At 43.7% G+C, this 55,223-nt stretch overlaps 1 protein-coding gene across 1 annotated transcript; it reads right to left on the bottom strand.

Moving 5' to 3' along the window:
• Positions 1–6,832: 6,832 nt before the first annotated feature.
• LOC142198688 (S1 RNA-binding domain-containing protein 1-like) lies at positions 6,833–51,670 on the bottom strand. Its single transcript, XM_075269716.1, has 18 exons — positions 51,589–51,670; positions 49,571–49,644; positions 48,806–48,950; positions 48,046–48,147; positions 47,316–47,660; positions 46,117–46,283; positions 45,263–45,380; positions 44,964–45,102; positions 42,618–42,714; positions 41,675–41,816; positions 28,732–28,835; positions 28,006–28,113; positions 24,994–25,151; positions 23,047–23,143; positions 9,943–10,050; positions 8,806–8,830; positions 8,016–8,215; positions 6,833–6,938 (listed from the first exon to the last, which is right to left on the bottom strand). The coding sequence occupies exons 2-18, from the start codon at positions 49,642–49,644 to the stop codon at positions 6,833–6,835; spliced, it is 2,235 nt and encodes a 744-aa protein (XP_075125817.1). The 5' UTR covers positions 51,589–51,670.
• Positions 51,671–55,223: the final 3,553 nt, after the last annotated feature.

Genomic DNA, 55,223 nt, shown 5'->3' with positions numbered 1-55,223 from the left:
AATGTCTCCCGAAGCCATAAATGTGCCATGGAGGGGCTTCTAAGAATCAATAACATACCTTGGTGGCCACAAACTAGTGAAGTAAAGCAGAGATAATCATCTTTTTATGGCTACAGGCCTGCAAGGGCACAGGGGGCGGAGCTTGATTTGCCTATAGACGGTCACAAGTGCTCCAGATCTGCTCTGAAATTGCCGCCCGTTGAGCTGCAAGTAACATTGTCAGCCTCTGCGTGCCTGAGTCATGACTGTCTTAAGGCCAATCCGGGTCGGGCAGCTCCCTGAGTTGCCTAACAACAAAGTTTCTGCTCCTACTTTGCATCTGATGGGGTCTTGCTTTCCAGGACCCTTAAATTGGTGACCTATCCACAGCACAGATCACTAACTGAAGATTCACAGGGGTCCGGCCGCCGGGGCCCCCATGGATCAGGTGTCTGAAGCAGCAGTCGCATTACTTTACAGGCCCCATTCATTGGTCACATAGCGCATCACTGCTCAGTCCCATTCAAGTAAATGGGTTGAGCTGAATATTACACACAGGCACTATACAAATGTACCGTGGTAGCCTCTCTGAACAGATCACCAGCAGGGGCCCGGGTCTCGGAGCCCTGCCAATCTATAATTAATAGCCTATCCTAAGGCTAGGTCATCAACTGATAAGCCCCGGAAAACCTCTTTAAAGGGAGTCCATCAGGTCCAAAAATGCACCCCAAAACAATCTGCAACATATCTTTGTGGTTACAATCCAATGAAGCCATACAGAGATAATCCTCTTTTTATGGATATGCAAATGAGCCAGCCAGTGCATTGGAGGAGGGGCCTAATTTGTCCGAGTTGCCTACAGACAGCTGTAAAGCAGGCAGGAGCAGACATGTCAATCACAGCTAAGGGGGCGGCATTGGGAAGTGAGTCCAGAGGAGAGTCCGTGCACCTGCAGGAGTTTGTAGATACTTCTGGTAAATCAGTCCTGCCCCTAGGGCACTTGTTGGCTAATTTGCATATCCATAAAAGATGCAATATTTGCAATGCTTCATTGGATACATACATGTATAATAAGATAGATAGATAGATAGATAGATAGATAGATAGATAGGAGATAGATAGATAGATAGATAGATAGATAGATAGATAGATAGGAGATAGATAGATGATAGATAGGAGATAGATAGATAGATAGATAGATAGATAGATAGATAGGAGATAGATAGATAGATAGATAGATAGGAGATAGATAGATAGATAGATAGATAGATAGATAGGAGATAGATAGATAGATAGATAGATAGATAGATAGATAGATAGATAGATAGATAGATAGGAGATAGATAGATGATAGATAGGAGATAGATAGATAGATAGATAGATAGATAGATAGATAGATAGATAGATAGATAGGAGATAGATAGATAGATAGATAGATAGATAGATAGATAGATAGGAGATAGATAGATAGATAGATAGATAGATAGGAGATAGATAGATAGATAGATAGATAGATAGATAGGAGATAGATAGATAGATAGATAGATAGATAGATAGATAGATGATAGATAGGAGATAGATAGATAGATAGATAGATAGATAGATAGATAGATAGATAGATAGGAGAGATAGATAGGAGATAGATAGATAGATAGATAGATAGATAGGAGAGATAGATAGGAGATAGATAGATAGATAGATAGATAGATAGATAGATAGATAGGAGAGATAGATATGAGATAGATAGCTAGGAGATAGATAGATAGATAGATAGATAGATAGATAGATAGATGATAGATAGGAGATAGATAGATAGATAGATAGGAGATAGATAGATAGATAGATAGATAGATAGATAGATAGATAGATAGATAGATAGATAGATAGATAGATAGATAGATAGGAGATAGATAGATGATAGATAGGAGATAGATAGATAGATAGATAGATAGATAGATAGATAGGAGATAGATAGATAGATAGATAGATAGATAGATAGGAGATAGATAGATAGATAGATAGATAGATAGGAGATAGATAGATAGATAGATAGATAGATAGATAGATAGATAGATAGGAGATAGATAGATAGATAGATAGATAGATAGGAGATAGATAGATAGATAGATAGATAGGAGATAGATAGATAGATAGATAGATAGATAGATAGATAGATAGATAGATAGGAGATAGATAGATAGATAGATAGATAGATAGATAGATAGATAGATAGGAGATAGATAGATGATAGATAGGAGATAGATAGATAGATAGATAGATAGATAGATAGATAGATAGATAGATAGGAGATAGATAGATAGATAGATAGATAGATAGATAGATAGGAGATAGATAGATAGATAGGAGATAGATAGATAGATAGATAGATAGGAGATAGATAGATAGATAGATAGATAGATAGATAGATAGATAGATAGATAGATAGATAGGAGATAGATAGATGATAGATAGGAGATAGATAGATAGATAGATAGATAGATAGATAGATAGATAGATAGATAGATAGATAGGAGATAGATAGATAGATAGATAGATAGATAGATAGGAGATAGATAGATAGATAGGAGATAGATAGATAGATAGATAGATAGATAGATAGGAGATAGATAGATAGATAGATAGATAGATAGATAGATAGATAGGAGAGATAGATAGGAGATAGATAGATAGATAGATAGATAGATAGATAGATAGATAGATAGATGATAGATAGGAGATAGATAGATAGATAGATAGATAGATAGATAGATAGATAGATAGATAGGAGAGATAGATAGGAGATAGATAGATAGATAGATAGATAGATAGATAGGAGAGATAGATAGGAGATAGATAGCTAGGAGATAGATAGATAGATAGATAGATAGATAGATAGATGATAGATAGGAGATAGATAGATAGATAGATAGATAGATAGATAGATAGATAGATAGGAGAGATAGATATGAGATAGATAGCTAGGAGATAGATAGATAGATAGATAGATGATAGATAGGAGATAGATAGATAGATAGATAGATAGATGATAGATAGGAGATAGATAGATAGATAGATAGATGGATAGATAGATAGATAGGAGATAGATAGGAGAGATAGATAGATAGATAGATAGATAGATAGATAGATAGATAGGAGATAGATAGATAGATAGCTAGGAGAGATAGATATGAGATAGATAGCTAGGAGATAGATAGATAGATAGATAGATAGATAGATGATAGATAGGAGATAGATAGATAGATAGATAGATAGATAGATAGATAGATAGATAGATAGATAGATAGATAGATAGGAGAGATAGATAGGAGATAGATAGATAGATAGGAGAGATAGATAGGAGATAGATAGATAGATAGATAGATAGATAGATAGATAGATGATAGATAGATAGATAGATAGATAGATAGATAGATAGATAGGAGATAGATAGATAGATAGATAGATAGATAGGAGATAGATAGATAGATAGATAGATAGATAGATAGATAGATAGATAGGAGAGATAGATAGGAGATAGATAGATAGATAGATAGATAGATAGATAGATAGATAGATAGATAGATAGGAGATAGATAGATAGATAGATAGATAGATAGATAGATAGGAGAGATAGATATGAGATAGATAGCTAGGAGATAGATAGATGATAGATAGATAGGAGATAGATAGATAGATAGATAGATAGATAGATAGATAGATAGATAGATAGGAGATAGATAGATAGATAGATAGATAGATAGATAGATAGATAGGAGATAGATAGATAGATAGATAGATAGATAGATAGATAGACAGGCAGAAACACTTCCTCTATCCCTCTGACATTCAGGGTTTGTGGAAAGCTGGGTGACTTTCCTTATGCCATTAATAAATGGTTGTCTCCCAGCATATATGTCACTGTATAGAAGACTAAGATCAGGTCAAGAAGATTAGAAGACGTCTCACAAGACGACCAGTTACACTTCCAGGTATATTTAGGGGAGAACAAACAAAATAAAATGATTCAAAAAGTTTCTCATCCCTTCCAAAATGCAAATAACTAAATGAAGCTCTCTCCCGGATCCGGTAGCCCTGCACGGTGGCGGCGTCTGTAACACCTGTCACCCCCTGTATCTCTGCCAGTCCTAATAAAGGTTGACGCTATGTGTTCTGTGACAGGTGAAGCCGACATTCACTGGAAAGCCCAAATCCCAAGACACGGAGGTTAGAAGTGAAGCCGGTCGTGTGGCAGGTACATTGGCGGCGAGGGGGGCGCCCGTGTCCCGGTGCCTGTCTATTCATCTATACAGCACATGCCCCCAGAACATCCTCATAGAAGACAACCATCAGATATCTGTCTTTAGCTTGTCGGAAAAGGATGACATTTTTCAGTAGGAAAAAGGTTCAAATGGCAGGTGTCAAAGAGTCTTAGCTTCACGTGTGCTGCTAGGAGGCAGGCGAAGTGCGCTCATGTCACAGCCACGCACGGCTCTGCGCTGAGCCCGCACGTCTGAAAAGAGCAAACCTCACAACCTGTTACATCAAGCCCATGCCACAGTCTGTGACCGGAGCCGAGCGGCTTCCTGCACATTCGTCCTGGGGAGAAATGAACGTCCTCAGACACCGAGGAGAGGAGAGAAAAGCCAGTTTGACACCTCTCGGGCCTAAAGGTGACAGTTACCTGTGGCTGCTTCCACCCGCCCCCCACTTTGGGTATTGACAGGATGTGGAAACAGGTTGTGTCAGGGGGATTCAGGTGAGAAGACGTCTTTGCCAGAGAAAAAGTCTTAAGAAAACTTTCAGCAGCTGTGGAGCTAGTCACTTTCTATAAAGATACAGCGAGGAGAGCGGAGGCGAGAGGCGCTAAGGACGGAGCGCGCAGCGGCCAGATCTACCCAGCAACCCTGTGCGTGTCTACTCCAGCGCCCCCTGCAATCTGCAAAAACACACAACACAGCAAAAAATAGAAGTCATTTTTTTGCATTTTACATTCCTTGAATTTTAGTTGTTGCAATGAAACTGCGCCAAAAACTGCCAGTGCGAATCAGGTCTTAACAGAATTATATCAAAAAGCTTATCAGTGCATTCCATGAAGCTTTACTGCAAACTAAATTCGGCCCACGACTTCGTCTGCATGTTGTTGGCGTCGATGATCCGCCTATATTCAGCAAATTGCTGCCGTCGATGGTTTGCCTGCTCCAGTGTTTCGGCAGCTCTTAAGCTGTACTGCTGCAGAACTTGCTCCTCATGCTGTGCCCATGATTGTTCCGGCATCTCAGCAGCTCGCTGGGATGCCATATAATGAGAGTGCTGTTGGTGTTGATGATCCACCTGCTCCAGTGTTTCGGCGGCTGTCAAGCTGTCCTGATGCAGAATTTGTTCCTCACACCGTGCCTGTGATGGTCCCGACATCTCAGCAGCTCGCTAGGACGCCATATAATGAGCATGTTGTTGGCGCCGATGATCCACATGCTCAGGTGTTTTGGCAGCTGTCAAGCTGTCCTGCTACAGAACTTGTTCCTCACACCGCGCCTGTGATTGTTCAGACATCTAAGCAGCTCGCTGTGATGCCATATAATGAGCGTGTTGTTGGCGCCGATGATCCGCATGCTCAGGAGTTTTAGCAGCTCTCAAGCTGTCCTGCTGCTGAACTTGTTCCACACGCAGTGCCTATGATTGTTCCGACATCTAAGCAGCACGCTAGGACGCCATATAATGAGCGTGTTGTTGGCGCCGATGATCCGACTTCTCCGGTGTTTCGACAGCTCTCAAACTAGCCTTCTGCTGAACTCGTTCCTCAACTCTGTGCCTGTGATTGTTCCGGAAACTCAGCAGCTCGCTAAGACGCCATATAATGAGCGTGTTGTTGGCGCCGATGATCCACATGCTCAGGTGTTTTGGCAGCTGTCAAGCTGTCCTGCTGTAGAACTTGTTCCTCACACCGTGCCTGTGATTATTCTGACATTATAAGCAGCTCGCTGTGATGCCATATAATGAGCATGTTGTTGGCGCCAATGATCCGCATGCTCAGGTGTTTTGGCAGCTCTCAAGCTGTCCTTCTGCTGAACTTGTTCCACACTCCGTGTCTGTGATTGTTCCAGCATCTCAGCAGCTCGCTGGGACACCATATAATGAGTGTGTTGTTGGCGTTGATGATCCGACTTCTCGGGTGTTTCGACAGCTCTCAAACTAGCCCTCTGCTGAACTCGTTCCTCAACTCTGTGCCTGTGATTGTTCCGGCAACTCAGCAGCTCGCTGGGACGCCATATAATGAGCGTGTTGTTGGCGTTGATGATCCACCTGAGCTCCGCTTGAGGAGAACTCTGTGACTTTTAGCTTCCTTCATAGCTCTCATTGATTTAGAATTTTGCGACAAATTAGGTTCTCTTTTTCCAGGCAAATTAGATTTTCTTTTTCAATGTCTTCTTCAAGGCGAAAGAAGACTTTGAAAATGACGCTGCGGACGAAAAAAGGAGGCGGCGCTTGGAGACACTTCTCTGGTGGCAGTGGGGACACCTCAGCGCTGGAGCCCGCCCCCATCGCTGCGAGAGAACTCATTTGCATACCGGTAAAAACCGGTATTTCTAAGGAACAGCTCAGCGGAGATCACGTCTAAAGGTAAGAGACGAATAGCCTTTCTAAAGACTATTCCGACGTCTTATCCACAAAAAAAAAGGGTTTTAATGGTAGAATCCCTTTAAGTAAAGGAGGAAGTGAGAACAATTGAATGATTTGCCAAAATTCACCGCATTTAGAATTCTCTAATAGGTAGAAAAATCACAAATGATATGCTCAGGTCCAGATCTGCACCCGGATTTTATCCTCTTTCAGGGTTTCTGCTTATAAAATTTGCCTACAACTCTATTTCCTTTGCAGCAAAACTGGATCGTAAATTTGTAACAAACAAGTCAATAAGATATAACTGCAGGAAGTCCATGAGATGCAACTTCAGCCAATAGCTGCAGAGCAGGAAGTGACATCATAATAAGGGAGGCCTCAATTTGGCAACCCCTCCTGTTCAGTACAGTCACATATAGCAGTGGTTATTAACGCTTGTCGTGTACGGGGCGCACCTTGGACAATTAATGGACCAAATTAAATGAATTAACACCCCTGACATGTTTACTGATCCCAGTGAGTCCATGTTACTCTCTGCACTAATAAGGGGTAAGAACCCCCAGAACTGCTGTAGATGGGTGTGGTTTCCTTTTGGAAGAGAATTTTCTGATTTGGCGTATACCCACTACTTTGCACAACCAATTTAAGGGTTGAACATAGACTTGTAGAGTAGCTACCATCCAAGAGGTGGCGCTAGAGGCACCGCTGTCCTATTTCCAGGAGCTATTGACTGTACCTTGCACAGTTTACAATGATGGATTTCTTATTCAGGGCTGCTGCTCCATGCTTGTAAAAAGCAACCCTTAATTAGTATGCAAATTAGCAGAAAAGGGTTTTTGGGGTGTTTTTTGGACGGTCAGAATCTCTAGTGCATTGTCTTGGTTATGGTCAGGTAGTAGACATAGTACTCCCCTGATCCATGTCTATAGCCTCTCACCTGGTACCCTGCTTCACACAGGTAAAGGGCAATGACCCCCAAATAGCTGACTGCAGGTTCCTTTTGGAAGAGATGTTCTGGTTTAGCTTTAATCCCAGAACGTGTCACTAGGCTTCTTAATAGCCATGCACTGATCTATAGGGAGCTACCTTCCAAAGGGTGGCGGTAGAGGAACGGTTTTCCTTATTTACATGGTCTTGACTGGGAAACAGAAGCTGGACTGGAGGTCACGGTCATTGCCAAGGGGCTTTCGGAAACAAATGACTATAGAACGATGGATAGAATTGTAACCAATATCACAGAAGACAACAACTCAAGAACTTGATTTTCTTACAGGGATATTCTGAACACTCTCAGCAATATTGGTCTCTGATACATGGAGAAACTTTGTAACGTCTTCCAAGAACCATAAGTTTTTTTTACTTTTATGTCCATATGAGAATTTAATTTTCACGGGACAAATTGTACTTTGTATTGGTACCATGAGTAAATCACATTATGCATATTGAGGCCTGCAACAGGCAAAGCCTCAATAGGAATATAGTTAAGACAAGCCTGGAAGTCTTCATAAGGCTTCTGACTAACATGACAATCGGACGGCCCTCGTGATCTCGCCACGCAGGAGTGGTACTCGAAGAAGATCAGGATCGGGGGGGCAACAATTGAAGGCCCATTTTTGAGCTTGGGGGACATAATGAAAGGGTTAATACCAGCAGGCTACAATGGAAGGTATTACCACCAGGTCTCCAATGCATATGGCTGCCATTTTTAAACATCCGACTTCGTCTTAACAGTATAACAGATTTTGGGAAAAGGTTAAAGGGTCTCAAGATAATAGTCTGATCAGAAAGTGACCTCCTGCCGGAAACCACAGTGGGGGGTGTACACGCGAACGCACATAACATTGTACAGTGAAACCTCTTTGAGACAACCACCTAAATTGCATTAAAAAGTGGTCTGCTAGGGGGGTGGTCTTTTCAAAGAAGATAATATGGATGATATGGAAAAATCTATCACAGAAAATGTGGTCTGGTTAAATGGGTGGTCTTCTGAAAGAGATGGTCTTTTAGAGAGGGTTCACCTTCTACCTATATACACATAATATTAGATAGATAGATAGATAGATAGATAGATAGATAGATAGATAGATGCACCCCTCCCCATCCATTACTTCTGGTTTTGCATGCAATTCTGCCAAGAGTTACTGTAAAATAGCAAACAACTGAGAAACGCCTAACAGAGTACAGTATAGATCTTTGGACTGCAAATACAGGACATGATGCAGCTAAACAGACCCTGAAACAGAAAGAGAATCTGTGAGCATTCTCAGCAAAGCTGCTTACTGTGTATGGATAACGTCCCAGCAGTAATAACAAGCATAAGCAGATACAAGTACATATTAAGCATTTTTTTTTTTTTTTACATTGTAATCTGTGAGCTATGCCAAATGTTCAGTCCAGTGCACAGAGAAAGCGGTTTGCAGTGTGGAGGCTGTGAGGAGAATCATCCCTTCCCCCTCTCTATTCACTGTGTTGACAGAGTAGACCTTCCTATTCCACTCACTGTAAAAAGGTCTTGTTTAACACTGATAACTAAGGACGGAAGTTTCTTAGTAACAGGTAGTGAACATTAAATTAGCTAGAAGGGAGACCCCTAGTGGCAGGAACTTCAGAAAGGTTTTTCAAGCAGAAAACAGCAACATTCTTAAATAAAGTGCATTACATTTTTGTCCAGAATCACTTACTCTATTAAATGAGCCTAAGTTGTCTGAAAAGTTAGAAAGAATTTTAACCAAGTGAAACATATTTTCTGCAAATTTTTGATGATTTTTTTAAAACATTATCCACATCTCTATCTATATTTAAAAATACGTATCACATCCAGCAAATTTTACTCTGATCACTGACACTTACCAATACAGTAAGGGTATTATATTCAAATAAAACATACACAATAACAGCAGAAGATAACACCTCTACAGATAACACCAATGAACTATCATTGCCATCCACTACTGACAATAGATGATGTCAGACCTCAATGAGTCTACTCTAATCTATTGCCGCCTATGATCATGACCATGCCGTAAAGCAGATCACTAAATGCTGTTAATAGAACAGAGAAGCTCAGGCAAGATGGCCGACAGCCCCCCCCCCGCCCCCCCATAATCCTGTATAGAAATCAGAATAAACAAATCTACAATCTGAAAACAAAAGAAATTAGATTCGAAAAACGTGATAGATTTTACTACAAGTTTTTATAAATAAATACAAAAACATTGGCGATACATTCCCTTTAAATTGTTAAAAACTAGTAAACGGTTTACAGTAAATTTTGCATATTTTTGGTATTTTTATTCCCATTCACATAACCTGAAAAAAATAAAGCCAAATACAGACGGGACTTACCAATACACAACATTGAGGGGCGAAAAAAACTTCCTTTGAATGAGATCCGCAAAATATTTTTCTGTTTCTCGGCACGCCGTTCCATTTCCAATAGCAACAGTGTAACAGCTGGAAATGGTAAGAAAGAGTAAGTGGTTATTATGTGTCAGCAAAACTTCTCCAGGAAGAGTACATGATACCCGGATGGATTCTAGTCTTGGTGTAACACATTGAAATCAATGGGTTAAAAAGCCTCCCATTGATTTCAATGTGTAGCGCGCGTAAGACGTAACCCATTGAAGTCAATGGGATTCTGTTTCGAAGCGCTGACTCTGACACGAGTTTACGGGTCTGAATGAGCGCCGCGTTACATTGTGGGCACGGGCCCTTTATACTGTGTCTGTAAATAGAGTGACTGCTGCAAATAAAACCCCTACAAAAATGGAAAGTGGCAGGCTATTATTAGGCTTTGTGGCCCGAGTGAAAATTTAGTTCTTAAAAATATTACTTTAAAAATATACAAATAATTCTTTCAAATATCAGCAATCTTCTAAATTAAATTTAACATGGAAACTTAAAAAAAAATAAGTCATTTTCTGGGGACGCATTCCTTTTAAATGGGACTGAGACGCAGCCTGGTCACCTGACCAAAGGACGTGATGTCAGTGGCACGGAACAGGAGGTAGATTTCAATAATATAATCCTGGTCAAGTCCTGTAAGTCACCCCCAGGTATCCGCCAGGGGTCTCAGTAGTCGGACATCCTGTAATCTTATGGAGGGACCCTTCTAACAATCGGGGATTGCGGAAAGTGGTCACGGCCTTTAAAGGGATTTTCAGGGGACTTTGAATTCACTTATCAGATCTGGCGAACGAGGATGATGAACGCAGGGGTTCTGGCTTCGTCATGACCCCCAGATCACGTGATCAGAAACTGCGCCCCACCTGTTGGGTTGCGCTACCCCCTCCCTCCTTACTTGACATAACCTGTCCTATGGGGGTTGGCTGACTATAGTGAGTGATTAATTACCTGTGAGATCACGAAAGAAGGAGGGGGCGCTGTTTTTGATCACGTGACCACGTCATCCATCATTATCATCCACATCTGGTCGGAGTCCTGCCAATCCAACTTTTCCCTATTGTTTTTAAAGAACGGCCACCCAATGGGTCCCATTCTAGTTAAAGGAGTCCGTCAGGCCCTGTACGTGTAGTCACCACCTATCCGTTACGGGACCAGAACAACGGAAAGGCCGACACTGCTGTGAACCTATCATTGCTCAGTGATATTCCCCTTTAAGCGCCATCCACCGATTCTCCTGGTTTCAGACGTGACTACACCGAAGTTCTGCTTTCAGATTTCCCAAGTCCTATTATAAACGGCTGAAACTTTCACCTTCATAAACAAACAGCGACGCAAACTCATTAAGCGCGTTCTCCGTCTTTACACACTGACCTCGCTTTCATGATCGTATTCAGCAAACACAATTACCCAGGATTGCTGCCCGCAAAGCGACGGGTCAATGTAATTAACATATAATTGATCAATTAGCCTCTCTCCAATTATCCCTCCAACAAGTTTTCCTTTGATAGGTATTGCCCTGAAAACATGATAATTAGCTCCGATGTAATTATTACTGTGCGATCTATTATGTCCTGCCCTGCAAATTAACCTATTTCTAATTATCAGACAGGCGACGTGCGCAGACGCTCACTGCCACTTCTCGGCGGCCATGTAATTGTTGCAAAGTCTTTCGCTGGTGAATGGAGATATAAGCCGCGCACTCGAAGGGAAAATCAATCACCGACTGAGAATAATTACCGGGCGGCAATCGCTATCGGAAGATGATCGCTTATAGGACTTCGCTGTGGGTCTACGGTAAAACAGAGATCAGGGCTGCTTGCTTACAAAAACAGCGCCACACCTGTCCGTGGGTTGTGTCTGGTATTGCAGCAATGATCTGTTTAAAGGGAGTCACCAGAACTCAGCCCTGCAGATAGATAGGTTACTGTCACCAGACCCAGCATATCACCCCAGCCCTGCAGATAGATAGGTTACTGTCACCAGAACCAGCATATCACCCCAGCCCTGCAGATAGATAGGTTAGTGTCACCAGAACCAGCATATCACCCCAGCCCTGCAGATAGATAGGTTAGTGTCACCAGAACCAGTATATCACCCCAGCCCTGCAGATAGATAGGTTAGTGTCACCAGACCCAGCATATCACCCCAGCCCTGCAGATAGATAGGTTACTGTCACCAGAACCAGCACATCACCCCAGCCCTGCAGATAGATAGGTTACTGTCACCAGAACCAGCATATCACCCCAGCCCTGCAGATAGATAGGTTACTGTCACCAGACCTAGCATATCACCCCAGCCCTGCAGATAGATAGGTTAGTGTCACCAGAACCAGTATATCGCCCCAGCCCTGCAGATAGATAGGTTACTGTCACCAGACCCAGCACATCACCCCAGCCCTGCAGATAGATAGGTTACTGTCACCAGACCCAGCACATCACCCCAGCTCTGCAGATAGATAGGTTACTGTCACCAGAACCAGCACATCACCCCAGCCCTGCAGATAGATAGGTTACTGTCACCAGAACCAGCACATCACCCCAGCCCTGCAGATAGATAGGTTACTGTCACCAGACCCAGCACATCACCCCAGCTCTGCAGATAGATAGGTTACTGTCACCAGAACCAGCATATCACCCCAGCCCTGCAGATAGATAGGTTACTGTCACCAGAACCAGCATATCACCCCAGCCCTGCAGATAGATAGGTTACTGTCACCAGAACCAGCATATCACCCCAGCCCTGCAGATAGATAGGTTAGTGTCACCAGACCCAGCATATCACCCCAGCCCTGCAGATAGATAGGTTACTGTCACCAGATCCAGCATATCACCTCAGTCCTGCAGATAGATAGGTTACTGTCACCAGAACCAGCATATCACCCCAGCCCTGCAGATAGATAGGTTACTGTCACCAGAACCAGCATATCACCCCAGCCCTGCAGATAGATAGGTTACTGTCACCAGAACCAGCATATCACCCCAGCCCTACAGATAGATAGGTTACTGTCACCAGAACCAGCATATCACCCCAGTCCTGCAGATAGATAGGTTACTGTCACCAGACCCAGCATATCACCCCAGCCCTACAGATAGATAGGTTACTGTCACCAGAACCAGCAAGCTGAACTGCAACCTGTGGACAGATATGACATTGTAAACACATAGTGACCGAATTATGTTGCAGACTGTAATATCTGAATTTCCTTGACAAGGATGAGTTAAAGGAGCTATCATTATAGGGAAAAAGGTTTACAAACCCCAAGGCAAAAGTTCAGCTCGTCTCCCACACTTCCCTTTCCCACACAGCCCATCCTTACACCCGCCAGCCACAGTGGGTGCATATGCTGTTTATTTCTTTTAAGTGGTCAATGTACCATCTAAGCCTCTGTAGATAATAAGGGGCATATCATCTGTATACCTGGTGGTCGCACACAGCGAGGGGCATATCATCTGTATACCTGGTGGTCGCACACAGCGAGGGGCATATCATCTGTATACCTGGTGGTCGCACACAGCGAGGGGCATATCATCTGTATACCTGGTGGTCGCACACAGCGAGGGGCATATCATCTGTATACCTGGTGGTCGCACACAGCGAGGGGCATATCATCTGTATACCTGGTGGTCGCACACAGCGAGGGGCATATCATCTGTATACCTGGTGGTCGCACACAGCGAGGGGCATATCATCTGTATACCTGGTGGTCGCACACAGCGAGGGGCATATCATCTGTATACCTGGTCGTTTAAGGCTGTGAAGTGGATCTTTGTTAGTATACCTGTTGATTTCCGACAGGGAGGTGGTTAATGTTGGTATACCTGGTGGTTTTGAGCAGTGAAGGGGTTAATGTCGATATAACTGGTTCTCTAAGGCTATAAAGGGATAATGTGAGTATACACGGTGGTCTAGGACATTGAAGGAGTTAATGCAAGTCCTGGAACGGGAGTTAAAGGAGATCGGGAGGGTACAAAGGAGCACCAAGGATAGGTAAGTATTAGAGATGAGCGAACAGTGTTCTATCGAACTCATGTTCGATCGGATATTAGGCTGTTCGGCATGTTCGAATCGAATCGAACACCGCGTGGTAAAGTGCGCCATTACTCGATTCCCCTCCCACCTTCCCTGGCGCCTTTTTTGCTCCAATAACAGCGCAGGGGAGGTGGGACAGGAACTACGACACCGGTGGCGTTGAGAAAAGTAGGCAAAACCCATTGGCTGCCGAAAACATGTGACCTCTAATTTAAAAGAACAGCGCCGCCCAGCTTCGCGTCATTCTGAGCTTGCAATTCACCGGGGACGGAGGTTTCCGTCCAGCTAGCTAGGGCTTAGATTCTGGGTAGGCAGGGACAGGCTAAGATAGGAAGGAGAAGACAACCAACAGCTCTTGTAAGAGCTAAATTCCAGGGAGAAGCTTGTCAGTGTAACGTGGCACTGACGGGCTCAATCGCCGCAACCCAGCTTTCCCAGGATCCTGAATGGAATACACTGTCAGTGTATTCCCGTATACCCGATATATACCCCGATACCCGTTCCAACGGTGTGCCCCCCCACCTTCACCCCAGAAATACCCTGCAAGTCCCCTAGCAATAGAATTGGGGCTATATACACCCACAATTTTTACTACTGGTATACAGTGCCATTGTCTGACTGGGAATTCAAAGAATATATTGGGAATACAAATACCCTCATTTCTTGCTACTGCCATATAGTGCCAGTGTCTGACTGGGAATTCAAAGAATATATTGGGGTTACGTGCACCCACAATTTTTACTACTGGTATACAGTGCCATTGTCTGACTGGGAATTCAAAGAATATATTGGGGTTATAAATACCCTCATTTCTTGCTACTGCCATATAGTGCCAGTGTCTGACTGGTAATTCAAAGAATATATTGGGGTTACGTGCACCCACAATTTTTACTACTGGTATACAGTGCCATTGTCTGACTGGGAATTCAAAGAATATATTGGGAATACAAATACCCTCATTTCTTGCTACTGCCATATAGTGCCAGTGTCTGACTGGGAATTCAAAGAATATATTGGGGTTACGTGCACCCACAATTTTTACTACTGGTATACAGTGCCAATTTCTAACTAGGAATTCAAAATGCGCAAGGCTCCCGGAAAGGGACGTGGACGAGGCCGTGGGCGAGGTCGGGGGAATGGTTCTGGGGAGCAAGGTAGCAGTGAAGCCACAGGGCGTCCCGTGCCTACTCCTGTGGGGCAGCAAGCATTGCGCCACTCCACAGTGCCAGGGTTGCTTGCCACATTAACTAAACTGCAGGGTACAAACTTTAGTAGGCCCGAGAACCAGGAACAGGTCTTGCAATGGCTGTCAGAGAACGCTTACAGCACATTGTCCAGCAGCCAGTCAGACTCTGCCTCCTCTCCTCCTATTACCCAACAGTCTTGTCTTCCTTCCTCCCAAAATTCCGAAGCTTTACAGAACAATAACCCAAACTGTCCCTGCTCCCCAGAGCTGTTCTCCGCTCCTTTCATTGTCCCTCAACCTGCCTCTCCACGTCACGATTCCACGAACCTAACAGAGGAGCATCTGTGTCCAGATGCTCAAACACTAGAGTCTCCTCCATCTCCGTTCGATTTGGTGGTGGATGACCAGCAACCCACCCTCATCGACGATGATGTGACGCAGTTGCCGTCAGGGCATCCAGTTGACCGGCGCATTGTGCGAGAGGAGGAGATGAGACAGGAGTTGGAAGAGGAAGTGGTGGATGATGAGGACACTGACCCGACCTGGACAGGGGGGATGTCAAGCGGGGAAAGTAGTGTGGATGTTGAGGCAGGTGCAGCACCAAAAAGGGTAGCTAGAGGCAGAGGCAGAGGTCAGCAGCTTAGGCGAAGCCAGGCCACACCCGGAATCTCCCAAGATGTTCCAGTTCGTACCCAGCCCCGAAAAACTCCCACCTCGAGGGCACGTTTCTCGAAGGTGTGGAGTTTTTTCAAGGAATGCGCCGAGGACAGATATAGTGTTGTCTGCACAATTTGCCTCTCGAAATTGATTAGGGGCTCTGAGAAGAGCAACCTGTCCACCACTTCAATGCGCCGTCATTTGGAATCCAAGCACTGGAATCAGTGGCAGGCAGCAACGGCAGGACAAAGGCCGCCTGCCGTTCACGCCACTGCCACTGCCTCTGCCACTGCCTCTGCCTCTGCCACTGCCACTGCTGACTGTGCTGGCGATGCACTCCAGAGGACGAGCCAGGACACCACTTCATCTGCCTCCGCCACTTTGTTGACTTCTACCTCATCCTCCCCTGGTCCTGTCTTATCTCCTTCTCCTGCACCATCAAAGGCACCATCAGGCGTTTCTTTACAACAACCCACCATCTCTCAGACATTGGAGCGGCGGCAGAAATACACTGCTAACCACCCACACGCGCAAGCCTTGAACGCCAACATCGCTAAACTGCTGGCCCAGGAGATGTTGGCGTTCCGGCTTGTTGAAACTCCCGCCTTCCTGGACCTGATGGCAACTGCGGCACCTCGCTATGCCGTCCCTAGCCGTCACTACTTCTCCCGGTGTGCCGTCCCCGCCTTGCACCAGCACGTGTCACTCAACATCAGGCGGGCCCTTAGTTCCGCGCTTTGCACAAAGGTCCACTTGACCACCGACGCGTGGACAAGTGCATGCGGACAGGGACGCTACATTTCACTGACGGCACACTGGGTGAATGTAGTTGAGGCTGGGACTGCTTCCCAAACTGGCCCGGTGTACCTCGTCTCCCCGCCTAACATTCCTGGCAGGGACACGAGAAGAACACCCCCCTCCTCCTCCTCCTCTACCGCCTCCTCCTCCGCCACCGCCTCCTCCTCCGCCTCCTCCTCCGCTGTTAGATTGACCCCAGCTACGAGTTGGAAACGTTGCAGCACTGGCGTTGGTAGACGTCAGCAGGCTGTGCTGAAGCTGATCAGCTTGGGGGACAGACAGCACACTGCCTCCGAGGTGAGGGATGCCCTCCTCGATGAGACGGCAATATGGTTTGAGCCGCTGCACCTGGGCCCAGGCATGGTCGTTTGTGATAACGGCCGGAACCTGGTAGCAGCTCTGGAGCTTGCCGGACTCCAACGTGTTCCATGCCTGGCCCACGTCTTCAACCTAGTGGTGCAACGTTTCCTAAAGAGCTACCCCAATGTTCCAGAGCTACTGGTGAAAGTGCGGCGCATGTGCGCCCACTTTCGCAAGTCGACAGTAGCCGCTGCTAGCTTAAAATCTCTCCAGCAACGCCTGCATGTGCCACAACACCGGCTTTTGAGCGACGTCCCCACACGCTGGAACTCAACGTTTCAGATGTTGAATAGAGTGGTTGAGCAGCAGAGACCTTTGATGGAATACCAGCTACAAAACCCTAGGGTGCCACAAAGTCAGCTGCCTCAGTTTCTCATCCATGAGTGGCCATGGATGAGAGACCTTTGTGACATCCTACGGGTCTTTGAGGAGTCCACAAGGAGGGTGAGCTCTGAGGATGCGATGGTGAGCCTTACAATCCCGCTCTTGTGTGTTCTGAGAGAATCCCTGATTGACATCAGGGATAACTCAGATCACACAGAGGAGTTAGGGATAGCATCCGATCCGTCACAGCTGGAGAGTAGGTCCACACATCTGTCCGCTTCACTGCGTTTAATGGAGGAGGAGGAGGAGGAGGAAGAAGAGTTGTCCGATGATGTGATGGTGATACAGGAGGCTTCCGGGCAACTTCGAATCGTCCCATTGTTGCAGCGCGGATGGGTAGACATGGAGGATGAGGAGGAAATGGAGATTGAACTTTCCGGTGGGGCCAGAGGAGTCATGCCAACAAACACTGTGGCAGACATGGCTGAGTTCATGTTGGGGTGCTTTACAACCGACAAGCGTATTGTCAAAATCATGGAGGACAACCAGTACTGGATCTTTGCTATCCTTGACCCCCGGTATAAAAACAACATCTCGTCTTTTATTCCGGTAGAGGGGAGGGCCAATCGCATCAATGCTTGCCACAGGCAATTGGTGCAGAATATGATGGAGATGTTTCCAGCATGTGACAGTGGCGGCAGGGAGGGCAGTTCCTCCAGTAGGCAACCAAGTTCTCACCGGTCCACACAAACGAGGGGCACACTGTCTAAGGTCTGGGACACCTTGATGGCACCCCCTCGCCAAAGTGCCGCCACGGAGGGTCCTAGTGTCACCAGGCGTGAGAAGTATAGGCGCATGTTGCGGGAATACCTTTCCGACCACAGCCCTGTCCTCTCCGACCCCTCTGCGCCCTACACGTATTGGGTGTCGAAGTTGGACCTGTGGCTTGAACTTGCCCTATATGCCTTGGAGGTGCTGTCCTGTCCTGCCGCCAGCGTCCTATCTGAGAGGGTGTTCAGTGCAGCCGGTGGCATCATCACTGACAAGCGCACCCGTCTGTCAGCTGAGAGTGCCGACCGGCTCACTTTGATAAAAATGAACCACCACTGGATAGAGCCTTCATTTTTGTGCCCACCTGTGTAAAGCACCCCAACATGAAACTCCATGTCTGTACTCAACCTCTCCAATTCCTCCGCATCCTCATACTCATCCACCATAAGCGTTGCACAATTCTGCTAATACTAGGCTCCCTCCACCCTGATTTCCCCCAACTCTGCTGGTTAGAGGCTCCCTCCACCCTGATTTCCACCAACTCTGCTGGTTAGAGGCTCCCTCCACCATGAATTTGCCCAAACTGGGCTGGTTAGAGGCTCCCTCCACCATGAATTGGTCCAAACTGGGGTTTTTAGAGGCTCCCTCCACCATGAATTGGTCCAAACTTGGCTGTTTAGAGGCTCCCTCCACCATGAATTGGTCCAAACTGGGCTGGTTAGAGGCTCCCTCCACCATGAATTTCCCAAAACTTGGCTGTTTAGAGGCTCCCTCCACCATTAATTGGTCCAAACTGGGCTGGTTAGAGGCTCCCTCCACCATGAATTTGCCCAAACTGGGCTGTTTAGAGGCTCCCTCCACCATGAATTGGTCCAAACTGGGTTTTTTAGAGGCTCCCTCCACCATGAATTGGTCCAAACTGGGCTGTTTAGAGGCTCCCTCCACCATGAATTTGCCCAAACTGGGCTGTTTAGAGGCTCCCTCCACCATGAATTTGCCCAAACTGGGCTGGTTAGAGGCTCCCTCCACCATGAATTTGCCCAAACTGGGCTGGTTAGAGGCTCCCTCCACCATGAATTGGTCCAAATTGGGCTGGTTAGAGGCTCCCTCCACCATGAATTGGTCCAAACTGGGCTGGTTAGAGGCTCCCTCCACCATGAATTTGCCCAAACTGGGCTGTTTAGAGGCTCCCTCCACCATGAATTGGTCCAAACTGGGTTTTTTAGAGGCTCCCTCCACCATGAATTGGTCCAAACTGGGCTGTTTAGAGGCTCCCTCCACCATGAATTTGCCCAAACTGGGCTGGTTAGAGGCTCCCTCCACCATTAATTGGTCCAAACTGGGCTGGTTAGAGGCTCCCTCCACCATGAATTTGCCCAAACTGGGCTGTTTAGAGGCTCCCTCCACCATGAATTTGCCCAAACTGGGCTGTTTAGAGGCTCCCTCCACCATGAATTTGCCCAAACTGGGCTGGTTAGAGGCTCCCTCCACCATGAATTGGTCCAAACTGGGTTTTTTAGAGGCTCCCTCCACCATGAATTTGCCCAAACTGGGCTGGTTAGAGGCTCCCTCCACCATGAATTGGTCCAAACTGGGTTTTTTAGAGGCTCCCTCCACCATGAATTTGCCCAAACTGGGCTGGTTAGAGGCTCCCTCCACCATGAATTGGTCCAAACTGGGCTGGTTAGAGGCTCCCTCCACCATGAATTTGCCCAAACTGGTCTGTTTAGAGGCTCCCTCCACCATGAATTGGTCCAAACTGGGTTTTTTAGAGGCTCCCTCCACCATGAATTGGTCCAAACTGGGCTGTTTAGAGGCTCCCTCCACCATGAATTTGCCCAAACTGGGCTGGTTAGAGGCTCCCTCCACCATGAATTGGTCCAAACTGGGGTTTTTAGAGGCTCCCTCCACCATGAATTGGTCCAAACTGGGGTTTTTAGAGGCTCCCTCCACCATTAATTGGTCCAAACTGGGGTTTTTAGAGGCTCCCTCCACCATGAATTGGTCCAAACTGGGTTTTTTAGAGGCTCCCTCCACCATGAATTGTTCCAAACTGGGGTTTTTAGAGGCTCCCTCCACCATGAATTGGTCCAAACTGGGCTGTTTAGCGGCTCCCTCCACCATTAATTGGTCCAAACTGGGCTGGTTAGAGGCTCCCTCCACCATGAATTTGCCCAAACTGGGCTGTTTAGAGGCTCCCTCCACCATGAATTTGCCCAAACTGGGCTGGTTAGAGGCTCCCTCCACCATGAATTGGTCCAAACTGGGGTTTTTAGAGGCTCCCTCCACCATGAATTGGTCCAAACTTGGCTGTTTAGAGGCTCCCTCCACCATTAATTGGTCCAAACTGGGCTGGTTAGAGGCTCCCTCCACCATGAATTGGTCCAAACTGGGTTTTTTAGAGGCTCCCTCCACCATGAATTTGCCCAAACTGGGCTGTTTAGAGGCTCCCTCCACCATGAATTGGTCCAAACTGGGCTGGTTAGAGGCTCCCTCCACCATGAATTTCCCAAAACTTGGCTGTTTAGAGGCTCCCTCCACCATTAATTGGTCCAAACTGGGCTGGTTAGAGGCTCCCTCCACCATGAATTTGCCCAAACTGGGCTGTTTAGAGGCTCCCTCCACCATGAATTGGTCCAAACTGGGTTTTTTAGAGGCTCCCTCCACCATGAATTGGTCCAAACTGGGCTGTTTAGAGGCTCCCTCCACCATGAATTTGCCCAAACTGGGCTGGTTAGAGGCTCCCTCCACCATGAATTGGTCCAAACTGGGCTGGTTAGAGGCTCCCTCCACCATGAATTTGCCCAAACTGGGCTGTTTAGAGGCTCCCTCCACCATGAATTGGTCCAAACTGGGTTTTTTAGAGGCTCCCTCCACCATGAATTGGTCCAAACTGGGCTGTTTAGAGGCTCCCTCCACCATGAATTTGCCCAAACTGGGCTGGTTAGAGGCTCCCTCCACCATTAATTGGTCCAAACTGGGCTGGTTAGAGGCTCCCTCCACCATGAATTTGCCCAAACTGGGCTGTTTAGACGCTCCCTCCACCATGAATTTGCCCAAACTGGGCTGTTTAGAGGCTCCCTCCACCATGAATTTGCCCAAACTGGGCTGGTTAGAGGCTCCCTCCACCATGAATTGGTCCAAACTGGGTTTTTTAGAGGCTCCCTCCACCATGAATTTGCCCAAACTGGGCTGGTTAGAGGCTCCCTCCACCATGAATTGGTCCAAACTGGGTTTTTTAGAGGCTCCCTCCACCATGAATTTGCCCAAACTGGGCTGGTTAGAGGCTCCCTCCACCATGAATTGGTCCAAACTGGGTTTTTTAGAGGCTCCCTCCACCATGAATTTGCCCACACTGGGCTGGTTAGAGGCTCCCTCCACCATGAATTGGTCCAAACTGGGGTTTTTAGAGGCTCCCTCCACCATGAATTTGCCCAAACTGGGGTGTTTAGAGGCTCCCTCCACCATGAATTTGCCCAAACTCTGCTGGTTAGAGGCTCAATCCACCCTGATTTTCAAAACAAATGTTGGTGCCAACCTCAACTTACTACAAGGGCCAAATTCACTGCTGGTGACAAGCTCTCCTCACTGCAAGTGCCAAATACACATGTTTCAAGGTGTTTTCCTACTGTCAGAGAGGTGGTATTGAGTGTGTAAAGTGTGTAGTTGTTAGGCTGTGATGTTGGGGTAATAGAGGGTCTTTGGTGTGTTAGATGCCCCCAGACATGCTTCCCCTGCTGTCCCAGTGTCATTCCAGAGGTGTTGGCATCATTTCCTGGGGTGTCATAGTGGACTTGGTGACCCTCCAGACACGGATTTGGGTTTCCCCCTTAACGAGTATCTGTTCCCCATAGACTATAATGGGGTTCGAAACCCATTCGAACACACGAACATTGAGCGGCTGTTCGAATCGAATTTCGAACCTCGAACATTTTAGTGTTCGCTCATCTCTAGTAAGTATGGCTATTTCTTTTCTGTTTTACATCCTTCCCGGCCACCCTTAAAGGGGTTGTCCAGGCAAAACTGGAAATTAAATTTATTATTTAAATTTAAAAAGTTTTAAAAAATAAAATAAAATTATACTCACCTTTCCTTGATGCCCTGGGTCCTCCAAGCACGGTCTGGTCTTCTCGGTCCAGTGTTGATGTGTGGAAGAAGTCCCAGCCACATGTAACCTCTGAGGCCAATCAGCGGCCTCAGGGAAGGGCTTGAGATAACACAACCTGTGACTTCACAGGTCTCTCCCTGGCCAATCAGTAGCCTCAGCGAAGGGCTTGAGGATACTACCTGTGACTTCACAGGTCTCTCCCTGGCCAATCAGCGGCCTCAGCGAAGGGCTTGAGGATACTACCTGTGACTTCACAGGTCTCTCCCTGGCCAATCAGCGGCCTCAGCGAAGGGCTTGAGGATACTACCTGTGACTTCACAGGTCTCTCCCTGGCCAATCAGCGGCCTCAGCGAAGGGCTTGAGGATACTATCTGTGACTTCACAGGACTCTTCCTGGCCAATCAATGGCTTCAGCGGAAGGAATCCGGGACGTCACAGCCAGTGAGAAGTTTCACTTGGAGAAGATGCCAGATCAGCAGGAACGGACCCACTGGGAGGACACCGGAGCAAGGGAACAGGTGAGTATGATTTTTTTTTTTTTTAATTTTCACCTCCCCCCAGCCTGTATAACAATTCACATTTTGCATGGACAACCTCTTTAAGCTTCCTATAATTCCTGGACAATCCCTTTAAGACAAATTTGAAGCCCTGTAAGAAAACTCCATGCTTCCATTGAAACAAATAGGAGAGAAGCACAGCCATGTCATATATTACAGGCCTGGCTGACCCAGAGAGCCCAGCGCGCCAACTGTACACGCAGCGAGTTTCACATTAACATTCAATCAGCGGGAAACCGTAAGAGCACGCTTACTTGAATTTCAGTAAAAGATGTCTAATTTTTTCAGCTTCTTGCATGCCACGCCCGTGTCCTGTGTGCAAATAGACGACGTCTGTATGAAGAATCTGATCTGAAAAAAAATATATATATGTATAAGGGGGATTTCATGTGCCACTCAATGTGAATTAAAGCGTCACTCCAGTTATAAGAAACCATCATCGATACTAGTGAAGAATTTTAGGAATGATGTGGGGAAAACAAAAAAAATTTCTGAGGTTGCCACGTCTACAACTGATGAAAGTGTAAATGTAACGATTCGGATGGTAACTTTATATTCGGAAAATACAATGTTTCTGAATTTGTTCATGGACAATCTACCCACAGGTAGCAACATTTAATGTAACAATTGTGTCTGGGAGTTCCAGCTGTTGGACCCCCCACGATCTGACACTTCCTAATGTCACAACCCATGTCAAGTTCAACTTTGCTATATCTGTAGAGGGCAGGTGATATTTTTTCCATTCCCATACTGTATTAGGCAGACATTACAGGTGGCCGTACACATTAGATGTATGTTGGTCAAATTTACAGATTTGGGTGGGAATGGCTACAGATATGTACGGGTATTTACACCAGGCTACACTCACAACTGCACTTGGCTCTCCAATGTTTGGGTCCATCAGGGGACCCCAATGACGGAGAGACCGTCCGCTAAAACAGTCATTACCCGCAGACCCCATAGACTATAATGGGGTCCATCAGGTTTCCTTTTACTTTCAAGGGAGCATTGGTTAATTCCCTTTTTTCCATTTGGAAGACAAACAGGCTCGGCTCAGCCGAGTGTACATGTACAGTATATTAATAGACGGAATAGCTGTTGGAGGATATCTACATTAAAGGGATTCTACCATTAAGATCAAATTTTTTGTCGGTCACACGTAGGAATAGTCTTAAGAAGGGCTATTCTTCTCCTACCTTTAGATGTTTTCTCCATGCAGCCATTCGGTAGAAATCCCGGGTTTCATCGGTATGCAAATGAGTTCTCTCACAGCACTGGGGGCGGGCCCCAACGCTCAAACAGCACTGAGGGCATCCCCAATGCTGCAAGAGAACTCTCCAGCGCCGCCTCCATCTTCTTCAGGTACAGCCTCTTCATGCGTCTTCTTCCGGCGCTGGGGGTAAAACTTCTAGGCCTTGGGCAGTGCTGACTGCGCATGCCCGTGGCCACAAGAAAATGGCAGCTTGCACAGTAAGCAGATTTTAATGGTAGAATCCCTTTAAATCATTGTCTATTCCTATCTGATCTAATGTGTAGGGCCAGGTTTAAACGCAAGGGTACGAATCTCTTTGACAGTGCTGGTGGTCAGTCACTCACTTTCCCCAAAAAGGAAATTCCCAATTACCTAAATTTACCATTGGATATTATTTTTTAGGGACCTGTCATTAAAGGGGCTGTCCAGGAATTTACAAAATTCCAGAGTAGGCCGGGGAATGAAACATTAAAAAAAAAAAAAAAAAAAAAAAAATCATACTCACCTGTCTGTGGCGCTCTGTTGGCCGTCAGCGCAATCCGTTCCGGCGCACACCATGAAACCGCCACTAGAAGTCCTGTGCCGCATATGACCTCACAGCCAGTGATGTCACTTACATACGTCACCAGTTCCATATCTGAGGCTGCTGATAGGCCTCAGTGGTCATATGCGGTGCCGAACTTCTGGCGGTCGCAAAGCGTGCTGAAACAGACTGTGGCACCGGACACCGGGACACAGGTGAGTATTTTTATGTTTTACCTTTCCTCAGCCCCCTCTGAAAATTGTGAAATTCATGAACAACCCCTTTAAAAAAGTGCACCATAACCCACGTCGTAGAGCAGAACATAACACAGCGCCCCCTACTGTCTAGGAGTACTGGGACAGGAGATGGACTCACTACACAGCGCCCCCTACTGTCTAGGAGTACCGGGACAGGGGATGGACTCACTGGTGGCGGAGATGACGGCCAGCTTACAGCCGTGCTTATATCCGGGGTCCACACCCATTATAATTCGCCCTCTAACTGGATTCGCAAGGAGCAGCTGGCGCAGGTTTCTCCCAAACATCATGATGGATTCCTTCTCGGCATCTGAGGTCAGCTTCGAGCTGTAGGAAAAGAAAATATTGAGCCATAAGTCAAGAGATACAAGCTGTATATAGTGAGATGATAACTATATATTACCCTTAAGCATTGGTAATAGGATGTCGGCACGTACTACCGCCACTGAAACCAACCGTCCTACTGCAGTGAAAACAATGCATCCGTGTGAGATGGCGTTAGAGACGACCTTCCACCACCTCCATCAATTCCTTACATCATATAATAGCCGTCCCTCCACCAATCTGGAGTATTTGGAATTTTTTTTCTCCAGCCCACACCATTCCTGAGCAATCAATGCTGTTAGTTTTGGTCCCTGATATACTATTAGTCTCTATACTGTCGGGCACCAAAACTAACAGCATTGATTGACCAGGAAGGGTGGGGGCTAGAGAAAAAATTCCAACTGTTCCAAAATCAGTAGAGCAGCAACTAAGAAATTGGGTTGGCGGGGTTGGTGAAAGGTCCTCTTTAAAGAAGGAAAGAGGAGACTTTGACTTTTCAATAATTCTCACTCATTTCAACCACTTCTCCAAGAATGACCAGGACCAAATTCCCTTGGCATTCAGTGGGTGTACTCACCATAGACATTATTCACACAAGGTCGACATCTATGTGTTGTCCATGTGCAAAAAAGACTGCAAGTGAACTCATAGCAGTGCACGGTATTTCAGTCTGTCTTGCAGAAGAGACGGACTGATTTCAACCGTTTCCGACTGGCCCCCCCAGTCCATCATGATGGACTTATCACATCAATGCCAAATTGTCTGCTGGCTACAGATGCAACTGGGACAATTTTAACACACTCATTAGGTCTTACAATAAGTAAGCGGCCATTTTCTTGTGGCCTGTGCGCATGCGCAGTCGGCTCTAGAAGTTTGACCACCAGCGCAAGAAGAAGACACGTGAAGAGGACGTTCCAGAAGAATATGAAGGCGGCGCTGGAGAGTTGTCTCGCAGCCCTCTGTGCTGTTTGAGCACTGGGGCCCGCCCCCAGTGCTGCGAGAGAACTAATTTGCATACCTAAGAAAACTGGGATTTCTACCAAACGGCGGCGCACAGAAGACATCTAAAGGTAGGAGAAGAATAGCCTTCCTTAAGGCTATTCCTACGTGTCAACCAGAAAAAAATGTGTTTTAATGATAGAATCCCTTTAATATTTCTCTCCAGTTTTCGTCTGAAGCCACGACAGCTGTAAATGACACATTAGTGCTTCGATCCAAAAACTCAGCCCGTATCCTATAACGGCCATTATTGACACAGCGAACAACACTAATACGGCAGGATCCGACCAACCAAACGCCAAGATATTTCACTGTAAACTTCATAATCTTATCTGCCGAAAAATCCTACAAAAACAGGCCGGAGGCGCCAAGTGCAACAAGCTCAGGTTCTCAGACGTGAAAGACAATCTGACTTGCAGAAGGCGGGGGGAAGAAATGTAATGAAATAACAGGCCGCTCATTCCGCACATCGATGGGAATATTTCCCCACCTGTCACTAAAGAATAAACCATTTCACGTGGAAAGCGCGTCCTGGTACTACGTGCTCGCCACGTGGAAGAGGTTTATGGGGTCACTAAATGTTTGACTTGTAGAAGGGAGGAAAGCAAAATATAAAGGATTTAGTAAAACTGTGTAGCAAGGAAAGGCTGGAGGGAATGTATCACTTACTTTACATGTTACCTGTCTATAGCTTATGTTACAGGTTGCTACTGAGTAACGTTAACATTACCTTTATTGTTTTGCCACTTAAAGGGGTTGTCCAGGAATTTTTGACTTATGGCCTCTCCTTAGGATATGACTATCTGGACAATTAGCCCCTACAAGGTTTGGCTGTTCAGGGATACATCTGGTCCCTGTGCTATACAGAGACAGAGCTGCAACCAGTTGAGCCTATTCCGACATACTGCAGATTATCGCTCAAAGCGAGCTGAGCTGCAGTACCAGTGTCTGGCCACTAGGCAACTGCTTCAACATGGACCAGACCTACCACCAAACCAGGACCAGCAGCTAGCCCCAAATCAGAAATTTATGGCCTTTCCCATAAAACAAAAATTCCTGGAGTACCCCTTTAAGGACACACATATAAAAAAAGAAGAACTTTCCTCTAGGTGAACCAAACAGGAATGGAGGGTTAGGGGGTGGGCACGCACAACCGAACACTTCTGGAAGATTCCTTTAACAGTTTTGTGACGCACAACGCATTTCGGGCCCTTTCTCAAGTGCAATACAAACCGAGCAGTAGTCTAACCTGATGCATATAAAAAAGGGAATAAGCTGCGCCTTGTTTTTTGGAGTTTTTTTTTTTTTTGTAGATTGTGATATATATATATATATATATATATATATATATATATATATATATATATATACATGGATCATAATGTACATTATTTCCCTGTCAGTACGTCTTTGGAATATGGGAGGAAACCCATGCAAACATGGGGAGAGCATACAAACTCCTAGCAGATGTTGTCCTTGGCAGGATTAGAACCCAGGACTCCAGCGCTGCAAGGCTGCAGTGCTAACCACTGAGCCACTGTGTTGCCCCCGCTGCGCATCATTTTACCAGGTTTTGGCACTACTTCCCAGCCAATCATCTGCAGCCTTTTCATTGCTTACATGGGTGCGTACCATCTACTTAGTTTAAGCTTTGTAGAGTATTACAACTTTTCCCATACAAGTCAATGGCTATAGGTTGGTGGAACTTTCTTTAGAACGTATCGAACCGATGAATGACTGCACGGTCACTGCTCAGTACAGCTCCTCCATTGTGGCCATGGACAGGAGATATATACTCTGTTCTTAGAGAAATCATTCACTACATGGTTCTGTATCCGGGCTCTACGGAAGGACGTACCGGTACTCTCTGCAGAGAAGAGGATAAATCAGACGCTTGTAGGAGTCTTCGACAGAATTATTCAGTATCTTCATGAACTCAGGTCGGGCAAACTGCTTTGGTCTCCACCTATAGAAACACACGAGAAGACGAAAATAAATAGCGATGACTTATAAGTGTGATACAAAGTACAAAGGTCAAAGGTCTTTATCTAAATAATGGCTGAGGCTGGATTGTAATTTTGAATCATTTAGTCTATGTTTATACCACCTATGGGCTGATATAATTTCCAACAAAAAATGTGGCAAAATTTTGGCAACTTTTTGTTGTTTGGTGTAGGATCTTAAGCCCCTTCCTCAAAAGTCCGGCCCCTGTTTATACAAGTCACAGAAACAGTCAGTATGTGTCTAAAACTGACAATAAATGTAACAAAGTATCTATGACCGTTTAGTTGCAAATTGTGCCAGAATTCTGCAGCATCTTCACTAGTAAATGTTCCCCGTTGTCCTTTCCCTCAAACACAACACAACAGGAAGCTTTCAATAACCGAAACATCTTCCCGCTTCCGAGAGCCGTCGCCTCTGATCCTGACAAGTATAACACGGCCACATAACACATGGAGCCGAACCAGTCAAACTCCCCAGAACCCTTTATAGTCTAGCAAATAATATTAACGTAACCCAGGAGTAATAAGACTGGACGCGGAAGACGCAGAAGACAAGTCATTGTGTAAGATTGTATACAGACCTTTCATTCACACACCACCTACAGAAAGCCTCCTTCACCCTGTCAGGAACGTTGACCTTTACTGTCAGGACTTTCAGATTCTCCCCACGGTTAATGGCCAGAATCTGAGAACAAACATAAATGGCAAAGACAGATGACACACAAATACCCAAAAGATAAACTGATCAAGTCAACAGCCATACAGGCACCTTGTTTTATTATTTGACATTTTGAGAGAGAGCGCTCGTGTTGAAGTCATAGCTGAAATAATGAAATGAGATTAATAATGTTGTTGATATTATTATTATTATTATTATTATTATTATTATTATATTATATTTGTTATTATTATTATATTATTTATATTATTATTATTATTATTATTATTATTACTATATTATTTATATTATTGCATATTATTATTAGTATTTAGTAGTATTATATTATTATATTTATATTAAATATTTTATTATTATAATTATTATTCTCACTTTATTGTTCTTATGTTATTATTATTATTTATTATTATTATAATTTTATTATCATTATAATTTTTTTATTATTATATTATTATTCACACTTTATTGTTGTTATATTATTATTATTTTATTATCATTATTTTTATTATTTTATTATTATATATTGTTTTATTATCGTTATTTTTATTATTTTTTTATTGTTATTATTTTATTATTATTTTAACATCAGTATTAATATTTTATAATTTATATTATTCTTAATAATAATAATATTTTTATTATTATTATTATTATTATTATTATTAACAACAGTCAATAATATTATTATCATCATCATCAATATTAATCAAAAACAATACTGGCATTATAATGTTAATAATGAATGAGCATAATGATATTAATAAAAAAAAAGTATAATAAATAGCATCAAAAGAAATTATGAGCATACAATAATAATAATAATAATAATAATAATAATAATAATAATAATAATAATAATAATTAACAACAATGGAAATAATGAGTGTAATAAATAAATAGCTTAATAAAATTGAATTAACATCATAATCAAACTATTAATGATAATAATAAATATAATAATAATAATGATTAAGTTAATAAATAGCATGATACATAATGATCATAATAATGTAAATGATGACAATAATGATATTACATACAATAAGTATAATTGTATAATAATGATGAAGTGATTAATAAATAGCAGGAATATGATAATATAATTAATGATAATATAAATAATAACAATAACAATAATAATAATAATGTGCACAATGACACTAAATGAGCATAATAATAATAGTTCTGAAAAGTCCATAACAATAATAATAAATAACAATAATAAGAAAAAGCTGTAAGCAACATAAACACAGGTTTCCAAAAGATCTTGTACAATTCTTAGGCCATTACAATGCCCGAGAGGAGCAGAAGATGACAAGTAGCAGGAGTATAGGGATAAGACGCAATGTCAGAGGTCAGGACACGGCTGCCTATACTGGTATCATTACTACTAATCTAGAAGGGCGATGATAAACTCTGATCAGAACAGTAATAACCAGCGCAACAAAACTGAAATTCAGGCCCTGATCAGATTTACATTGAAGGCTGCAGCATATTTCACAATAATAACGGCAGGGTCCACTTATCTGTTATTAGAGTCACAACCAGGGACATAACTTACAGCCCCCCCCCCTTGTGGCATTTAGTAACGTAGTCTATTTTATGTAGCAGAGGGACATTTGGGGTCCCTGAGCGTCCAGGGCAACAACTGCAGCCCCTGATAGCTATGCCCCTGGTCACGGCCAACAGGCGCCGGTGATATCCGCCATGTCCGCCATCTAGCGCCCCCTTACTTTACTTTTCTGTTCCACTGATGGAAGAGAAAAACGGAAGTAATAAATAACAGGAACTAAAATGATTATTTAATTTAAAAAAAAACAAAAACCTGCAATTATCATAAAACAGAACTGCAGAGGATCTGTCTCCTTTCCGAATGTGTCTGTTTAATGGATTAATATTGTCACAAACCTGACTACTGCGCTGCAGGGAGCGGGATGGACAGACAATTTACCGCCTGATACACTAAAAGGAGTGATAAAGTAGTAACATTTGCACAAAATGAGACTGAAGAGTTGAAAATTGTTATTGGAAAATTTGCCTGTGCCTGTAATACACTGCGCCTCTTACCTGCGCAAACACCCCTTAGCTAAAGGGATATTCACATCTTAGCATTTACCGCTATAGACATAAGATATGCCATAAATGCAGGATAGACGCGAGTCCCAGGGGTGGCCCTGATGGATCCAGATCCCGATCCTGTTGCGAGTGAACTGGACTGCGCATGCACAAGTCTATCCATTCATTTGTACAAGACGTCAGGAAAATATTGCTTACATTTTGAGAATATTGATTGATTTTTTTTTTCTCTTAGTCGAGGGTGTCTACCTGTAAACTTTCGAAGTCCTGCAAAAGTGAACTAAGAGACTCGCGCATGCGCAACACTAGCTCTCTCTGCACCAGGGCCATGAACAGTTATAGCTATAAATGTCAAGACTAGATACTCTTGCTGGAAATCCATGATTAAAATGACAACGCAGTTTGACACCGTCCAATCAAAGCTGACAATGTTAGACTGTATAAAGTACACGCCTCCTTGACAGACAGACTGACAGCACCCAGTTGTCACTTCATTTCTACACTCAAGTCTATCCATCCTGTGACTTCCATATTTCCAAGCCGTTTCCTTTGTGTAGTTGCAGTCTCATTGCTCAGGAGTGTATACAGAGTATATAGCATTATATACCTACTAGACTTGTCCTACTTTAGCTCATTTATTTCGGTTTTACCCTCCGCTGGATTTGTTTCTCAGCCTCACATAATAAAGACTTTGTAACTGAATTTACAGACTTTCCTGAAAATATTTACTGGGACTTTCCTTCTGAAAACAAATCCGTAGAAATGAGGAGACGAAGTTTATGGCGGCTGTCAGAAATGTCATCTGAAAATACGAACAACGAAACGTGAGGTAATGGGGCAGCTCGCACCTGCCCATCAATAAGGCTCCTCACGTCTAGAAACTACAAGGAGTGAAAAGGGTCTTGTGTACTGTATACGGGATATAGGGACGGCCCGGACCCAGGAGAGACACTATAGTGCGCGGTGCGGGGAATACGGAGGATTACTTATGGAAGGAAAATCAGTGTCAGGTGCTCAACTCACTTATAAGTGTCAAATGAGATGTAATATGTAACATAGATAGATAGATAGATAGATAGATAGATAGATAGATAGATAGAGATAGATAGATAGATAGATAGATAGATAGATAGATAGATAGATAGATAGGAGATAGATAGATAGGAGATAGATAGATGATAGATAGATGATAGATAGATGATAGATAGATGATAGATAGATGATAGATAGATGATAGATAGGAGATAGATAGATAGATAGATAGATAGATAGGAGATAGATAGATAGATAGATAGATAGATAGATAGATAGATAGGAGATAGATAGATAGATAGATAGATAGATAGATAGATAGATAGATAATAGATAGATAGATAGATAGATAGATAGATAGATAGATAGATGATAGATAGATGATAGATAGGAGATAGATAGATAGATAGATAGATAGATAGATAGGAGATAGATAGATAGATAGATAGATAGATAGATAGATAGATAGATAGATAGATAGATAGATAGATAGGAGATAGATAGATGATAGATAGATGATAGATAGATGATAGATAGGAGATAGATAGATAGATAGATAGGAGATAGATAGGAGATAGATAGATAGATAGATAGATAGATAGATAGATAGGAGATAGATAGATGATAGATAGGAGATAGATAGATAGATAGATAGATAGATAGATAGATAGATAGATAGATAGGAGATAGATAGATAGATAGATAGATAGATAGATAGATAGATAGGAGATAGATAGATGATAGATAGATAGATAGATAGATAGGAGATAGATAGATAGATAGATAGATAGATAGATAGATAGATAGATAGATAGGAGATAGATAGATGATAGATAGGAGATAGATAGATAGATAGATAGATAGATAGATAGATAGATAGATAGATAGGAGATAGATAGATAGATAGATAGATAGATAGATAGATAGGAGATAGATAGATGATAGATAGGAGATAGATAGATAGATAGATAGATAGATAGATAGATAGATAGATAGATAGATAGATAGATAGATAGATAGATAGATAGGAGATAGATAGATAATTGTATTTTGCTACCATTAATGAAAATGATGACATAATGGATTATTATGCTTAATGTAAAAATATAACCAACAATTATTTTAAAAATTGATTTCTCTTCAGTTTTGAAAGAAATTAATATTTATGCACACAGACGTAGCTAATCTATCTATCTATCTATCTCCTATCTATCTATCTATCTCCTATCTATCTATCTATCTATCTATCTATCTATCTATCTCCTATTTATCTATCTCCTATCTATCTATCTATCTATCTATCTCCTATCTATCTATCTATCTATCTATCTATCTCCTATTTATCTATCTATCTATCTATCTATCTATTTCCTATCTATCTATCTATCTATCTATCTATCTATCTATCTATCTATCTATCTATCTATGTATCTCCTATCTATCTATCTATCTATCTATCTATCTCCTATCTATCTATCTCCTATCTATCTATCTCCTATCTATCTATCTATCTTATATAAATCTCTCTCATATCTAGCTCTACTATACAAATCTATTAGTCTCGGCTCTATCTCTACACAGTCCGCATTAGATTTCCCTTCATTCTCACTTACTTTACAATCCAGGGTAATGATTGAGAACAGATTTCTATAAGTGACTACAGTCACAGTCATCATAGAGAATAAAAAGACCAAGTATTTGTCAGTATCTGCCCCTGCCGGTGACTCTGCAGCTGTACACACAGGCCCAGAGCACTGTCACGGCCAGCCAGGATCTGTCAATCTAGATGTTTAATTCAATCACCGGCCGGCTCAGACATGTCACATATGTTAAATGCAACATTTTAAACCTCCTCGGGACATAGTAACAATTTATATTCCTCAGCTTTACAGTACGACTGACATACTAAGCCTGACATATCACTGAGCAAGAAAGTTAGGAATAAAAATCTCCTCTGAAATTCTATAGTGCATGGTACCAGGATGAAAACACTAGAAATGTGATATGTATATGCATGTATGAAGGAATATAAATGTATAGAGAGAGAAGAGAAGAGAAGAGAAAAGAAGAGAGAAGAGTGTATATATTTATACTGTTAACACACACATATATTTATATTTATTTATACACACACATACAAACACACACACATATATATATATATATATATATATATATATATATATATATATATATACACACACATACAATGTATATACTCGAGTATAAGCCGACCTGAATATAAGCCGAGGCCCCTAATTTTACCACCACCAAAAAACTGGGAAAACGTATTGACTCAAGTATAAGCCGAGGGGGGGAAATGCAGCAGCTGCTAGAAAGTTTCAAAAATTAAAATGGTCGGAGTTTTTGGGTGCAGTAGTTGCTGGAGAAGGGGAGGGGGTGTTTTGGTTGTCTGTCTGCCCCTTCCCTGAGCTTGAGGACTGAGGTTTTTTCTTCCCCCACTTAGAACTCAGTCTGGCTGACTATAGGGGATCTGAAGTGCTCCTATTAACCCCTTCCCGACGGAGCAGGAGCACTGCAGATCCCCTATATTCAGTAGACACAGGGAGACCTAATGTGTTTGTGTGTCACAGTCATTTCCTACTTTTATATGTATTCTAGGGAAAGGAGGGATTTACAACTTTTAATTATTTTATTTTTTTATTATATTTTTTTTAAAGCTTCTTTTTATTCACTATTTTATGGGAGATTCTATACATTACTATTGTGGCTGGTCATAGACCCCCCCCCCATATATCATTATATCATATTCTTTATTTATATCACTCTTATACTCGGCTTGTGCAGTGTATTTATGTGCTCAGTTTTCCCATTGACTCTATATTTGTCAGGTACAATGCCACCTCCTAGAAACGAGGATTCATATGCAGTCCTATGAAAAAGTTTGGGCACCCCTATTAATCTTAATCATTTTTAGTTCTAAATATTTTGGTGTTTGCAACAGCCATTTCAGTTTGATATATCTAATAACTGATGGACACAGTAATATTTCAGGATTGAAATGAGGTTTATTGTACTAACAGAAAATGCGCAATATGCATTAAACCAAAATTTGACCGGTGCAAAAATATGGGCACCTCAACAGAAAAGTGACATTAATATTTAGTACATCCTCCTTTTGCAAAGATAACAGCCTCTAGTCGCTTCCTGTAGCTTTTAATCAGTTCCTGGATCCTGGATGAAGGTATTTTGGACCATTTCTTTCTACAAAACAATTCAAGTTCAGTTAAGTTTGATGGTCGCCGAACATGGACAGCCCGCTCTCAAATGATCTGAAAACAAAGATTGTTCAACATAGTTGTTCAGGGGAAGGATACAAAACGTTGTCTCAGAGATTTAACCTGTCAGTTTCCACTGAGGAACATAGTAAGGAAATGGAAGACCACAGGGACAGTTCTTGTTAAGCCCAGAAGTGGCAGGCCAAGAAAAATATCAGAAAGGCAGAGAAGAAGAATGGTGAGAACAGTCAAGGACAATCCACAGACCACCTCCAAAGAGCTGCAGCATCATCTTGCTGCAGATGGTGTCACTGTGCATCAGTCAACAATACAGCGCACTTTGCACAAATAGAAGCTGTATGGGAGAGTGATGAGAAAGAAGCCGTTTCTGCACGTACGCCACAAATAGAGTTGCCTGAGGTATGAAAAAGCACATTTGGACAAGGCAGCTTCATTTTGGAAACAAAAATTGAGTTGTTTGGTTATAAAAAAAAGGCGTTATGCATGGCGTCCAAAAAGAAACAGCATTCCAAGAAAAACACATGCTACCCACTGTAAAATTTGGTGGAGGTTCCATCATGCTTTGGGGCTGTGTGGCCAATGCCGGCATCGGGAATCTTGTTAAAGTTGAGGGTCGCATGGATTCCACTCAGTATCAGCAGATTCTTGAGAATAATGTTCAAGAATCAGTGACGAAGTTGAAGTTACGCCGGGGATGGAGATTTCAGCAAGACAATGATCCAAAACACCGCTCCAAATCCTCAGGCATTCATGCAGAGGAACAATTACAATGTTCTGGAATGGCCATCCCAGTCCCCAGACCTGAATATCATTGAACATCTGTGGGATGATTGGAAGCGGGCTGTCCATGCTCGGCGACCATCTAACTTAACTGAACTTGAATTGTTTGTCCAAAATACCTTTATCCAGGATCCAGGAACTGATTAAAAGCTACAGGAAGCGACTAGAGGCTGGTATCTTTGCAAAAGGAGGATCTACTAAATATTAATGTCACTTTTCTGTTGAGGTGCCCATACTTTTGCACCGGTCAAATTTTGGTTTAATGCATATTGCACATTTTCTGTTAGTACAATAAACCTCATTTCAATCCTGAAATATTACTGTGTCCATCAGTTATTAGATATATCAAACTGAAATGGCTGTTGCAAATACCAAAATATTTAGAACTAAAAATGATTAAGATTAATAGGGGTGCCCAAACTTTTTCATAGGACTATATATATATATATATATATATATATATTTATTATGTGTGTGTGTGTGTGTGTGTGTGTGTGTGGAAAATAAATAAAGAATGTATCAATTGCAATGAAATGAATACACAAAATTCTGATCCTTATATTTTAGGTTGTAGATTAAACAGTATTAGATTTCTTGTGCTATCCACCATGATATGTAATTATTCAACTTATTTTTTTTATTTATTAACTTATAAATAAAGGTCTTTTTTAAATAATAATAATAATAATAATAATAATAATAATAATTTATTATTACTGTTATTATTTATTTATTTATTTCTTAGAACACCATTACCTCCTTGTTGCTGTACATTGGAGGATTTACATACAAAACAAGTACAATACTAACAAAGTAACCAAGTATTACAGTGGGATAGAGGGCCCTGTCCACAAGAGCTTACAATCTATAAGCGGGGGGGAGTAGAAGCTATCCAGATGTTGGTAGCAGGGTTAGGATCCATTCACACGGAATAAATGCAGGCTCATTTTGGCACAATACACGTGTAAAGATAAGACTCCCATTGACTTCTATAACATTCTTTACATGTGTATTGTGCCAAAATGAGCGCGCGTTTACTCCATGTGAATGGACTCTAAATGCAGCTTACAGGCTTTCCTTACGACATGACCCCCCCCCCCCCCAAAAAAAAAAAAAATAAAAATAATAATTTGTGCTTAAAAATTTGGCTTATACTGCTCGAGTATATATATATATATATATATATATATATATATATATATATATATATATATGTGTGTAAGTAAATGTATATATATATATATATATATATATATATATATATATATATATATATATATATATATATATATATATATATATTTAAATATGTAATATAAAAAAAAAATATATATATATATTTATTTATTTATTTTTTCTGGCTTAAATTTAGTTTCCCAATTTCTACATATTGAAAAATACTTTAAAATAACTTTGTGTTCTGGGGTCAAAATGTTACTGTAATTTAAAAAAAATTTTTTTAAAGTATATTTCCCAATAAAAAAAAAATGAATATTTTACAACAAATGATTGACTTTATGGTTCTCCTTTGTACCTTTTTTTGTACATTTTGCTGCCCAATAATGTGTTATCTCCTTTGCAAAACAACACTTAACCAGAATTTAGAGCCATTTGCGCCACACATGTAACGGTCACATTGGAGTAAACGTTGGTGTGACGGTTTCTGCCCTGGATTTAGACACCTTTTATGTATCGTGGCCTAAAAAAAAGTCACAAATTTGTCACTCCGGTACGGTAAACGGTATAAAAATTGAAGCGAGTGCTCTCTCTATATTTAAAGATATAAAAAATGTATCAGCGTAATGCAACATTTTGATACATTTGTCTCAAATAACAATTATGTAGCAAAGTGGCCTTCGAAAACAGCTGAAAATTTCCCTCGATGTGTATTATTTTAATTTCATTAAACTAATGAAAAACGCTGCAGATGGCGACGTAAAAAAATAATGAAAAATAATTACCATAGCAATAAAAAAAAAAAAAAATTAAGAAAAATAAGATAAAATACTGATAAAAATGGATTTATTTGCAGCGTAAGTAAAAGATCTGAATCCTGTTGTTCCTTAAAATTAAATCTGATCAAAATCTGTAAAACTGAGGTCATGTCTGAGGTGAACAGTCGGAGAAAAACAACTCCTTACTATAAGCTAATACCGCAAACTAATGAGTCAATACTATTAACACCTGCACATTAAATGTATTTCGGTTGGCAGAATTCCCAGAAAAAAAGGTGAAATGTAATATAGCGAGGTCGAGAGAGAGAGAGAGAGAGAGAAAAAAACCCGACATTCTGGAGAGTAATTAGAAAGCTCTTTTGTGCCGCTCTCAGACTAAAATGTTTGCCGCTGCAACCAAACCTAATGCTTTAAGCCAAGCGACTTGGCACCTACTTGAAAGATGATGGGCCCTGACACCAGAAACACTTGACCGTGCCAGCGAGGAGAGGAGTGAGGACAGAGCAGGCAAACCAGTCTTAAGACAGGGTCAAAGAGAAAGCACAAGGAATTCGGAGTCCATTTCAATGTCTAGAAGAGACAGGCGCTAGGTCCCAAAGGTCTCATCTGTCAATGGTAAAGAGGCGGCTGCCATGTAACTCTTCCTCTTTTTTTAAGGTCTGGACAACGTGGCGTACGTATAGGAAGGATCGTGTCCAAGGTTTCCTAACCTTCACCAAATAGATGGGTTAATATATATAAATATATCACAATAATAATATTAATCTGTATTGAGATAATACTAGCCTCTGCCCACGACTTCGTCTGCGTGTTGTTGGTGTCGATGATTCTCCTTTATTCAGCAGATGGCTGCCATCGATGTTTCACCTGCTCCGGCGTTTCGGCAGTTGTTAAGCTGGTCTGCCGCTGAACTTGTTCCTCGCACCGTGCCTGTGATTGTTCCGGCATCTCAGCAGCTCCCTGGGATGCCATATAATGAGCGTGTTGTTGGCATTGACGATCCGTCTGCTGCGGCATTTTGACAGCTCTTAAGCTGGTCTGCCGCTGAACTTGTTCCTCGTGCTGTGCCCGTGACTGTTCCAGCAACTCAGCAGCTCGCTGGGACGCCATATAATGAGTGTGTTGTTGGAGTTACCGATCCGTCTGCTGCAGCATTTCGGAAGCTCTTAAGCTGGTCTGCCGCTGAACTCGTTCCTTGCACTGTGCCTGTGATTGTTCCGGCATCTCAGCAGCTCGCTGGGATGCCATATAATGAGTGTGTTGTTGGCGCCGATGATCCCCCTTGAGCTCTGCTTGAAGAGAACTCTGTGACTTCTGGCTACATTCACAGCAGTCGTTGTTTTAGAATTTTGCAACAAATTAGATTTTCTGACCCGCCTGCTCCAGTGTTTCGGCAGCATTCATGCTGGCCTGCCGCTGAACTTGTTCCTCATGCCATTCCTGTGATTGTTCCAGCATCTCAACAGCTCGCTGCTATGCCATATAATGAGCATGTTGTTGGCATTGATGATCCACCTGCTCCGGCGTTTTAGCCACTGTCAAGCCGGCCTGCTATTGAACTCGTTCCTCGTGCTGTGCCCGTGATTGTTCTGGCATCTCAGCAGCTCGCTGGGACGCCATATAATGAGCGTGTTGTTGGCGCTGATAACCCCCCTCAGCTCCGCTTGAGGAGAACTCTGTGACTTCTGGCTTCCTTCACAGCTGTCGTTGTTTTAGAATTTTGCAACAAATTCGATTTTCTTTTTCCTGGCAAGTTTAAAAGTAGCAAACTGCCAATTTGGATTACAGGTTTTTTTCCCATCCAGTGTGTCAGCACTGCCTGGAGCAGATCCGATAATATGCAGATGCATGTACACAATCCACTGAGGGTTAGCTGAGTGTTTGCACAGAGAGATAACAGCCCTGGCTGAGATAAGCTATTGCAAGAGCAGTGTAATATAGTATGTGACCATAAATTCATAACAGTTGTGAAACCATGTCATTTACTGGGATAAAAAGTAGCCAATGTTTTAACTGAGGTTACAAACTATCTATGTGCCATCCAAATCCATTCAGCCGTTTTTGCATGATTGAGTAATAAACATCCAAAGTTCCACATTTATAATATTAGTAGAATATACCACTTGGCAGCGTTGTGCTCCCTGGGGCTTCATATCACGGAGGACGGCAGATACGTCCATTTCCCATGAAATTACCTTCAACTTCAATGGTCATTTTGGCCCGTCTAAATATTGCAGGTCCATCCGAGAGACAATGCCCAGAGATATTTTCCCTGTTTCGCCTTATTCGCATCCCCCTATTAAGAAGACATGCATGCCTGACCGAGCTGGGCATTCAGGTTTATGGGGAGGACAGAAGGAATAACAAGGTGTATGGGCTCCTTACGCTACAACCTCCCTATTACTATGAGCACAGACAAGTCATTTTTTCCCCTTTTGATTTTGATATTGGAATTTTAGCACAGATTTTTTTTTACAGAAATATCCAATCTATGAAGCCTACATAGTCTTATGTCCCGTGTTCTCGTACAGAGGTCGCCTTGCAGCTAAGAATCAATGACTTGATAAGCGTGCCTTGATCTCAACTAGAAATCCAGAAACTAAGTTTTCGTGCTCTTAGTCATTGCCCCGGGGACCGGCATTAGGGCAGAATGTGCTCTTCGACTGCGACGGCATCTTCAATACATTGTAAAGGTTACGATATTGATCCATGTTCAGGTCTGCAAAGGGCAAGGCTGGATGAGCCACCGTGTAGGAGGAGGAGGACAAGACGCGCAAAATATCAGAGTGATCCTGTACTGCACAGTATGTGGCTGCGAGGCCCATGGTGTAATGTACTGGATGAATGGCCCAGGGATAGGGCCTGTGTATCGTGTGTACACAGCTGTATATAAACAGAAATACCGTCTACCTAGTCATGTCCTGATACATGGTTATTAATCATATGGGTTGTCCTGGATACATGAAAAATGAAAAGTATCAGACATCTGTACCTATACCTATCAGCTGTTACAGAAGCTGTATGCTAAGTATACCTACAATGTACTGACCTCTGTACACTGTATACAGCTCTAAATCTGTACACTGTAGCAGAGGCATCTGTAGCTCCATTTCCATGCACTTGAATAGGAGCAGAGTTGATTCCACCCATATACCCAATTACTGGTGATCAGCATGGGGTGTGGGTGTCGGACCCCGAACTATCTGACACTGGTGACCTATCCTGTTGACATTTTTAGCATCTCTAGGACAAACCCTTTAGCGCAGGGGTAGGGAACCTTCGGCTCTCCAGCTGCTGTGAAACTACAACTCCCAGCATGCTCCATTCACTTCCTAAAACAGCAGAGCAAGTATGCATGCTGGGAGTTGTAGTTTTGCAACAGCTGGAGAGCCGTACGTTCCCTAACCCTGTTTTAGCGGTTACACCGTTATATCCACAAAGTGTTCACTAGATAACTGAGACTGAGCTTTAATGCCACTGTTGACTCCTAGAAAATGATGTCAAAATGGACAAGTGGGCGTTACCGGTTGCACAATCTGGTCATTATCAGACTGTGCAGGGACGCAGCCCCAACTAGTAACTTTGTCACTTCTAGGAGGAATAACAGAGGGACATCATATCCGAGAGTTCTAAGAAAAGGAGACCCAGAATTGTTACTTAATGGCGAATACGATTCTTCAATCAATTGGATACATCAGAAGAGACGACAGCGACGACGGTAACGATATAAACAGGGCTTTACCTGATGATGCTGAATTCTACTTATACTGCAGGTGAAGTTGTGATATAAATGGAATTTGTCGACGTCCTTTGTGTTTCCTTCCTTCTCCTTTCCTGTTGATTTGGCCAGTGAGGACTGGAGGGCGACGTAGTTCTGTTTGCAGCTAGAAATACATCGAACAATAGATGTGACCCGCGTACTGTCAGAGACCACTACTGCATTAAAACATGGTGTATGCAACAAAAAATTGTTTTTTTGAGGATTTTTTTTACCTTTCATTTTAGAACAACACGGATTTTGTTGCATATATATATATATATATATATATATATATATATATATATATATATATATCCAGCACAGTGGAAAATTTTTGCAAAAACTGCATCAAAAACCACATGGAATTTTTTTCAGCTTCCCATTCATTTCTATAGGTTTTGCAAGGCAGCATCCATCTGGAGATCGGTGAAAAACACAGCTAGAGGGAAAAAATTTGCTACCGAGTCCCATAAAAATGAATGGAAGACGTGTTTCAAAGACAATTCCTGAAAATCAGGCTGCAAAAAACCGTGTGAACTAATCCTAAAGAGTATGACTAGCAATAAGTAAGTGACCAGTGTGAGCCTTGGTTCACATCTGCTAACGGAATACCAAACGGATTTGCAAGCGCTGTGCAGTAAAAGCACACGGACCCCATAGACTATAATGGGGTCTGTGTGCTGGCCGCTCGCTGCCCGCACGAATCACGCAGACAGAAAAGTAGATTGTGAAGTAGGTTTCTGTCTGGATAATCCCTGCGGAGATCTCATGGTAAGCACACGGACCCCATTATAGTCTATGGGGTCCGTGTGCTTTCACTGCACACCGCTTGCAAATGTGTTCTGTAGGCCATAAGTGGGGGTCCCCACGCGGACTCCCCCGAACGGATTACCGACGCAGATTAGAACGAGGCCTTAGTACTTACAGTTTTCTGATATGTTCCAATGTATCTTTATCTTTAGCGACCATGTCTGCTAAGATGTGCTGCACTCCCATCTCCACATCCTGAAGTGTGGACAGACCTTCAATGGAAAAGAGAACAAAATTAACAGGCGATGTTCAGATCTACTATATCTCATCAACCAGATTATATATAGCCTATATTGTGCAAAAGTTTTAGGCATGTGTGGTGGAAAAATGCTATACAGTAAGACAGAATTTGCAATCACAAGATTTCAGGGTTTTGTTGTGTGACGCTGCCCTCTAGTGGTGCTACACTGAAAGTTGATCTAAAGAACAAAAAGGCTCGACCATGTCTCTAATTCATGTTCTTAGACATTGAGAAACCTAAGTAAAGTAAATGGATATAATACATAGTGCAAAATATCAGCACGTATTAGAGAATATTGTTTGTCTGACCTGCTTAGTCCCATAACACATCAAGCTGTAAATTATCTGAACGGAGACTCATTTACCAGGATTTAGGACTATCCTTAGGGTAGTCCACAAATATCTGATGAGTGGGGGCTGACAAGTCTCACATCAGGACACCAATACTATCCCCAGACATAGAAGGCTCCGACCCCTGTAGAGAGGCCTAGAGACGCCACTGCAGCTCAGACACAGCTGATCAGTGAGGTCCTAGGTGTCAAACTCCCCCCTATTGATGACCTAGCCTAATAGGTCGCCATTATGTAAAGTCCTGGAACAATCCTTTAACATACAGTCCTATGAAAAAGTTTGGGCACCCCTATTAATCTTAATCATTTTCAGTTCTAAATAATGAGGTTTATTGTACTAACAGAAAATGTGCAATATGTATTAAACCAAAATTTGACCAGTGCAAAAGTCTGGGCACCTCCACAGAAAAGTGCCAGTAATATTTAGTAGATCCTCCTTTTGCCTCTAGTCGCTTCCTGTAGCTGTTAATCAGTTCCTGGATCCTGGATGAAGGGATTTTGGACCATTCCTCTTTACAATTCGCGTTCAGTTCAGTTTGATGGTGGCCGAGCATGGACAGCCCGCTTCCAATCATCCCACAGATGTTCAATGATAATCAGGTCTGGGGACTGGGATGGCCATTCCAGAACATTGTAATTGTTCCTCTGAATGAATGCCTGAGGATTTGGAGCGGTGTTTTGGATCATTGTCTTGCTGAAATATCCATCCCCGGCGTAACTTCAACTTCGTCACTGATTCTTGAACATTATTCTCAAGAATCTGCTGATACTGAGTGGAATCCATGCGACTCTCAACTTTAACAAGATTCCCGGTGCCGGCATTGGCCAAACAGCCCCAAAGCATGATGGAACCTCCACCAAATTTTACAGTGGGTAGCATGTGTTTTTCTTGGAATGCTGTTTTTTTTTGGATGCCATGCATAACGCCTTTTTGTATGACCAAACAACTCAATCTTTGTTTCATCAGTCCACAGGACCTTCTTCCAAAATGAAGCTGGCTTGTCCAAATGTGCTTTTGCAAACCTCAGGTGACTCTGTTTGTGGTGTGCTTGCAGAAACGGCTTCTTTCTCATCACTCTCCCTGACAGCTTCTCCTTGTGCAAAGTGCGCTGTATAGTTGACCGATGCACAGTGACACCATCTGCAGCAAGATGATGCTGCAGCTCTTTGGAGGTGGTCTGTGGATTGTCCTTGACTGTTCTCACCATTCTTCTTCTCTGCCTTTCTGATATTTTTCTTGGCCTGCCACTTCTGGGCTTAACAAGAACTGTCCCTGTGGTCTTCCATTTCCTTACTATGTTCCTCACAGTGGAAACTAACAGGTTAAATCTCTGAGACAACTTTTTGTCTCCTTCCCCTGAACAACTATGTGGAACAATCTTTGTTTTCAGATTATTTGAGAGCGGGCTGTCCATGCTCGGCGACCATCAAACTTAACTGAACTTGAATTGTTTTGTAAAGAGGAATGGTCCAAAATACCTTCATCCAGGATCCAGGAACTGATTAAAAGCTACAGGAAGCGACTAGAGGCAAAAGGAGGATGTACTAAATATTACTGGCACTTTTCTGTTGAGGTGCCCATACTTTTGCACCGGTCACATTTTGGTTTAATGCATATTGCACATTTTCTGTTAGTACAATAAACCTCATTCCAATCCTGAAATATTACTGTGTCCATCAGTTATTAGATATATCAGACTGACATGGCAAACACCAGAATATTTACAACTAACAATGATTAAGATTAATAGGGGGCACAAACTTTTTCATAGGACTGTATATGCTGGTTACTGGATGGCATAAGATAGTATGTAACAATGAATGACCTTCTGTGACCTGTAAGTGCCCGTCACTTCTCGCTCCCAGCCTACCTTCAGTGTTAGGTTTTATATACTTATGAAGGTTTAGCTGCTGCGGGGTCTCAATCAAGGCTTTGGCTGCGTCTTCCAGGCCCAACTGTCTGGCCCTTTGTGCTTTGGTGCCTTTGCTTCCAGTCTTGTATGGAGTGTACTAGATAGAAGACAAGAGATACTTCTATATAAAGATAGATAGATAGATAGATAGATAGATAGATAGATAGATGATAGATAGATAGATAGATAGATAGATAGGAGATAGATAGATAGATAGATAGATAGATAGATAGATAGATAGATAGACTCATGCTCACCACATGCTCTACTTCATCCATGGATCGGCAGTTCAGCATGGCCGTGTGTAGACTGGAGTTCAGTTTTCCTTCTTTCTTCAGTTTCTCGATCAGGGTGTGAGCTTTTTTGGCCACTGACCTGATAGAAATAACATAAAAAGGGTGAATTTGGTTTTACACAAGTATTAATAAAAACAGTTCCATAGATTCTTTTGCCTGCAGGCCTCACCTCTAAACACTCACCAATAAATTAAAGCATACCTCTCCATATAGGTGAATTTTTAGGACCTTATAGAGAGGTATTGATGTCAATAAATCACTGAGGATAAGATAGAAAACCTACTATCAGCTGCTGCAGCTCCCCATAAGTGTGTGTCTCTGCTCCCCCCCCTCTCCATAGAGTTCTATGGGCAGCTGTAATCTCATCCCTCAGTGCTCTGACAGTTCATCTTGTGTTCCCAAGATGGATTCAGCAAAACATTTCAGTGAACAGTTTACAAAGAAGGGGAAATTTTCTCTGAAAATAAATATTATAGTGTTTTCTATTCACTTGTAGCATTGATTTCTGGTGTTGTGTTAGTTCCTTGTTTGTCCTCATTGGACAGAAATCGGGCAGAACAAGGGAGGTTTCTACGCACCCTTTTTGTACAGAGATGACCACCTTATATGACTTTGTCCATTGGTCGGGCACATGATGTACAGCTCATAGACTTACTGGACCCTTGTAGTGATCTACATAAAGGACTGCTGAAGGTTCCCCCAAACCGTAACATGATGGCACATCCAAAAAGATGGGATTAACCCTTTGCAACATTATCATGCCGGATATACTCTAACCGTGCAGAATCCTTACAGCCCGCATGCTGTCATCTCACCGTAATTCCTCTAAGCTCTGTTGGACTTCTCTTAAGGCGTCGGCGTCAAGATTGTTAATGAGCTCCTTCCTGTACCGAGCGATGAAGGGGATGGTGTTCTCGTCCTGAAAGAGCTGGATCAGGTTGTTGCAAACCCAGGGTTCAACATTTGTTCTCTCAGATAAGACCTGATGGAAGAAATATTAAGAAAATATTACATTTAGCATTTCTCTTGGATAGGTAACCTAAGGTCGGAAATCACCAACACATAGACTTCTGCTGAGCAAGCATGCATGTGTATGGAGGAAACGGGAGGAATAGCTGTCAGTCAGATAAGTGTATCTATAATGTACGGCTAGACTTTGTTTCCTTACATCAGATTACCATGCACAATGCTAGTGTAAAGACTCTGTGCAACCATGAAAGAGGACCTTTCATGGTCCAGGGCACAGGGAGTTCTCTATACTGCTGAATTCAGCGCACCGTCGGCTTTCCAACAGTATATAGAACTGCCTGTGCCCCAAACCCATGAAAGGTCCTCTTTAAAGGGACTGTCTGGCCCTAAATGGATTTTTATACCGATAACCTATCCACATGTCCTCATAACAGAACCCCACACAGCAAACTTACAGCAGAGGATGGAGAGCTCGTGCAGGATCTCCTATGCAAGTAAAAGGAGCTGTGCAGCAGCCCTGTCCACTGTATAGTTATAATTCAAGAAACTGCAGCATCGCTCCATTGCACTCGGTGTTTGCATTCTGCCGGGTTTCCGTCTTCAGCCCCGGCGAAACTGGACAGGGGATGAAAACCCAGCGGTTAGCTTTAAAACCCATTCCCTTGAATGGGTTTGTAAAGGTGACCGTCGGTGTCACGGTCAGGTTTAGGTTTCCTACATCAGATTACTGTAAAGACAGGACTTCCACCAAATCTCCAGAGCAAGCCAAGTGCAACCGCTAAACAAACACGGAATGCTGGGAGATTTCAGCTCTGAGGCCTGCAGTATTGTAAATGCAGCACTAACCAATAATACCAACAGTAATTCTGAAAATTCTACAAACATCTGGAAACTGTTATTGGAGAAATATCATCTCCAAAGTAATTGGTATCAATAAAACTTTATCAACCCGTCACAGTACAACTAGGGCATGCTGGGGACTGTAGTTCTGTTTGAGTCCCATACTGTTACCCTTACCAAAACAAAACGGTCCTCCAACTCTTACCTCAACAACGTCCCAGTTCATATCACAGCCATCAGAGGTGGATCTGTTGGCCTTGTACTTCACCACTTTCCCGGCAGGATCAGCAGACACTTTCAGTTTTTTGACAGGCGGACCACCAAACGTGAAGTCGTCCGGCGGCTCGTCTTCCTCCATCTTGGAAGGAAATTCATTCTTCACTTTCACTCCCATGTCCAGGCTGCTAGTGGAGGGGAAATCCTCAATGCCGACACTTCTTCGTTCTTCCTTTACTTGAAGCAGCTTTGGACCCGTTTTCTGGGTTTTTGGACTTTTTAGATTTTTATTTGGGGTCTTCTCCTTCTTAATGGGTTTATCAAGAGAGATTGTCTGTAAGGAAATAATAAATAGAAGAATATCATTTCAAAAAATAGTCTAATTTTTTCCCCCAGCCATTCAGTTGAGCAGGGAACGGCACCTGGATCCATACAACCCGTATGTGGGCGACGTCACCAGGTTCCTATTGACATCGGTGGTCACGTGCGTCACATGACTTCTTGAAATGTGCTGATTGGAAAGCGGCGGGGGACACTGACCCTGGTGGACCCCATAGTCTATAATGTGGTCGCAGGTATCCGCCATTTTTGTTGGCACCCATTTATAGTATATCTGTTCAACGGAACGACTACTCTGATAGAAATGTGATGTGAGCCCTAGATGGAGATCATAACCCTGAATTATCCACAGGATGACGCCATAGGGAACAATGAAATACCTCTGGCCTAGAAGGTTCTGACATATTAACTTCATTATCCTGAGCAGTTTCTGCGGCTTCTTGTGCAGCTTTGGAGGCTTTGGTTGTTTTTTTGGCAGTGACCTAAGGCAAGGATAAAAACAAGAAAAGAAAGAAAGATACATTAAATACAGTCATATGTATCTGTACTTACTGCTGCAGGATACAATATAAAGGGGCATCGCAGCTAAAGATGCTACAAAGGTGAGTCGATCCTCCCATAGTAATGAATAATCCTTGTCTGGGAGTAGATGTGAGCCATAAAGTAGAACTCTGCATCTCAGGAGATCAGCCCTGCTCTCCTCCTCCTTTGCCCAGCTGTAAGACAACCAGCAGGAGCGGCCATCACTGCATTGTCTGCAGTCAAAACAATGTTTAAGGCGTTTTCCGGCCCAAAAAAGATTTTTCTTACCTGTAACTTATCATTCGTATGTGATCTGTGGGGGTCCAACACCTGGACCCCACACAGATCAGCTGTTTATGCTGCTGCACACAGACAGACACCGAGGACAACTAGGTTGTATGTCTATGTTCCTTTAAGACAGGAGTAGGGAACCTTCGGCTCTCCAGATGCTGTGAAACTACAACTCCCAGCATGCTCCATTCACTTCCATGGGAGTTCCCAGAACAGCAGAGCCAGTATGCATGCTGGGAGTTGTAGTTTTGCAACAGCTGGAGAGCCGTACGTTCCCTACCCCTGCTTTAAGATATTCACATCCCACCCAACATTTACAGCACCCACCTTTCTTGGTCTGGGTGCAGCAGCAGGCTTTGGTTTTGCTGCAGTTTTCTTTACTGTTGTTTTGGCGGCCGTGCTTCTTTTTTTAGTGGGTTTTTCCTCTGGCATCCATTCATCCTCATCTTTAGACTCTTCCTCAGAATCTGACCTAAAGACACAACGGTGTTTATAAAAGAAGAGTATATATATATATATATATATATATATATATATATTCTGTGTCTGTGAGGAGGTCCCAGGGTGTGTCCACATGGGACATGATCTGCAATGCAAAATAACTGTACAAATTTTCTGCAGAATTGTGCGTGTGGATCCGTTGCATTATTTTATGCAGCACTCACTTTTTTTTGGCAACAGCTGAAATGTGCATTGAAAATTTCAATTTCCGCTTCCACTCTGTACACTGCAGCCTGGCCCATTCACTTGATTATAGTTAGAGATGAGCGAGTACTAATCGAAACGGCAGTATGCTCCCATAGGAGTGAATGGATGCAGCCAGCACGCAGCCGGCGTCCTGCCACTTAACCCCCTGCGCGCCGGCCGCTCCCATTCATCCCTACCGTTTTGAATGGTACTCACTCATCTCTAATTATAATCATACCAGCTTCTAGCTATATACATAGTATACGGCTTCAGGCAGCCAAAAAAGTTGATGTGGCGGGGTCCGGGTGTCTGACCCCATCCAGTCTGATACTGATGACTTCTCCTGCGGACAGGTCATCAGAATCCAACTTTTCTGGGTTATGGACAACCCCTTTAAGTACTCACATTGCGCTCAGGAAGGACAGCTCCTGCTTAGGGGCCGCAGCGGTGGTTCTTGCTTTTCTGGGTAACCTAGACATCTAGGAGACAGATGAGATAGGAGATTATTGGATGAGCTATCATTCACAAATACACATAACATGGAAAAAACATGGCGGCCACCATTATAGTCAATAGGATCTGCATGTGACCGCTGTTTTAGCAGTCCGGATCTCCGTTATTCAGGTCCCCCGGCGAACTTGAACGACGGAGAGCACAGCGCAGATGTGGATATAGCCTTACCCATAACACTGGCAGGCATCCTTATAGACTATTCCTCCGGCAGAAACTAGTAGGTTTACAAAGATGGCAGATCTGAGAGCATTAGGCCCTTGGCAACCCATTAGCACCCTGCAATGGCATCAACGGGGAGAAAGCTGTAGGAGGACGGTCACCAAACCCTTAGATGCCAAGACAACATTGACCAGAGCACCTAAGTGGTCCATGTAGAGCAGCGTGCAGGACCTCTACACCTAATGCGTTATACACGTCAGACCCCAAAGATCAGGGACACATCAGCGTTGGTATTCTGTCCGAGGGAGTCCGCATGGGGACACCCCCCTCAAACGGAACACCAAAAGCAATTGCACCTACTGTGCAGTAAAAGCACACGGACCCCATAGACTATACTTGCCGTGCGATGCCCGCACAAATCACGCAGAGAGGAAAGTAGATTGTGAACTACTTTCCTGTCTGCACGATCCCTGCAGAGATCTGGCGGCAAGCACATGGACCCCATTATAGTCTATGAGGTCCATGTGCTGTTACTGCACAGCGGCTGCAATTGTGTTTGGTGTTCCATTTGGGGGTGGGGGGTCCCCATGCGGACGGAATAACAACACAGATGTGAACCAACCCTAAACTGATCCTACTAGCTTAAGGCTTGGGTTCTGCGGGCAAAACAAACGCAGCATTTTACAGTCATAGCAAAGTGGAAGGACTCAAGCGAATCCCCACTTTGCGTGCTGCGGACACGTGACCATTGCGGTTTATGTAAATGGCAGCATGTCCATTATCCCTACGGAAACACCGGCGGTTTTCCTATAGGTATAATAGTAGCAGAAAGTCCGCAGAGGAAACCTCTGTGAACTTTGTGCAGAAAGAACTACAATGTAATTACACCCTTGTTTTTCCTGCAGCAATTTTTTGCTGCCGGATGCCACGTGGGGCCTTAGCCTCAGGGTGCCGCAGTTTCGGACAGCAGTCGGGTATGGTTTTGGAAATTGCATAATGACAATCACGCCTAAAGAAACTACAGCGGTTCCCTTTAGGTATAATGGAAGCAGAGGAAACCTGCGTTTTAGCCCACAGCTCTTTTTCGCTGCAGCCTGCTACAAGGCGCCATAGCCTTAAAGCAGGGGTAGGGAACGTACGGCTCTCCAGCCTTTGCAAGACTACAACTCCCAGCATGCACACTTGCTCTGCTGTTCTTGGAACGTCCATGGAAGTGAATGGAGCATGATGGGAGTTGTAGTTTCACCGCAGCTGGAGAGCCGCAGGTTCCCTACCCCCGCCTTCACGTCTTCAGTAGATCCTCAGAGATCTGCACCTGACTAATTTTGCAATGTGTTGGCACCATCACAACAGCCAGAGATGTGATCACTCCTATGAATGGATTGCACCATTTCTTCAATGAAGCAACATCAACACCAATAGGTTTATTGAAAGGGGGCGTGGCTACACACCGGTGATCATGTGACACGTGTTAACCAATGAGACCAGTCCTACAGAGCACGCTATAATATAATACTCATAACACATGTTACCCCGGGTCACGTGACACAGTAGCCCGCCAGCCCCGGCCCGCTCATCTCACAGGTCTGCTCTGTAACTTCCAACTACAAGTCCCAGCATGCCACAGCTGGAGAGTCACAGACTACAGAGCCGGGCAGGGTCTGCTGCAGGACTGGAGTCAGTAGTATGTGCGAGTACTTGGGGCCGGACACGCACCCTCAGCCCCGCTGCCCCGGTGTCTTAGCGCTGACCTCACTATACAGAACACACGTCCACTGTGGGCTGCAGCTCTTCAATCTTCCTGCGCTCTCCTAGGCCCCGCCTCCTCCTGCTGACCGGGCTACGGGGCGCAGAGCGGGTCAAAATACCTTTAACGTTGTCTGACTGTAGTGTTGACGCATGCGCACAATAGAGAGCTGTGGCGTGGTGGTATATTATAGCTTCCTTTACACATTGCGTTTTCGTTGACGTTTCTAGCTGCGGTTCTTTGCACTAGACTTCCATTGCACTGTCATGAATGGTATTTTCAGCAAGACATTTATTCCATGGGGTTCCAACATTTCACTAATCACTACCCATGCAGGGGACATTTTTAAAGGGGTTGTCCCAGGAGTCTCGTCCCTTCACTTACTTCGGTACTATTCTGTTATCGGGCCAGCAGCAGCGCATTTCAGCACCAGCTTTCGGGACAGCAGTTCAGTTCAGCAGCGGGAATTACAATGACATCCGAGGACTGCTGGCCCGATGCTTGTGCCCAGTAGCCAGTACATCAATGACCCCCCCTCCATCTCCTCCTCCTTCCAGTGCTGCCCCCCAGCTCTCCTTACATCTACCCCGTACCCTCTCCCCGCCACATGACTAAGCCGATGCTGGCCCGATGATAGAGGCCGTGCTTGTGTGTAGTAGGCAGTACATCGATCGATGCCCTCATCCTCCTCTTCCTTCCAGTGCTGCCCCCCAGCTCTTCTTACATCTGCCCCGTACCCTCTCCCTGTAATAGGCCTCACCGTAAATCTTGAGCAATGAATGCTACTAGATAGCCGCCGGACGCTGCAGAAAGTTTGTCCCTCCGGCTCGCTGTAGCTCACCGTTCCTGTAGTCGGCGTGTTTCTTGTCAGGGCCTGGATTGAGCCCCGGTGTCTTTCCTTTCGGTCTCGGTACTAGCGCTGAGGTGAGGCCTAGTCGTGTGGCGGGGAGAGGGTACGGGGAAGATGTAAGGAGAGCTGGGGGGCAGCACTGGCAGGAGGAGAAGGATGGGGGAGGGGGGTCATCGATGTACTGGTTACTGGGCACAAGCATCGGGCCAGCAGTCCTCGGATGTCATTGTAATTCCCGCTGCTGAACTGCTGTCCCGAAAGCTGCTGCTGAACTGCGCTGCTGCTGGCCCGATAACGGAATAGTACCCTTACTTCCTCCAGGGGGGTTGTGGATTGGGTCATGTGATCAGAACCAGCCCCAGGTCACATCGCCGTCTCTGTGCTATGGCTGCGGGGGTGAGCCTAACCTTTTTGCCGCCTGAGGCGGACGACTGCAACGGTTTTGGAAATCGCAGCGTGTCCGCAGTGTGTATATTCCCGCAGTGTGGGGATGGGATTCGCTAGGATCTAAACCTCTACACAGTGACTGTAAAACGCCTCGTTTTTTTTTCTGCGGTGTTTCCATCACAAGCAAACCGCGTCTTTGACGCCATGTGGGGCCCCGAACCTTATACTGGATTACAATTGCAGATATACTCAGAAGATGTTTCTCTTGGGCCCTGTGCGGCCAGCTTTCCCTGTCTTCTTTTCCCTGTTCCAGATACTGATACGCAATGTTACATTCCTGTATTTGTTTTGCATTTTTCCTAAATATAATTATTTTTGATTAAAAAAACAAGGGACACTTGACAGACCCCATTATAATCAAAGGGATCTGTAAGGATCCATATGTTACCGCTTTTTTAACAATTCGCCAATCCATGGTTGTGAACTAACCTAATACAGTGTTGGCCAAAAGTATTGGCCCCCCTGCAATTCTGTCAGATAATACTCCTTTTCTTCCAGATAATGATTGCAATCACAAATTCTTTGGTATTATTTTCTTCATTTAATTTGTCTTCAATGGAAAACCACAAAAAGAATTGTCAAAAATCCAAATTGGATATAATTCCACACCAAACATAAAAAAGGGGGTGGACAAAAGTATTGGCACTGTTTGAAAAATCATGTGATGCTTCTCTAATTTGTGTAATTAACAGCACCTGTTACTTACCTGAGGCACCTAACAGGTGGTGGCAATAACTGAATCACACTTGCCGCCAGTTGAAATGGATTAAAGTTGACTCCACCTGTGTCCTTGTGTGACCACATTGAGCATGGAGAAAAGAAAGAAGACCAAAGAACTGTCTGAGGACTGGAGAAGCAAAATTGTGAGGAAGCCTGAGCAATCTCAAGGCTACAAGTCCATCTCCAAAGACCTGAATGTTCCTGTGTCTACCGTGCGCAATGTCATCAGGAAGTGTAAAGCCCATGGCACTGTGGCTAACCTCCCTAGATGTGGACGCAAAAGAAACATGGACGAGAGATTTCACCGCAAGATTGTGCGGATGGCGGATAAAGAACCTCGACTAACATCCAAACAAGTCCAAGCTGCCCTGCAGTCCGAGGGTACAACAGTGTCACCCCGTACTATCCAGCGTCAGCGTCTGAATGAGAAGGGACTGTATGGGAGGAGACCCAGGAAGACCCCACTTCTTACCCACAGACAGAAGCCAGACTGGAGTTTGCCAAAACTTACCTGAGAAAGCCAAAACCGTTCTGGAAGAATGTTCTCTGGTCAGAGGAGACAAAAGTAGGAAAAGGCCTCAACATAGAGATTACAGGGAAAAAGAGAAGAAGACGCCCCCTACAGTCAGACATGGCGGAGGTCCCTGATGGTTTGGGGTTGCTTTGCTGCCTCTGGCACTGGACTGCTTGACCGTGTGCATGGCATTATGAAGTCTGAAGACGACCAACACATTGTGCAGCATCATGTAGGGCCCAGTGTGAGAAAGCGGGGTCTCCCTCAGAGGTCAGGGCTCTTCCAGCAGGACAAGGACCCAAAACACACTTCAGGTCAGCACTAGAAAATGGTGGTGAGAGAAAGCCCTGGAGACTTGTAAAGTGGCAGCAATGAGTCCAGCCCTGAATCCCATAGAACACCTGTGGGGGAGGGGAGATCTCTTGGTGGCAGTTTGGAGAAGGCCCCCTTCACATCTCAGGGGAGACCGCGAGCAGGAGCCAAAGAAGAAGGGTCTAAGATTCCAGCAGAGCCTTGTAAGAAACTCATTGCTGGTTAGCGGAAGCGGTTGTGCGCAGTTATTGTGTCTAAAGGTTGTGCGACCAAGTATTAGGCTGAGGGCGCCAATACTTCTGTCCGCACCATTTCTGGAGTTTTGTGTAAAATGATCAATGATGTGACTTTTTTTTTCATTCTCTTTTGTGTTTTTTCATTGCAAATAAATGAAGATATTACCAAAGAGTTTGTGCTTGTACTCATTATCTGGGGACACCGAGGATTATCTGACAGAACTGCAGGGGGGGCCAATACTTTTGGCCAACACTGTACATCTACATTGGTTTGTCAATTAAATGGTTGCAAAAGTCAAATTGTTCCCTGATGATATGTAAAATGTGCGGTCACCGATGCCCAAAATAATAGGACAATGATCAACCATGTCCTGTGTAGACAATAGATGATAAATAACTTATCACTGGGGGTCCGGCTGCTGTGATACGCCCTGAATGGAGCGGTAGCGCAGGCATGACCACCGCTCCATTCACTTCTATGCAACTGGCTCTATCAGTCTGATGGATGTGATTGGAGCCGGGGTCACACATGGGACCCAAGAACCCCAGAGCCAAGACTA

The sequence above is a fragment of the Leptodactylus fuscus genome, chromosome 3 (genome assembly GCF_031893055.1).
Source record: "Leptodactylus fuscus isolate aLepFus1 chromosome 3, aLepFus1.hap2, whole genome shotgun sequence".
Taxonomy (NCBI): domain Eukaryota; kingdom Metazoa; phylum Chordata; class Amphibia; order Anura; family Leptodactylidae; genus Leptodactylus; species Leptodactylus fuscus.
This window is presented reverse-complemented; position numbering and strand designations above follow the sequence as displayed.

Bases quoted from the DNA above. Each gene is read 5' to 3' on its own strand.
- LOC142198688 (XM_075269716.1), bottom strand. From the start codon at position 49,644: ATGTCTAGGTTACCCAGAAAAGCAAGAACCACCGCTGCGGCCCCTAAG. The intron at 47,661-48,045 runs GTATTTCATTGT...ATTTCCTTACAG, and splicing joins CAGAACCTTCTAGGCCAGAG to ACAATCTCTCTTGATAAACC. The intron at 46,284-47,315 runs GTAAGAGTTGGA...TTCTTCCATCAG, and splicing joins TGAACTGGGACGTTGTTGAG to GTCTTATCTGAGAGAACAAA.